At 44.3% G+C, this 69,407-nt stretch overlaps 3 protein-coding genes across 3 annotated transcripts; all 3 read left to right on the top strand.

Annotated features, from left to right (window-relative positions):
* Positions 1–40,643: 40,643 nt before the first annotated feature.
* On the top strand, positions 40,644–41,627 carry LOC101825433 (olfactory receptor 12-like). Its single transcript, XM_040752773.1, has one exon. The coding sequence runs from the start codon at positions 40,644–40,646 to the stop codon at positions 41,625–41,627; it is 984 nt and encodes a 327-aa protein (XP_040608707.1).
* An 18,301-nt stretch (positions 41,628–59,928) lies between these two features.
* Positions 59,929–60,879, top strand: LOC101825169 (olfactory receptor 12-like). Its single transcript, XM_005082255.2, has one exon. It carries the CDS (start codon positions 59,929–59,931, stop codon positions 60,877–60,879), a length of 951 nt encoding a protein of 316 aa, XP_005082312.2.
* Positions 60,880–67,653: 6,774 nt separating this feature from the next.
* Positions 67,654–68,867, top strand: LOC101832051 (olfactory receptor 12). The gene has a single exon (XM_005082190.3). The coding sequence runs from the start codon at positions 67,896–67,898 to the stop codon at positions 68,865–68,867; it is 972 nt and encodes a 323-aa protein (XP_005082247.2). The 5' UTR covers positions 67,654–67,895.
* The last annotated feature ends 540 nt before the right edge of the window (positions 68,868–69,407 follow it).

Here is a 69,407-nt window from a genome sequence, read left to right as displayed (position 1 = left end):
TATTTGAGTTACCAAACCACCCAATGCTCCTTCAGGAAGGGCCTGGCTATGTTTGACTGTTTAATACTATGGAATATTTTTTTCAGCCATCCAGAAAGTGCAGGCCTGATCATTGCAGTGGACACTTGAGAAAAGTAAGTAATGTAGTGGGCACTTGAGGAAAAAACATAAGAAATCTGTCAGTAGCTCCCCAAGATGCACAGTGAAGGTTTCCAATGACAAGCAGCATACACATGCATGCATGCACACACACACACACACACACACATGCACGCATGTGTGCATCTTCAAGGCAGAAGACTCCTAAAGCATCCAGACAGAATAAAATGTTTCATAAACTGGAAGACCAACTGGGCTAGGTTTAGCTTCCCGTCCCAAACATCAAGAATGAAGAACGCAACAGGGCAATGCCCATGCAGGGGTGAGAGTATGCAACCAGGCCGTGTGTGACTGTGGCCGGACTTCTGACCACCTGTTCTGAATAGGTGCTCACACGCCCTCCCTCAGTGTGAAACTCAAGTGTCACAGCCATTAACCAGAGGCAAAACCATAATCCTGGACCAAAGTCATCACCAGAGGAGAGGACTGCCCCAGGAGAGGGATGTGTGGTGGGAACACACCTTCTAAAGACCCCCCAGTCCTTCAGGTGCTGCCAGCACATGGGCAAAGCAGCACAAACCAGTCCTTGCCAACTGAGAAGATAGACAGCGGAGGGGACACTTTTTTGACTTCTTTGGGAAAATGACAAGCCATGTTTTAATACTGGAGGGAAACTTGGATGACGCTGGGATTGTCACAATCAGACTGCGCGTTTGGCCTTGCTCACAGGAAAAGGCAGAAGTCTGTTTTATCCTTAGAGACTGTAGCTAGCACATTCTCGGATCTTTTCAAGGTAACTCGGGGTTTAACAGAAATTCTTTAAGTGTGGAAAGAACAACAAGAGTACAGAAATAAAGGAGACGAGAAAATTCTCAGGCTGACACAGAACAAGTACTGGATTAAGAAAAACACCAGCTGTGAGGGAAAATGCAAGTAGGACAGAGTCACCCAGCAAAGGGGGTTCCTGACCCCAGTGGACAATCGGTACACACATCGACACACATCGACTTGAAGCCTCTTCTGGAGTCGAAGACGAAAGTAAAGAGAAGGCAGGAGTCTTGTCAAGTAAAAGACATACCCAAACAGTTTTACTTATATAACCTTTTATCAAAAATAATTACTTCCACTTAGTATCAGAAACCATCCCCCCAAAAAACAGTATTAGAAGGAGGAAAGGGGGAGCAGTTACAGCAATTGTCCACACACTTTCTACTGAGCATCGCACAAGTGCAACACCCCAGTTCTCTTACAGCTCCCCTCACAAGTGAGAGGAGGCACCCTGTCGCCCACAGTGTTAAAAGCAGGAGGCTCAAGTGAGGGGTTGTTTTCTGAGAATGCAGGCATGGCGACAACAGAGAGCTGATGTCATCATGAGCTCAACAGGGCTGTTGACCAGACTTCAGAGAAGAGAGACTGCCCAGAAAGCCCACCTATGCAGACCTCAGATCTTCTCTACAATTCTGGGCATGGGAGCATGGGAGATTCTGAGCATGGGAGATTCTTCTACTTCCTTTTAGTGGTAGCCAGTTCCTAACACGAGCACTTGACAAAGGTTGCAGAGGGAAAGGTACGCAGTTGGTTAGAACAAAAGCTACACAGGAGCAGAGTTCACCTCCAAGTCAGGGTTAGATGGTCAGCTGTCAAAATGCTGACCCTGAAACACATCCCCTGGCCCAGGGAAGTCGGTTCTCACAATGTGATCAAAGCCACCCGCAGCCTTCAGAGTCACCGCCACCCCACCATGGTGAGGTACAGCGGGCTCTTCACTACGGCCCCTGTATAGCAACGCTCCCTGTGCTACCTGCTATGAAAGGGATAAAGATATAGACAAAATGTCCTGTTTTTCGGAGGACATGATCTTTTCATCCAGACAATCCATTAACACTGTCATAACAGATTTCTAAATAGATGCTAAAAATTGTCTACTTGAGGCTGAGGCAGGAGGATCACCATGAGTCTGAGGGCAGCCTAGACTTCACAGTGAGAGCCTGCCTCAAAATTAAAAATAAATAGTCTTCTCATATGTCCCCGCTAACTAGGGCCTTTCTGGCTAAAAATGAAGACTTTTGCCTGATTGGGGCTTTGGGTATTGGGGAATGCCCTTGTGGAAGAGGACCTAGAAATCAGGGCCGTACTGGGTTCTGCTGTCCATGATCACCATGAAATGCGCAAGGAGTAAACAGTGACACACAGGACTCACCAGGAGGCAGGAGGCAGATGGCAATCCTGGGATGGGGATCTTCACCATTTAACCCCCTCCAGCTTCACCGAGTGCCCACGATAAGGCAGTCATTCCAGTCAATTGGATGAATCAGGAGAAAACGCCAGCCCCAATACACATGGACTGTGGATTTTAGTAAAGGCGGGAGCAGTCAAGATGAATAGCTCCTGGCCTGGGAGTAGGTGGTGGGCTGGAGGGAGCAGGTTGGTGGACTGGACACAGCTGGGTGGCAACAGCAGCAAGAAGTGACACTTGGGAAACGATGTGTGGCTCCCTGGGAAGAAGGCAGAGACTACACACTACATGGCTGAGGAATGTGAAGGCAGTCAGGACCAGTCCGGTTGGAGGATGGTGTGGGCTACAGGGGAAGAGAGATGGAAGGACCTGTGAGGCTGGAGGATTGGCCATCGTTCTGATGGGTGATGGCTGATCCGCATTCCAAATGATCGATGCGGTGAGACCCAGTGGAGGAAGGAAGCTGGGAAGGGTGCCAGTATGAAGCTGCTGGTCCCCCTGGGAGGAGGCGGTGGGGCTCGGTTACGAATGATGTCTGACACATTTCCTTGACACAGACCCTGAGAGTCAAGGATGACACCAATCGATGAATCATTGGCACCCAGATGTGAATCTGATGGATCCAGAAAGACTAGAAATGCCTCTAGGGTGTGTCGAGGAAGGGGACGTGAATCCCTCCTGCTGACCACAGGCAGAGGGAGGAGAGGAGTGTGCAGGGAAGCAGGCCAGCTTCCGGTAGGGAAGCAGGATCGGAGCAGATGTCAGCATTTGCTGAGGCGTGAGGGTCAAGGGGACACGTCCTAAGGGGCACACGAATGGAGTTGGGGGAAATGGAAATGGGATAGTAACTGGAGAGTATGTTATATGCAGAGAGTGGGGTACTGGAGAGTGACACAAACACCAATGGGGACTGGGGCAATCAGCTCTGAGGACAGCGGTCCCTTTACTGAGAGGGGAGGATGCCATGGTCCCCTACCTTGGTCATCTGCCGGAGTGTGAGTGGCTGACCTCAGCCTGCTGAAACCCGAAGATTTGCTTCTCCCTGCCCACTGTCACCCCCAGACAACTGGGCTCTGCTGCAGCCTGACTAATCCTGAGAGCAGCTGGCCTGCTTGAGCCACAGCTGGTTTAAAGGGAACACTGAGGAAGAAGGGAAGCTTCCTTCCCTGGGAGCAAGGACATGGGACTCCAGGGCCCAATTACCCCATGGTAAAGTGGATCTGCCCCACACCACCAATTAGCTCTGGTCTCCTGTGCTGGATGGCATGGGCTGGCAAGGAACGCAGTCCTTGTAGAATCACTGCTGCTTGTCCCCACCCTGTCCAAGTCCCCAGGCCCTTGACAGAGCTTCCTCTCCATTCACGCATTTTCTGGCCATGTGGTCCTGTCCTGACCATAGCCACCTTTGCTCTGCAAGGCAGGGAGAGACATGACTCTGGAGAGCTATGACCAGGTCTAGCACAGGAGATGATGAGGTAGAGCCCTACCCAGTCTACAATTTGTGAGTGTCGTCACTCATGAGGGGAAAAGGAAGGTTGAGCTTGTGACACAGACAGTGATATCTCTTATGAATGGCCAGCACATGAGCCATTACTTAAGTCTAAAGCAAACAGACCTGCCAGGCGGGCAAAGTAGTGAGAACCACCAAGTCCAGGCAGGAGAGCAAGATCAGCGTGCAAAGAAATGCTCAACCTACCCATGTCTTCAGCAAGGCTGACCCAGAGGACAAAGTTCAACCCAGGTTAGAAGTGAGGGGATAATGCAACCAACCCTTCCTCAAAGGAGAGTCACAAACTACCATCAGCCAGTAGGTGACACAAATCAGTCATGAGACCAAACAGGCCTACAGGCTTCTCAGAGAGATTAAGAAAGAACACAGACAGCTATGAAGGATGGTGGGTCCAGGGATGCCAGACTCTCATATACACTACAGGTAGGAGCAAGATGGTCCAGCTGCTCTGTAAAAGAAGTCTAGCAGTTTCTTACTGCACTGTTAAAGTAGATGCACATTCATGTACAACTCCATATGGCACATGTGTGTGTCGGTTCCTTTCATCATCTCTCAAAAGCTGGAAATAGTCTGATGTCCTGCAAGGTGTGGCTGGCTAAGCAGATTGGAGCCCTTCCCTGTTCAGCTGTCTGGACACAGGATGGTGTGGGTGGGTCTCACATTCCTCTGTGCTCATTGCCCATTTGGGCATCTGCTTAGGTTTCCAGGAAGAACCAAATCACTGGGCACCTGTCCCTCCAAGAGTCTGTGAACTCAAAAGTAGATGGTCATTTCCCAACCCCTGGGGAACACTGACCAACCCAAGCCTCTAAAATAATCATGGTTATAACATCTCCCTCATACTTCATAAAGTCATAGGTACCCAGAATCAAGGAGACCAGCTCTTGCCATTGCCTGGGAGGAGTGAATGGCTTGTGTGGCCACACCCACCACCTGGCAGGAAGGTCTTCTTGACCAGCAGCAAGAGACTCTTTGCTGTATCCATGTCTTTTGCATTGCTTGCTTCCGTTAGATGCTCTGTTAAGTGATGCTAGACATCACTTTTTTATTGATTAATTTGGTTCACAGACAAATTCACACATGTATGTAATGCATTCTGATTATTCCCCCTTCTAATCACCCTTCCAGTCTATCAGCTCACCAGTCCCTTCCTCAGATTCATGGCTTTTGAGTTTTATTTTGTGACCCATTTCATTTAGCACAGACCATTTGTGAGCACTGTATTGAACCTATCCATTGGAGCCCAGTGGGGTCACCAGTGCATAAACCCCTGGGACCCTCCTCCACCCATGCCTGCCTGTTCACAGATCTGTTCTCTTGCAGACCCAGTGCAGGCCTTCACAGCTGCCACAGCTCTGTCTTGCCCAGAAGATGGCGCCTCACAGTCCTTGTCCTTATCTTGCAGCTCTTGTGTTCTCTCTGTCCTTTCTTCTATGGTGTTCACCGAGTCATGGCGGGGATGGTATCGATGCCTTGTTTAGAGCCTATCTCTCACCCATCATTTATTCTCAGTTCCTTCAGCAACCACGAGTCTGCGTTCACCACTGTTCACTGGAAACAGAGGCTCTGCAAGTCAAGGCTGAGAGTGACTTTAGCCACATAGCCTGGTCCTGTGTCAGTACAGATCCCCACACGGGGCTCTTGTTTGTCCCTTACTGCCACTCACCAGACTCTAGAGGCTCCCCTCTTCCCTCCGCAGCGTCCTCAGCTGGTTGCAGGGAAAAGCTTCTGAGATCTGCTTCCTGGACACTGCCCACATGGGGACAGGATTGGGAATCCCTCAGGTAGTTTTTCTTGGGTAGTGGATAAAAAACACTTCCCTCCCGCCCTGGTTCAGGATCCTCATAGCCACTCTCATCTGTCTGGAACTCTCTGGACACTGATCTTGAAGGTTCACCCAAGGAATTATGGGAATTTCAGGATCCTGGGTTATTTTATGGTGGCCAGAACAAGAGGCAGTGTCCCCACCCCCATAGCGCTCTGATATTGCAGCAGGACCATGTCATAGCATCACACAATTTTGGGGGAAGGGGTTCCAAATTCCAGTACCTGCCACTGGGTGGTGCCTGTGGGCTTCAGCTGGGTGCTTGGGTTTCTTTGTCTCTCTCTCCTCTCTGTGTGTCTTTCTCTGTATCTCTGTCTCTGTCTCCCTCCATCCTTCTCTCTCTCTCTCGTCTTCGAGACAATCTGCCTGTCTATGCCTCCTGACTGTTGGAATTAAAGTTGTGCATCACCACCGCCCTGGGCACTTGGGCTTACAAAGCAGCAGCTGCTGATACTCCTTATACGACCTGCAAACACTGAGGGAACCACTGCATTTCTTTTCTGAAGTCAGCAATAGTCTGCTTCTGTTCAGATCCCACACATGGCCTTCCCTCAGGTGGTCTCTTGGGTAGGAGAGCCATGTTCCCAGGGATGGAAGATGCTTATTGAAATGTACACACTGCGCTTCCTCTGGGTTCCAGGTTGGGGGGGCAGCCAGCCACAGCAAGTGTTTACACTTGTGGGCGGAGCCTCAAGGGCTATGATCATGATGTGAGCAAGCATGCTAGCACCCTTTCTGCCAGCTCTGGCTTGCTCTCCACTCTCTGGCCTTCTAGACCTGAGGAAAACCTCCATTTTCCATAGCTAGTTATGAAACAGCCGGAAGGTTTTGTAGCTTACCTTTTCTGGTTTGGGTGGGAATTTTTTTTCTTTACTCTGAATGGCTGTTGACTTTTTGCCAAATACTTTTGTGTAGTAATCATATGATGAAACGGTTCTGCTGAGTTGTTTTTTCATCAATGTGGAGAATTTGAATTCACAGAGAAAGCCCACTGGGTAAGGATATGGTATTCTTTTTTACATCGCAGGCCTATTAATGTTTTAGAGACTTTGTGATCTTAGGTAACAAGGACTTTGTCAGCTGTGTTCTTAAAAGGTCCTCTGTGTTTGTTAATAGGGTTAGGGCTAGGGCTAGGTTACTAGCTTCAATCACAAACTGGAACGTGGGCCAACGTGTTTCTCTAAAATGGAAATTATTTCTTACTATATCTTACAGCAACTTCCATGAAGCTTGCTAGCCTGGCATTTTCCTCCAGGCATTTTTATTTGAATTCTCATTTTTCAGCAGATTACATGAATTTCGTGATTTCCATCGCATCCTGCATCAGCTTTGACGAGCTGAATTTCAAGCATCCAGACTTATATACAAGTTGTAGCATTTACTGGCATACTCTTACAGCAACAGCTGTCTCCAAGAACAGTTGTCTCTGACACGGACAAAAATCATTTTACTTGTTCCCACTTTGAATAACAGCCACAGTTGGAGACACCCATGTAACTGTCATCGCCAGATTCATAGCAACAAATGGAGGGTGACACTACTGCTGACTGTGAACCTGGAGTCAGGAGGTGACATCACACCAGCAGGGCAAACCTAGAGGGATCCTCCGCTCCATCTGGATGGCAGTGAACAATTCACCACTAGGGAAGAGTCAAGCCAGGGGAGGCTTGTGGGAGATGCTTCCAGTAAAGAGCAGATGTTTTCTTCCTTGGAAAGAGAGTGATTCCGCTGTCACCGTCATGAAGAAGCCATGCCAACAACAGGGGGACACGTTTGTGTCTTTGTACAGTTTTAGTTTATTTAACAACTATTTATTTATTTCACAGGCTGTCAGTTTCATTTGCTATTCATGAACACTTTTTATTTTGCTCCGGCTGTGGCTATTGGCCAGCACAGGTTCTTTTATGCCATTCTAATCTTCATTACTAATTTTAAGAACCTTCAGATCACGTGTCACACTCCCTGAAGCAATATAACTGAGGCCCTCCTAGAAAGGCCCTGAGCAGGCCATAGAGTCTCCAAATGGACAGAGCTAAAACAGAGTGGAGAAATGTGCTTGTACTCACAGTGGCCAGATAAGAGATTCACAACAGAGCTTGGACACGGAGCAGTCAAGGGAAGGTCCAGGCAGTGTCAGGAGTTTGAGGAGGGCTGCATGCCACAGGCAGGAGGAGCCTTGTTTGAACTTGAGCTGGGGACAGGTGGGTAGAGTTTTTCACCGTGATAATTTTCCTGGTCAAAGACCAGGACAAGTAGCCACAAGATGGGCCAGAGTGTTGCTACATTTTAAAAACTCCTATTTTTAAGGTTGCAGTTGAGGTTGCCTTTGGTGTGATTGAAGACCGTGGCCAGCATTGCTGATGGAATCTGATCTGTTCACAGGTACCAATTTTTATTGACACAGATCAATCACTGGTCTATATGTGCCTCCTGGCACACACCGCTGTGGCTTTTTACCTGTATAAGTAACATGTCATTCTACCTGTGATTTGTACTCAAAATGGAATGACTCAAGTCAAAACTGTCATTTTGGAAACTGGAGTGACTTAGGTCAAGGTATAGCCTGAAGTTACCTTATTTATCACAGAGTAGCTAAAACCTGGCCAGCCCTTTCCAGCCCTAGGACACGAAGTCATGGGGGCTTTCTAAAAGGGTTAGTGGGAGGACACGTAAGCATATGTAGGTGGCCTGGTCACTAGTTGGGGACATTTGAGCTTGCTGCCTCATCTTTATCTATTTGTTGATTTCTTGTCTCAAGTGGTCTTCCTGACACAGAAAACACCCACAGTCAGCAGTATCCAAGCTCCCAATGTCCTCCACAGAACACCCACAGTCAGCAGTATCCAAGCTCCCAATGTCCTCCATGGGCAGCAGTATCCATGCTCCCAATTTGTTTCACCTCTGCACGAGTCCCCTTTCTGCTTACAGCTTTTAAAAGTCCTGGGGTTGGGGTGGGCCTCTATCCCCATTTATGCCAGGTGCCTTCCCCCTAGCAAAACAAGAAGAATGACAACTCTGCTTGTGTAGGACAACAGCACTCTCTTAAAGCACATGTTGGGCAAGATGTTCTCAGAACAGTCAAGTCACACTGATGGAAATATGTAGAAGTGCCACAAACGTCTGGGGTAGTTTTCTGCTAACTTTAAATGCTCCTCCGGTGCTTCTGTAGTCCTTGATGCTCAATTGAGACAGTCCTGCTGGATAGCCTTCTCCCTAAGCAATGCAGCGGTGACATGAGTTGCCTCAGGTTAGGTGAGGGGGGCAGGGGGTAGGGTGGGGTGAGGGGGGCGGGGGTCTGGAGCTTGGGAGCTAACCATAGAGTGAAATATGTTTTGATTGTTCATGTTGCGTTGGGCCATTGTGCAGTCAGGAATGTTAGGAAAATTCTTCTACTTTCCTTGGCTTGCAGTGGCCCGGGGAGGAGTGATGCTGACATAACACTTTCCAGCCTTTGCAATGGACACTTGTCTGAGGAGAAAGGGGTTTGCTCTCATTGACAACTCAGGAAACCACGAAGGAAATGAGACAGCCTTCCAGGATCCTTGGACAAGCAATTACATGGTTTCTAAGCCAACATTTGCAAAGCAAACTGTCTTTAAAAGGCAAACCACAGGCTTTAAGATCACAGAACACTTTACAAAATCAGCCAGCCTTGCCCTCTACTTAGAGCATTTATTCCCCTTACACACAACAGCTTATGAGGTGTGTACAATACTCTGCATTACCTTGTGTTTCCAAACTCTTCCCTTGGGTTGCTTCCTTCACCCTTTCCTCTTTGGGTGAATTATGCGCTTTTAATATTCATTTAATTCCCCATCGGCATCTTAGCTATTTTTTGGGTAGAGAAGAAGGCAGGATAGCCCTCTCAGTCATGTCCACCTCCTGAGCTCTGAGATTTATTAATGTCATTCTACAGGATAGAGGCAACAGTTGCAAGGATGACTGGGATGGACTGGGATGGGGAGTAATAGCTGGTGAGGCTGTGAGTCCAGAGACTTCAGGGAATCCTTACAAATGGAGAGGGCTGCAGAGATAGCTCTGAAGGTTAAGAGCACTGGCTGCTCTTCAAGAAGTCCTGAGTTCAGTTCCCAGCATCCACATGGTAGCTCACCACCATCTATAATGGGATCTGATACCCTCTTTTGGCCTGCAGGCATACATGCAGACAGAATGCTGTATGAATAATAAATAAATCTTTTAAGAATGGAGGAGGAATGCTTTCTAGCCTTGAAGATAAATTTATGAGTTAGAAGCTTCCTCTGAAAAACTTACATGAAGGCAACAACAACAAAAAAACACAATCAAGGGGGTGTTTTAATTACATGTTTATTGCTGTGATGCATTCAATTGCATCTTACAGCTTGCAATTCATTATTTAGGGAAGTCAGGGGAAGAATTTTGGTGCAGGAGATGAGGCAGAGGCCATGGGGAATGCTGCTTACTGGCTTCCTTCCATGGTTTGCTCAGCTTACTTTCTTATAGCACCCAGCATTACATTCCCAGAGGTGTAAGAATGGGTTGAACTATCCCACATCCACCAATAATTTGAAAAATGAACCACAGGCTTGCCCACAGGCCACTCTGGTGGGGGCATTTTCTCATCTGAGGTTCCCTCTTCCAAAATGTCTCTACCTTGTGTCAAGTTGACATAAAACTAGCCATCACAATGGACCCCTTGTCAAGCAGACACACAAACACATCAGTTCTATTTTCTTCAAGCTTGCTTCACATATTAATCCCAGCTCCCTCCCCCTCTTCTCCTCCCCCAGGCTCCCAGCCAATCCCCACTCCATTCCACAGGGAGGGTGAGACCATCCGTGGGGGATCGCCAGAGTCTGCATTTCGTACAGTGCAGGGCCCAGGTCCTTCCTCAAGAGATCAGGCTGAGAGAGCATCCCTCACTGTGGGAGGGGCACCCAAAGTTCATCTGTATGCCTGGGACAAACACCAATCCACCGCCCAAGGTCCCACAGATTGTCCAGGCCTCCTTGCTGGCACCGGCGTCAGAGGGTCTGAATCAGTCCCATGCTGGTCTCCCAGCTATCAGGTGGGGGTCCAAGAGCTTCCCCTTGTTTAGGTCTGCTGTTTCTGTGGGTCTCACTAGCCGGGTCTTGACCCCTTTGCACATCATTCTTCCCTCTCTGTCACTGGGTTCCAGGAATTCAGTTCAATGGTTAGCTGTGGAAGTCTGCCTCTGCTTCTATCAGTCACTGGATGAAGGTTCTAGGATGGTGTATAAGGAAGTCATCAAACTCATTATCAGGTATGGGCATTTAAGGCAGTCTCTTCACTATTGCTTAGTTTACCAGTTGGTGTCATCCTTGTAGATCTCTGGAAATCTCCCTAGTGACAGGTCTCTTCCCAAACCTATACTGACTCCCTCTATTATGGTATTTCTCATCTTGTTCTCCTCTATTCTTCCCCCAGCTTAATCTTCCTGCTCCCCCATGTCCTTTTCTCTCCTACTCCTCTTTCCAGCTCCCCTCTCTCCCCATGCTCCCAGTCTGCTCTGGAGATCTTGGCTCATTCCCCTCATCTGGGGTACCATGCATATCTTTCTTAGGGTCCTACCTGATTCCCAGACTCTCTGACGGTGGGATTGTAGACTGGTACTCCCCTGAGCCATGTCTAAAACCCATATATGAATGAGTACATACCGTGTTTGTCTTTTTGTGACTGGGTTAACTCACTCAGGATGGTGAATTTCAAGATTCCATTGTTTTTTTTCCCGCCAAACAATACTCCATTATATACATTTTCTCTGTCCACTCTTCAGTTGAGGGGCATCTAGGTTCTGGCTATTACAAATAATTCTGCTATGAACATAGTGGAACAAATGTCCTTGTTGTATGAATGTGCATCTTTTGGGTATATATGCCTAAGAGTGGAATCACTGGATCTTGTAGTAGATTGATTCCCATTCTCCTGAGGAATCTCCATACTGACTTCCCAAGTGGCTGTTACAGTTGGCACTCCCACCAGCAGTGGAGAAGGGTTCCCCTTTCACCACATCCTCTCCAGCATAAATTGTCATCAGAATTTTTTATTTTAGTCACTCTGACAGGAGTGAGATGGTATCTCAGAGTTGTTTTGATTTGCATTTCCCTGATAGCTAAGGATGATGAGCACTTTCTCAAGTGTCTCTCAGCCATTTTAGACTCTTCTATTGAGAATTCTCTATTTAGTTCAGTCCCCCACTTTTTAATTGGACCTTTGATGTTTTGGAGACTTGCTTCTTGAGTTCTTTGTAAATTTTGGAGATCAGCCCTCTATCAGATATGGGGTTTGTGAATATCTTTTCCCATTCTGTGAGCTGCCTTTTTGTCTTGTTGACCTGGGTCTTTTGCCTTACAGAAGCTTCTCAGTTTCAGGAGGTCTCATTTGTTAAATGTCGATCTCAGTGTTTGTGCTATTGGTGTTATGTTCAGGAAACGGTCTCCTGTACCAATTCGTTCAAGGGTACCTCCCACTTTCTCTTCTAAGAGGTTCAATGTGGCTGGATTTATGTTGAGGTCTCTGATCCATTTGGACTTAAGTTTTGTGCTTGGCAATAGACATGGATCTATCTGCAGTCTTCTACATGCCAATATCCAGTTATGTCAGCACCATTTGTTGAAGATACTTTTTTCCATTGAATAATTTTAGCTTCTTTGTCAAAAATCAAATGTTCTTAGGTGTATGTGTTAATATCAGGGTCTTCAATTCTATTTCATTTGTCTACCTGTCTATTTTTGTGCCAATACCAAGCTGTTTCCAGGACTATAGCTCTATAATAGAGCTTGAAGTCAGGGAAGTTCCTTTATTGTACAGGGTTGTTTTGGCTATCCTGGGTATTTTGTTTTTTCCATATAAAGTTGATTATTGTTCTTTCAAGGTCTATGAAGAATTGTGCCGGGATTTTGATGGGGATTGCATTGAATCTGTAGATTGCTTTTGGCAAGATTTCCATTTTTACTATATTGATCCTACCTATCCCAGAGTATGGGAGATCTTTCCGTTTTCTGGTATCTTCTTTAATTTCTTTCTTTAAGGACTCAAAGTTCTTGCCATACAGGTCTTTCACTTGTTTGGTTAGCGTTATCCCCAGATTTTTAATGTTATTTGTGGCTATTGTAAAGGATGATGTTTCTATGATTTCTTTCTCATCTATATATAATAAGGCTACTGATTTCTTTGAATTAATCTTGTATCCTGCCACTTTGCTGAAGATGTTTATCAGCTGTAGGAGTTCCATGGTAGAGTTTTTTGGGTCACTTATGTAAACTATCATCCCCGAAAAAGCATATTAATATCACAACTTAGGGGGCCTGGGACCACCTTGGCATGGTGACAGGATGTGAGGTGGCTGTGAGACACGGCGAAGAGGGGGATGATTGGTTGTGGACAAGCGGAAAAGCCCAGGTAGCAGAGAGCTTAGGCTGTGTGTAGCACAGTGGCTGGTGGCCTCCCATTTGTGGCAATGAGGAAGCCACAGCACCTGAGATTAATGATGGAGACTGACAGTCCTGAGGGCTAGTCTGGGTCAGTGGACTACTTCTGCTATGTGTGCTTTGTTACCAACAGGACTGAGAACTCGGAGCCCAGGTCTGGTGGGTCATTTGATTTCCACAGCCTCTTCCTTCTTGACTGCTGGATGGGGTCTGAGGTCACTGAGACCGACCTGCAGAAGGTCAGGCTCCCCTAGATTCTTCCCCTTCCCCCGTGCAGATGTCAGGTGCTCTGCTTGCTTCCCGCACACACACACTTGGGGAACACTTCTAGCACAAACATTCATCTCTCTGGGCACACCCACTCGATGGTCTCTGGAGCAGTTGCGAACCTTTTCAGACTATAGACCACAAGTGAGATGCAGGCAGCAGCAGTTCTTGGGGTGCAGAGATGGGAAGCTTCTAAAGCAGCTGTCCTCAACCTGTGGGTGGAGAGCCCCTGGTGGAGGGGGGTGTCACCTAAGACCATTAGAAAACACAGATGTTTACATTACCATTCAGAATAGTAGCAAAATTACAGTTTTAAAGTAGCAATGAAAATAAAGTGGTTGGGGTTCACCACAACATGAGGAACCGTATTAAAGAGCCGCAGTGTTAGGGAGGTTGAGGACCACTGCTCTAAGGTGATTGAAGCCTTGACAGACAATTGACAGAGCGTCGGCCTAGCCTCAGCACCAGCCTGAATGGCAGGGAAGGTAGGGAGCGCCAGCCCCCACCCCCTACCCCCTGCAACCCTGCACTGTTCCAGGGCCCAGGAAGAAGCTCCTACCTAATGCTTTGCTACCTCTTCTTATTAATTGTTTTCATTTGGCTTACATACCAGCCACAGCTTCCCCTCCCTCCTCTCTCCCCATTCCTTTCTCCAACCTCTCCTAGCTAAGACTCCTAGCTGTAGTAGAGAGGGTGCCTGGACCAGCCTTCTCCTGTAATCGGATCGGCGACTACCCTAACTGTCGTCAGAGAGCCTTCATCCTGTAACGGAAGGAAGCAGATGCAGAGACCCACAAGCAAGCCCTTGGCTACTTGTTAATCTCATTTTTCTACACTGTGTCCCCCGCTTTTACCTGATCTTTAATGTTGTTTCTACTTTGTTTTAAAAAGATTTTGAATTTTATTTCCCCCCCTCCATTTCTACAGTTTTCTTTACATATTTCCTTTATCCTGTAATCAGGTGTGATCCTTCCCTCTTTCTCTCTCCCTTCCTAACATTCTCATTCTTTTTTCTCTCTTGCTTTATTTAACATTAGTGTCTTCTTTCCCCTTCACTGCTAGCTTTCTTATTTCATTAATTTATTTTTTCTAATTTTGACTTTATTATTTTTAAGCATACATTCCTCCACATTATATTTTAATTTTATTTTCTGTGGTTATTGGTTGTGTGTGAATTGGATTTCATTGATTTCTATTTGTATTTTTTTGGCTTTTTTTTTCTTTTTTTTCTTTAACTTTTTACATATGTTACTCTCAGTTCCCTCTCCCTCCCCTCCTCCCCCGACCTCCCAATCCTCTTAACCCCCATCCAAGTCCATCCTTCCTCGGATCCCCAGGGAGGGTAAGGGCTTCCATGAGGGATTTTCAGAGTCTGTCATATCATCGCGGGCAGGGCCTAGGTCCTCCCCCATGTGTCCAGACTGAGAGAGCATCCCTCCATGTGGAATGAGCTCCCAGAGTCTATTTGTATGCCAGGAATAAATACTGCTCTACTCTCCAAGGTCCCACAGATTGCTGAGGCCTCTTCTCTGACACTCAGGTTTGGGGCGGGGCGGGGTATCTGAATCAGTCCCATGCTGGCCTCTCAGTCATCAGTCTGGGGTCTGTGCGTTCCCCCCTTGTTTAGATCAGCTGCCTCTGTGGATTTCGCCAGCCTGGTCTTGATTCCTTTGCTCATCACTCCTCTTTGCAACTGGGTTCCAGGAGTTCAGTTCGGTTTGTAGCTGTGGGTGTCTGCCTCTGCTTCTGTCAGTCACTGGATGAGAGTTCTAGGATGGCATCTAAGGTAGCCATCGATCTCATTATCATGGGAGGGCATTTAAGATAGCCTTAATGCCAGTTGGTGTCATTCTTATAGATCTGTGAAAATCTCACTAGTGCCAGATCTCTCCTCCAACTTATAATGGCTCCCTCTATTATGGTATCTCTCATCCTTCTCTCCTCAATTCTTACCCTGGCTCAACCTTTCTGCTCTCCCGCATTTTATGACTTATTTGGTTTAGTATTGTTGTTATTAAGCTTTGGTCTTCTGAGTGGTACTTAGCATGGGCTACTCATGAGACATCTGCTCACTAAGTCCTTAAATAAGATCAGAAGATATATCAATTCCAAAAGATGATAAAATTGGAAGATATGTTAATCCCAACAGATGATGAAATCAGAAGATACATAAATCCCAAGAGATGATAAAATCAGAAGATATAGCAATCCCAAAAGATGAACAATCACAATTAAGAAACACAAAGAGTCAAGGCAGCATAATGCATAAAAAGTTCACAAATGTATCCAAAAATACTGAAATGATTGAAGTGCCAAACGAAGAATTCAGAAGGCTAATTTTAAACTGATGAATGCCATCACATAGGGTCTCTGTGCTCTCACTAGGTCAGGTCAACTGTTTCTGTGGGTTTCTCCAACACCTTGGCTCCTTTGCTCATCCCTCCTCCCTCTCTATAACTGGATTCCATGAGTATGACTCAGTGTTTAGCTGTGGGTGCCTGTTTCTGCTTCTATCAGCTACTCGATGAAGGCTCTAGGAGTGACAATCTAGGAAGTCTTCAATCTCATTATAGGGGAAGGGTATCAAAGGCAGCCTCTCCCACTGTTGGGGGTCATCCCTGTGGATCCCGTAACATGTCCCCTGTGCCAGACCTTGCTCCAAACCTGCACTGGCTCCCTCTATCAAGGCATCTCCTTTCTTGTCCCCCCACTCCTCCTATATCTCAGTCCTCCCGTTCTTCTCCCCCTTCCCCTTCTCCCCCTCTTCCCACCTCTCTCCTATCTCCCCCGTGCTCACAATTTGCTCAGGGGTACTCATCCCTCTCCCCTTCTTCAGGGGATCATGTGTTCTTCTCTTAGGGTCTTCCTTGTTTCCTAGTTTCTTTGGTGGTGTGGATTATGGGTTTGTAGCCCTTTGCTCGATGTCTAATATCCATATATGTGTGAGTACATACCCTGTTTGTCTTTCTGTGACTGGGTTACCTCACTCAGGATGTTTTCTTCCAGTTCCATTTACCTGCAAATTTCAAGATTTTGTTGTTTTTTCCCCTGAGTAATACTCCATTGTGTGAATGTACCACGTTTTCTCCATCCATTCTTCATTTGAGGGACATCTAGGTTGCTTCCAGGTACTGGATATTACTAACAATGCTGCTATGATCATAGTTGAACACATATCTTTGTTGTATGAATGTGCTTCTTTGGTTTTATGTCCAAGAGAGTAACTGCTGGGTCTCGAGGTAGACATATTCCCATTTTCCTGAGAAACTGCCATACAGATTTCCAAAGTGGTCGTACAATTTTGCACTCCCACCAGCAATGGAGGAGTGTTCCTCTTTCTCCACATCCTCTCCAGCATAGAGTTTCATTGGTGTTTTTGATTTTAGCCATTCTGGCCAGTGTAAGATGGTATCTCAGAGTTGTTTTGAGTTGCATTTCCCTGATGGCTAAGGATGTTGAGCACTTTCTTAAGTGTCTTTCAATCATTTTAGATTGCTCTATTGAGAATTCTCTACTTACTTCTGCACCCCACTTTTTAATTGGATTGTTTGGTGTTTTGGTGGCTAGTTTCTTGAGTTCATTGTATATTTTAGAAATGTACCCTCTGTCAGAAGCGGGGTTGATGAAGATCTTTTCCCATTCTGTTGGCTGTCGTTTGTCTTGCTGACTTTGTCCTTTGCCTTATGGAGCTTCTCAGCTTCAGATGGTCTCATTTATTAATTGCCAATCTCAATGTCTGTACAACTGGTGTTATGTTCAGGAAGCAGTCTCCTGTAGCAATTTCTTCAAGGGTCCCTCCCACTTTCTCTTCTAAATGGTTCAGTGTGGCTGGATTTATGTTGAGGTCTTTGATCCATTTAGACTTTAGTTTTGTGCATGGGGATAAATATGGATCTATCTAAAATCTTCTACGTGTGCACATCCAGTTATGCCAGCACCATTTGTTGAATATGCTTTTTTCTTTTCATTATATAACTTTGGCTTTTTTGTCAAAAATCAGGTGTTCGTAGGTGTATGGGTTAATATCAGGGTTATCAACTGGATTCCATTGGTCTACCTGTCTACATTTGTGCCAATACCAAACTGTTTTCAGAACTATGCCTGTACAATAGAGCTTGGGTCATGGATGGTGATGCCTCTGAAAGTTGCTTTATTGTACAGGGTTGTTTTGGCTATCCTGGGTTTTTTGCTTTTTCATATAGAATTGAGTATTGTTATTTCAAGGTCTGTGAAGAATTGTGCTGGGATTTTGATGGGGATTGCATTGAATTTGTAGATTGCTTTTGGCAAGATTGCCATTTTTACTATGTTGATCCTACCTATTCAAGACCATTTTCTGGCATCTTAATTAGTTTCTTTCTTTGAAGACTCAAAGGTCTTACTATACAGGTCTTTCATTTATTTGGTTAGCCTTACCCCCAAGATATTTTATGTTGTTTGTAGCTATTGTAAAGGGTGATGTTTCTCTGATTACTTTCTCAGTCTGTTTATCGTCTGTATATAGTGGGGCTACTGATTTTCTTGAGTTAATTTTGTATCCTGCCACTTTTCTGTAGGTGTTTATCAGCTGTAGGAGTTCCATGGTAGAGTTTTTTAAACTATCGTATCATCTGAAAATAGTGAAAGTTTGAGTTCTTCCTTTCCAATTCATATCCCCTTGATTTCCTTTTGTTGTCTTATTGCTCTAGCTAGAACATCGAGTATAATATGGAAGAGATATGGAGAGAGTAAACAGCCTTCTTTTGTTCCTGATTTTAGAGGAATCACATTGAGTTTCTCTCCATTTAGTTTGATGTTGGCTCTATATAGCTTTTATTATGTTTGGTTATGTTCCTGTTATTCCAGATATCTCCAAGACCTTTATCATGAAGGGGTGTTGGATTTTGTCAAACAATTTTTCAGCACCTAGTGAGATGATCATGTGGTTTTTCTTTTTCAATTTGTTTATATGGTGGATTACATCGATGGATTTTTGTATGTTGAATCATCCTTGCATCCCTGGGATGAAGCCTACTTGATCATGGTGGATGATTTTTCTGATTGCTCTTGGATTCAGTTTGCCAGCATTTTATTGAGTATTGTTGCATCAATGTTCACGAGGGATATTGATCTGTAGCTCTATTTCATAGTTATGTCTTTGTGTGGCTTGGGTACCAAGGTAATAGTAGCCTCATAAAAAGATTTTGACAATGTTCCTTCTGTTTCTACTGTATGGAACAATTTGAGGAGTACTGGTATTAGCTCTTTTTGAATTTCTTGTAGGATTCTGCACTGAAACCATCTGGATCTGGGCTCTTTTTGGTTGGGAGACTTTTGATGATTTCTTCTATTTCATTTAGAGGTTATAGGTCTATTTAAATTGCAATGTGTTCTTGATTTAATTTTGGTAAGTGATAGCTATCCAGAAAATTGTCTACTTCCTTTAGATTTTCAAATTTTGTTGAGTACAGGTTTTCAAAGTATGCCCTGATGATTCTCTGGATTTCTCAGTGTCCATTGTTATGCCCCATTTTCATTTCTGATTTTGTTAATTAGCATGCTCTCTCTCTGCCTTTTGGTTAGTTTGGATAAAGGTTTGTCTATCTTTTTTATTTTCTCGAAGAATCAACTCTTTGTTTCATTGATTCTTGTACTGTTTTCCTGGTTTCTACTTTATTGATTTCAGTCCTTAATTTGATTATTTCCTGGAATCTACTCCTCAGGAGTAAGTTTGCTTCTTTTTGTTCTAGAGCTTTCAGTTGTGCTATTAATTCTCTAGTGTGACTCTCCAGTTTCTTCATGTGGGCACTTAGTGCTATGAACTTTCCTCTTAGCACTGCTTTCAAAGTGTCCTAATAAGTTTGGGTATGTTGTGTCTACATTCTTGTTGGATTCTAGAAAGTCTTTAATTTCTTTTTTTATTTCTTCCTTGATCCAAGAATGGTGCAATTGTTCATTGTTCAATTTCTATGAGTTTGTAGGATTTCTGCAATTTGTGTTGTTGTTGAATTCTAACTTGAAACCATAGTGATCCGATAGGATACAGGGGGCTATTTCAATTTTTTTGTACCTGTTGAGGTTTGCTATGTTGTCTAATATGTGTTCAGTTTTAGAGAAGGTTCCATGTGATGCTGAGAAGAAGGTATATTCTTTAGTGTTTGGATGGAATGTTCTATAGATGTCTGTTAATCCCAATTGGGTCATAACTTCTGTTTGTTCCTTTGTTTCTTTGTTAAGTTTCTGTCTGGTGGTCCTGTCTAATGGTGAGAGCTGGGTGTTGAAGTCTCCCACTAAAGTGTGTGAGGTTTTATGTGTGATTTGAGCTTTAGCAATGTTTATTTTATGAATATGGGTGCCTTCATATTTGGGACATAGATGTTCAGAATTAAGACTTCATCTTGATGGACTTTTCCTGTGATGAATATGAAATGCCCTTCTTCATCTCTTTTGATTGATTTTATTTTGAAGTCTAATTTGTTAGATATTAGGATTGCTACACCAGCTTGTTTCTTGAGTCCATTTGGTTGGAAAATCTTTTCCCAACCCTTTACTCTGAGGTAACATCTGTCTTTGACATTGAGATGTGTTTCTTGTATGCAGCAGAAGGATGGATTCTGTCTTCATATCCATTCTGTTAGCCTGTGTGCTTTTATGAGCAAGTTAAGACCATTGACATTGAGGGATATTAATGACCATTGATTGTTGATTTTTGTTTGCTTTGGATTTGTTGTTGGTGGTGTTATTGTGTGTGGATTTCTACCTTTTTTTGGGATTATCTATTGCCTATGTCTTTGTGAGTGTAGTTATCTTCGTTGGGTTGGAATTTTCCCTCCAGTACTTTCTGTAGGACTGGATTTATGGATATGTATTGTTCAGCTCTGATTTTGTCATGGAATATCTTTTATTCTCCATCTATAGAGATTGAAAGTTTTTCTGGGTACAGTAGTCTTGGCTGGCATCCATGTTCCCTTAGCATTTGTAGAACATCTATCCAGGACCTTCTGGCTTTCAAAGTTTCCATTGAGAAGTTGGATGTAATTCAGATAGATCTGCCTTTATATGTTACTTGGCCTTTTTCTTTTTCTGCTCTTAATATTTTTTTCTTTATTCTGTGAGTTTTGTGTTTTGATTATTATGTGGCGAGGGGACTTTGTTTTGTGGTCCAGTCTATTTGGTGTTCTGTAAGATTCTTGTATTTCTGTAGGCATATCCTTCTTTATGTTGGGGAAGTTTTCATCTATGATTTTGTCGGATATGTTTTCTGTAACTTTGATATGTATTTCTTCACCTTCTTATACACCTACTATTCTTAGGTTTGGCTTTATCATGGTGTCCCATATTTCCTGTATATTTTGTGTTAGGGATTTGTTGGACTTGAGATTTTCTTTGGCTGATGACTATATATCCTCTAGTGACTCTTCAACACCTGAGATTCTCTCTTCCATCTCTTGTATTCTATTGGCTATAGTTACATCTGTACTTCCTAATCATTTACCCAGCTTTTCTATTTCCAGAATTCCCTCATTCTGTGTTTTCTTTATTGTTTCTATTTCAGCTTTCAAGCCTTGAACTGTTTGAATTGTTTCCTTAACTTGTTTGACTGTTTTTTTCTTGGCTTTCTTTAAATTCTTTAAGAGATTTGTTTATTTCTTTAATTTTTTGTTTTGTGCTTTCCTCCATTTCATGTATTTTTGTTTTTGTTTTCTTCTGTTTCTTTAAGGGATTTTCTTGTTTCCTCTTTGAGGGTCTCTGTCATCTTCATAAAATCGATTTTTAAGATCCTTCTCTTCTGCTTCATCTGCATTGGGCTTTTCAGGTCTTGCTAGTGAGGAGTCCCTAGATTCTGGTGGTGTCATATTGGTTTTTCTATTGTTGAGTGTGTTCTTATGCTGTGGGTACAGGTGGGGTCTCTCCCTCTCCTCTAGTCTCCTGGAGCATATGTGGGCCAAGACTTCAATGTCTGCAACTCTAGATGGTCTGGCCTCTCCTGGCATTCTCCTCGCTCAAGCAGAGGGCATGGAGTGGCAAGACTCAAATGGAGTATGGAGGACAAGGATCAAAGGGCAGAGTGAGAATCAAGAGTGAGGTGTGACAGGTTTAAGGGTGGTCCTTCCTACTAGAGTACTTCCACTCTACATGAGGAGCAGGCCCATGAAGTTCCAAGGAGGGGAGAAGAAAGGAATTTGGGGCCTAAGAAGAGCCCACACTTACCTCAAACAGAGGGCTGGGGGGGAAAGAGACTCTGGGTGGTCCTTCCTGCCAGGGCAGATCCACTCTCCTCGAGGAACAGACCCAGGAAGATCTAAGGAGGGGGGGGATGGTGGGAGTTGGGGCCAGAGGGCAGAGGGTGGAGCCAGTTATCACTACTCTAAATTAGGAGAGGTCGAAAGTATTTCCTCTCCAATTCATAACAAGACAAGTGTATGCACCTCTCTACTTTTATTAGATGCTATAATTGAATCATTAACAATGTAATAAGAGAATGAAAGAAAATAGATACAAACATTATGGAAAAGGTAAAATTATTACCCTTTTAGGACAATATGATCTATATTTAAAGACTCTACCAGAAACCTTTGAAATTTGGTGAACACTTTCAGCAAGTAACAGGAGACAGATCAGCACACGGAACCTAGCAGCTTCTCTATACACCAATAATGGATTTGTAAAGAAAGAAACCAGGAAAAAAATCTCAGTAATAACAAGAAAAAGAGGCTGGGCATTGGTGGCACACGCTTTTAATCCCAGAACTCAGGAGACAGAGGCAAGCAGATCTCTGTGAGTTTGAGGCCAGCCTGGTCTACAGAGTGAGTTCCAGGATGGGCTCCAAAGCAATACAGAGAAACCCTGTCTTGAAAAACAAAAACAAAAAACAAGAAAAAGTACATAGGAATAAAACTTCTACAATGAAAACTTGAAAGCCCTGAAGAAAGAAAACCAAAGAAGACCCTAAAACATGAGAAGACCTCCTATGCCTGTAGATTGACATGTGAAAATGGCTACATGTACAATCCAAAGCAATCAAAGATTTACTGAAGCCCCTTCAAAGTTCCAGTGACATGCTTCAGAGAACTAAGAAAAAAACAATTGTAACATCCAGGTGGGAGCACAAAAACCCTCAAATAGTCAAAGACATTCTAAGAAGAAAGCAAGTTTGGAGGCACAGTGTCTGACTCCAAGTTATACTTCCCATCCACTGTAGGGTGAAGCCTTTGCCTTGCCAGCCACTTTGGTTTTTCCCCACCAGTTGTCTGGGCTCTGCTGTGTTGCAGTCCCCAAATAAACACAGGAGGCTATATTAATTATGAAGCTGTTGGCCGTTTGCTTATCTCTGACTTAAGTATTTACCCTATAATTGTTAATCTAATTATTTATCTTACCAGAGAAAGGGTCTGGACCTTCTACTCCTCTTGAGGCTACATCGTGACTGCCTGTGTTTCTCTTTCCCAGAATCCTCCTCGACTCCTAGTCCCACCTATCTTGCTTCCCTATTGGCCAACAGTGCTTTATTCAACAGCCAATAAGAGACAGATTTCAGAATGACATCTCCCATCAATCCACAGTTACAAAAATCGGTATGGTGTGGCACAAAACAGACATACAGACCAAGGTTATGGGGTAGAGAACTCCAAACGAACACCACACAGATGCAGCCACATGATAGTTGATGTCATTGCCAAAAATATTGGAGAAGAAAGTGTTTTACAGTGGTGCTGGAAGCTGGATACCCACATGCATGAGATGCTCCTCAGTCCTGAATCTCACCTCCTATAAAACAAATTGAAATGGATCAGACCTTAACGAAAGACCAACGATTCTGAAAATTCTAGGAAAACACTTCAAGGCATAGCAGAGAGAGGGTTTCTGAAGACAGCTCCAACAGCCTAGATGGCAAGAGCAGGAACTGTTCTTTTGGGCTGTGTGAAACTCAGAAGTTCATGGGCAACACGCAGCACTGCCAACAGTGAGGAGGTGGCTGCAGGTCACAAGGAAGGCCACCAGCTGTGCCTGTGACAGTGGTTAGCAGAATTGCAAAGAACTTGAAAATAAAATACCAAAGCCCAAATGACACTACCAGTAAACAGGAAAATTAATTAAGTAGATAGTCCTCCAAAGGTGAGTTACAAATGGCCAATAAATTGAAAATATGGTTAGCATCCTTGGCCACTGGGGAAATAAAAGTTGGATTATTATCCCATCTTATCCCAGTAAGAACAGCATTATCAAGAAAACAAACAACAACAAATACTGACAAGTATGTGAAGAAAAACCAATCCTTATACTAAAAACTAAAAGTAGAACTGCCATGCGACCTAGACAAACTATTCTTGGTGTTCACCTGAAGGGAATCTAAGTCCTACCACAGATACAGATCTCTGTGTTCACTGTGGCACTATTCAAAGTAGCCAAGTCGTGTGATTGGCTTGGAAGTCCATCATCAGATAAAAAATGTGATATAAATACATAATGGAGTTTTATTTAACTATAACGATTAAGGAAACTATATTGTTTTCAGAAACATGCGTATAACTGGAAATGTTGGGCAAAATAAGCCAGACTAAAAATGACAAATATGTTTCTTTCACACGCAAGACTTAGATTTAACAACAAAGGCATGGCAGTGGAAGGGGACTGTGTGAGGAGGGACAGGAGCCAACAGGAAGGATGGGGACAATAAAGAGAAAGGAGTCTGGAGAATAGGAGATGGGCTACATACATGGCAGACTTCTGTGGCGATGTCACAGTGATGCCCCCACTCTGTGTGAGGATATTTACTAAACATGAAAGGGGAAGCAGAGAGTCGAGATGAGATGAGAAAGGACTGGTCTCTAACATGCAGGACCATGGATGCCCCCAGAAGCGGGAGAAAGCGGGGCCAGTTTCTCTGTTAGAGTCCACAGCTCTCTTCACACCATGGAGCTCACTCTCTGGCCCCTTTGTTCTTGATTTTAAGTATGAGATGATTGGGCCTGTGGGACGTGGCCCTGGGGAGGAATTATGCCCAGTTTGTGGGGTAGTTCTCATGAGAGTAGTTTTTGCTTTTGCTTTTTAATACTTTAAGACAGAGTCTCATTTTATAGTCATAGTTAGTTGGAAACTCTCCATGTAATTCAGGCTGTCCTACAACTTGCAGCAATCCTCCTGCCTCTGCCTGCCAAGTACTAGAATTACAGGCATTTGCTGTCACATCTAGTTAAGAGTAAGTTAATGTCAGGCCACTTCCTGCCCCTGACAACTTCTGCAGGGGGTAAGCCTCTCCTTTCCCTCTCTGTCATGTTGTGACCCAGCCAAAAGGACCCTCAACAAAAGTTGGACATGGGGTTCTTTGGTGAATTTCACTTCCTCAAACTGCTCACAAAATGAATCCCCTATCCTTATAAAGCACCCACACACAGGTATTCTATTACTGCTGCAGACATTAGAATGGTGTTGACATAGAACCTTTGAACAAGATGAACGCCCACCATGTCCTAACAGCTTTTTATAAAAACCCAGACCCAACATTAAAGGGGTAAGTATCCTTTGCAAGCCCACATGAAAAATTATTCAGGATTTGTCATATGCTAAGCCAAAAAACACATTTAAAAATTCAAAATCATACAAATGGTTATCACAAAAATCAGTAATAGGTGAAATGTTAGAAAACTCACAGAGATTTGTCAGTTATGTAGTACATGCAATATAAATTGTATATTATTATATAAATTACAAATAAAGTATTTGTCAAGAAATTACAAGGGGATTTAGAAAGTATTTTTAAGCTCTCCAAGGGAGGAGATTCATTCAAGTGTGTAGGGGCAGCATTAATTGGACTCAGAGGGTTCCTGATAAATAAATAAAAATAAAAAGGGAACTTGAAGCTGAGGCAGAGACTGATGGGGCAGCAGGAGGAGCCGGAATGAGTAGTGATGTACAGATACGATCAGTATACATGGGAGGACCCCACACAGCGGTGGTCCCTCTCAGGCCCCAGATTATGCACAAACCACACCCAAACACCTGCTCTTACAGAGAGATTCTTTATAAGTGGGGAAGAAAAGTTAAAGCGGCTGCTTTCTGACTCAGGCAGCAAACAGCAGCAAATGACCTTGCAGGTGTCACAGGGGAGGTCTGTGTTAAAATGTGGTAAAGAGATAGCATACAGGGAGAAGGGAAGGGGACGAGGGAAGGGGGTGGGTGTATTTGTCCCAGAGGGGCAAAGGACGGCCTCTGGGGAGAGGAGACAGCCGTGGCACGTGGGCAAATGGCGGTTTATAAAGGGGAAGGGGGAAACCCAGTGTAACGATGAGGTGTTTAATTTTAATTGGACAAGTTAATTAAGTGAGCCAAAGGGGGCTTCCGATTGCTGGACTTCCATACTTCCGTAGCTGGACCTTGGTGTCAGCGTCAGGAGGAGGAAGTGACCAAGTAAGCGAACAGACCTTGGTGGCCAGCTTTAGGAATGTCACCTAATGGTTTTCAGCAAGGGGTGGGGGGGTTGAGGGAAGGGCAAGGACTGACAGAGCCTCATACTGGAGTGGGCTAGTGTCCCTGCATGCATTGTATACATTGCAAGGAACTTTCCAAGAATAAAAGATATTAATAAAAAAACCCTCAATGAAATTGAAAACATAACATGTCAAGGTTTAAGGGATTCAACTAAAGTCTTGCTTGTGGCAATTTTGTAGCTTCAAATATTAAAAAGAATAAAGAGTGAAAATAAAAATTAACTTTTACCTTACAAATCTAGGGAGAGAGAAAATCTAAACTAGCCAGTCTCTCTAAAATGATCTCAGCTCTTTGGTACAGTACTGCTGTGGAAGCCGAGGAGTCTTCACAATCCCCCAAAGCAAAGCTGCATCCTGGGCAGCTCCAGTGGCTGGAGCATGAACGTAACTTCTCCTGGGAGTCGAGTGTGATGAGACTCTCAGGGTAAGCATTTTTCTTTTACCACATTGTACAAAATGGTGGGCTTCATTACAACATGTCCATATTACATATAGTGTATTTGATCACAGTCGCCCCCTCTGTCACCCTCCACTTCTAGTCGTCCCTCTTTTACTTTCATCCTCCTCCAAATTTACCTGTGAGGACAAAACCCATAATACACTATATATGACCGAGTGGCTTATTTCACTTAGCCTCGTGGCCTCTAATTCAATCCCTTCTCCTGAAAACAGCATAGTTTCACTCTTCTTTATGGATAACTGAAACTCCCCTGTCTGTATATACCGCATGCTGCTGATCTGTGAATCCACAAGTGTGTTCTTACGCGGATAGCATGACTTGACTGTTGGGAATGGTGCTGGGTAAACGTGGATGTACAGGTGTCTCCAGTGAGCTGGCTTTGGTTATTTTCGTTCTGTATCCAGCAGTGATATAATTGGATTGTGTGCAAATTACAGTTTTAGTATTTGAGGAAGCCTCACACTGATTTCCACAGGGCTAATTTGCATTCCACCGCCAGTGTCTAAGTCTGCCCCCTCCGCCCTGCCTCTGTGACAGCTCTGGGTATTTGTTTGTTTTCTTGAAGACAGTGATTGTGTAGTGGCTGAAATAGAATCTCTTGATTTGGTTTATATTTCCCTGATGGCCAAAGATGTTGATCGTTTTCATGTGTTTATTGCCATTTATATTTCTTCATTTGAGAACTGTCTGCCTGGTTTATTGACTGGGTTATTTGTTTTCCTGGTATTTGATGTTTTCAGTTCTGTACACGTTCTGGAAAAGAATCCCCTGCCATCAATTTTTTACCCATTCTGTAGGAGGTCTTTTCACTCTGTGTTTTGTTTTGGTTTGGGCTATTTTTTGCTTTAATTTGATCCATTTTTTCTTGCCAGTTCTTGCCTTTATCTCTGGACTATGGCATCCCATCCAGAGAGTCACTGCCGTTCCCTTGATCTTGAGGCATTACCCTGTGACTTTCATTATGTTTTCAGTTTCCAGTCTCCTGTTAGGGTCATCACTGCATTTCCGGTAGATTTTTGTAAAGGTTGAGAGAGTGGGAGCATGTGTCGGTACTCTACGCCTGGATCCTGTTTCTTCAGCAGCACTTACTGAAGAAGTTGCCCTTTCTCTCTCCGATTGTTCCCAGGGCTGTGCAGAAGCTTCTCAGATTGATGTAATTAAATTTGTCTGGAACTTTATGTTCGTTTTGCTTTTGTTGTTTATCTTTTGGGATCCAGAACATCTTTGCTCAAGCCCACGTCTTGAGGATTCTTCCTTAGCTCTATTCTAGTAGCTTCACGGCTGTTGCTCTCACACTTACATCTTCTCATTCTGAGATGACTCGTGTGTGTGTCTGTCTGCATAGGGACATCCAGTTTGCCATACTGTGCACCAATGAGAACATCCCACACCCCACAAACTCCTGGTACAGCTGTTGAAAATCAATTGGCAGGGTGTGTGTGTGTGTGTATGTGTGTGAGTGTGTTTGTGTGAGAGAGTGTGTATGTGAGTGTGTGTGTGCATGTGAGAGAGTGTGTGAGAGAGTGTGTGTGTGAGAGAGTGTGTGTATGTGAGTGTGTGTGCATGTGAGAGAGAGTGTGTGAGAGAGAGTATGTGTGTGTGAGTGTGTGTGTGTGTTTGTGTGTGTGTGTGTTGATTACTCGGCTCCCTATTTTATCCCACTGGCCTATGTGACTTCTTTAATGCCAGTACCATGATTTTTGGTTGCTACAGATTAAACATGTTCTTTTCAATGGATACAGATTTTAGTGGGGAAGGGGAAAGATTCCTAGAGATGGTTAGTAATGGTAGACGCACAATAATGTAATACACACAATTCCATACAAGTTATTCTAAAATAGCTAAAATGATAAATTGTATCTATGTATATTTTACTACAGTTTAAAGTCTAGAAAAACGTAAGTGCGATGACCCTGGGTTGGGGGAAATGGGTCATCTTGGCACTGCAGTGTCAGCTTGACTGTGTTTGAAGAACAGCGAAGTCAGCTCAAATCCAGCGCCGTTTGTCTACTGTTACGTATCTACAGAGACCTCTATTCCGCTGCCAAGCAGCCCTGGCCGTCCCCTGGGAACAGTGAGGAAGACTTCAGTGGAACACACGCCATTGTTTCCCATTTTAAACCTGTACCGTGATGTAGATAATGATGGGAACAGGTGACAATGTGAGAGGACTGTGTGAAGTTCAGGAGAGAGAATCTGTGCTGGGCTTGAGTGGAGGCGTCAGAAGTGGGAAAACAGGAGGCTGGGAAGGCAAAATCAAAGGGTTTCTATTGGATGTGTCTATTTTGAGTGTTTTTGTGAGGTATCCAGTTAGAGATGGCATTCCTGTCCATACAGGATGCTATTAACCTTATAAATATTACATTATCAATAAAATGTAAGTGTTTAATCCATCCACGGTTTTCCTAATCATTGAAATTTGAATTTCTCTTCATTGAGGTTAGATATATTTTTGATGGTCAGTGTTGTCAACTTGACAAGATCTGGAATCCCCTGGGGGATGGGCCTTGGGCATCTGTAGAGATTATCTTGATTATAATGATTGAGGTGGGATGACTTGCCCACTGTGGGCGGCACCATTCCCTGGGTGGGATTTTAGACTGTTCAAGGGACTGCTCAGCAACATGCAGTCATCACCCCTGCTTCCTGATTGTGTCACACAGGCCCAGAATCAGGGAACCTGGACAACCCCAAATGCTCATTTAGTCAAATACCATCAAATAGGGAGGAGGCATATGCAATGCAGAATTTTATAAGTCTTGTGTTAATCATAGAGAGGAGATCCATAAATCATAAAACTTTCACAAAGAGGGCCTATTACAGGGATATGGAAGACTCAACAGAGCTACATCATCAAAAGGCCCACTCAGCATGGGTGATGATTCATGAAAATCGCTCATTGGGAGCTCCCTTCATGTAGGGATGTGCCAATCTCTCTGTGCAGCCCCTGCTAACACATGGTTTTTGCTAACATATCTGAATGTTTCACGGTGTTTTGTGATGAAAGCAACAAGTCAGGATTTGGGATCTGGTGTGATGTGATGTCTGCTTCATCTTCCCTCTGCCTGGACTTCCAAAGCCGAGATTAACTGTACCTTGAGCTGTGAACTGGGGCAAATTGTTCCTCCTTTGTTTGTTCTGTCAGAGTATTTTACCACAGCAACAAGGAAACCAAGACAATACTCAGCACCACCCTCCAGTTTTTCACTAATCATTGAGATTTAAAAGTCTCTTCATGTTGACTATTCATTTGAATTTTATCTTCTGTGCCGTGCCCAATCCTTTTCTATTTCCCGGCTTTAAAAGGCTTTTCTTGCTATGTATCATCTCTCTGAATGTGCTGGACCATTTTCTTTTGCATCTTGCATCTGTTTCAATGCTTTGTATTGCTCATCACTTTGGTCTGTGGAGTCTTTTTGCTACATTATCACTTCTAAGGTTTGTGCTTTCATACAGACAGCATCTCTGATATTAAGTCAGTAACGCCATCCTTATCCATGTATGAAACATTCTCATATGTGAACTTTTAGTATTTTTATGTTTTGATTTTAATCCATCTGAATTTATTTTTCTATTGAGATAGAATTTAACCTCTCCTCCAGATAAAAGGCCAGTTGTCCCAAACTCCACTTGTTTGAAATACACATTTACAAGTGTCTGTGTAGACCCCTACTAACACTCAGTTTTAGCTTTTGTATCTGAATAATTCTGGGTGTTTGTGCTGAAAGCAACAAGTGATTTACTAAAAACCCTTAACCACACTGTTTCTGCAGCTGTGCATCAAAGCACACTGGCTTTTTTCAAGTGCTTGAACATGTAGGGTTTCTTACTCTTCCCATTCCTCTTACAGTGTTGGTTTTTACAATAGAATGGATGACCTATGGTATTGCTGTATAGCTTTTACCTGTGAACTGAAACATTTTATATCAGAGAGAGTCTTGTTAAGACTTAGGAATCAAACAAAACTTACAAGTCTCAAAAGTAAACAACTCACAAGTCTTAGGAAGCTCCTGAAACTTACAAGATGCATACGGCCCTTCCCCAAGGTTATATGAACAGTAATAACAATTTTACACATGGGAAGAAACTCCCCAAGGACCCACCCTGAGCTGCTTACAATTTATGAATGGAGCTCCAGGTGAGCAATTTTCATGAATCATCACCCTTGCTAAGTAGCGCTTTTTGATGATGCAACGGAGTATCCTAAATCCCTGTAATAACTCCTGTTTGTGAAGGTTTTATGAATTATGGATCTTCAATTTATGATTACTATAAACAACTCGCAAAACTTAGAAAATTCTGCATTGTCTGTGCCTCCTCCCTATTTGAGGGTATTTGACTAAATGAACATTTGGGGTTGTCCAGGTTCCCTGACTCTCACAGTGTGGCACCAAGATGTTTATAAACAGCTTATACAGGTAAGAGTGAGGTGTTCACCTGCGCCTGTGGACTGTGAAGTTTCACTTGGTGCTGGCAGAACAGTTTGAAAATTGTAGAAGCAACAGTTTGCTAAGCTGGCCTATTGAGGGTTTGGGTCAGAAAAATCCAAGCTGCTTATAATTCTGTTTGATGATGTCTGCTCAGCAAGAGCTTGTTGTTAGTGAGATTTGCTCATTAGGATCCCCAAAGTTCACAGACTGAATCCTCATGGGCTACATCCCTTGTTCACTGGCTCAGAATCCAGATCCTCTTGGGTCCAGTCCTTGGCCCAGACTTTCATGTTTGATGAGCTCATTAGGAACTCAGTAACCAGGCAGAGTCTCCTGTAAATTAGCAGAGGTCGTCTGAAGGTGGAACCCAGGGGAGCAGCTACTTCAGGGATGGAAAATAAGTTATGTGTTGTTAATGCACAGCCCAGGGAGATGGATGCTTCATTTCCAATAGGGACAGAGCAGAGGGCAAGTGGCCAAAGGTCGCTTTCAGGTGAAAATGGTGCTGGGCTTTGTGTTCAGAAGATATGTCCTGGGTCCTGGTTCAGCACCCGCCCTGAACTCTCTGGAAAGACACAGAACATACCCAAGAACCTCTAGTGATCGGCTCACAGTGTGGTGAGATGAGGCTGGGTGAGGTTATTTTTAGCTTGAATTTAGAATTACATAAGATGGGTTGATTAGTATATTTCAGAATATGAATTTGATTATAGCAGTTCAAAAATAATGTTAGAACCATCCCTGCACGTCTGGAATGAAGTCAGTTTAATCACAATGAATGGCCTTTTTGATGTGATCTTGAATTCGTATTGCAAGAATTTTATTAAGAATATTTGTGTCAGGGAGATTAGTCTGTAATTGTGTGTGTGTGTGTGTGTTGCATTTATCTGTTTTTTTTGGTATGAAAGTAATATTGGGTTCATAAAAACATTTTTGAAGCCTTCCTTGCTTTTCTATTTTATGAAATAATTTGAGTATGCTTGTGCTTCTGTGAAGTTCTGAGGGAATTCTGCTGTGAATTCATCAAATATTGGGCACCTTTAGTTGGGGGATTTAAAATATATTTCATTTAATGCTCTTACATACATAAAATATATTTGGACAAAAATATGTTTGGATCCAGTCCACCTACCTCTCCCTCTCCTCCAGTTCCTCTCTTATTTGCCACCACCACCTTTACCTTCATACTTGGATATTTTTTTTTAAATCACTGCTTCAATCTCATTGCCGGTAATGGATCTGAATCTGCTTAAAGTATGTATTTCTTTGCTTATCGCTCCTCTCTCTCTGTCACTGGGATCCGTGAGTTCAGTTCAGTGTTTAATTGTGGGTGTTTGCCTCTGCTTCCATCAGTCACTGGATGAAGGTTCTCACATCGTGTTCCCAATCTGTTCAGGAGATCTTGCCTCATTCCTCTTCTCTGGGGTACCATGCATATCTCTCTTAGGTTATTTCCTGTTTCCCAGACTCTCTGTCAGTGGAATTGCATACTGGAACTATCCTGATCCATGTCTATAATTGGTAAAGAATGGGTAGGGGAAACCAGCAGAGACAGCTGATCTGAACAAGGGGGAGCTCTTGGACCCCAGACCGACAGCTGGGAGGCCAGCATGGGTCTGATCCAGAACCCCAGTGTGAGAGTCAGTGAGGAGGTCTGGGCAACCTATGGGGCCCTGGGCAGTAGATTAGTATTTATTCTTGGTATACAAACGGACTTCGTGTGTCCATAACACAAAGAGGGATGCTCTCTCAGCCTGGACTCTTAGGGGAGTGCCTGGACCCTGCCCTGAGTGAAATTACAGACTCTGGATATCTCCTATGTGGAAGGAAGTGGGGATAGGGTGGGAGGCTGAGGGGGATGGTGGGGGGAGCAGGAGGAGAGGAGGGAGAGGGAACTGGGATTGACATGTGAAGAAAGCTATTTAAAATTAAAGTAATAAAAAACTATGTATTTCATCATGGTTTGATTTTAGTAAGTCATATACATTTAGAAATTCACCCATTTCTTAAGATTTTTCAATTTAATGGAATATTGGTTTTTAAAGGTTTTTATTTATGATTTTCTTAATTTCATTTTTGTAATCTTGTCCTTCTCATTTCTAATTTTATTAATTTGGGTCTTTTCACTTCCTTCGTTTAATTTGTAGAAAGATTTTTCATGGCCATCTGAATAGACAAAAATGGGGTCTTGCAAAAATCCAACATTTCTTCATGAAAAGGCCTGGCAGGAGCATTGCTCAACATAATAAAACCTATATACAATAACAAACCTATACTCAACATCATATTACATTACGTGGAGGAGACCCCAAAGCATTCATACTAAGATTGGGACTGAGACAAAAGTGTCCACTCTCTCCACTTCTATCAAAAATGGTGCTTGGAGTCTTAGCTAAAACAGCAAGACAAGAGAAAGAAACAAAAGATACAAAGAAGGAAGATACAAAGGAAGAGAAGTCAATGCATCTCTGCTTACAGATGATAGACACAAAACTCAACTCCAGACGGATCAAGGCCCTCCACAGGACAAGATGGGAAGTGCACTTTGACTCACAGACACAGGTAAAGACTCTGATAACACAGGAAATAAGGCCAACAACTGACAAATGCATTCCTATGAAATTTTAAGATCTTCCACACAGCATAGGAAACTGTCAGCTCAGTGAAGAGGCAGCTCATAGAATGGGAGAAAACCTCTCAGATATTCGTCTGATGGGATCATCATCTAGAGTATATGAAGGACTAAACAAAATCTAAATAGCAAGAAAATAAACAACTCAATTAAAATGGGAACTAGATAGAAAGCTCTCAAAAGAAGAAAGACAAATGGTCAATAAATGCTTAACATGTCTTCAACATCCTTAGCTATCAGGGAAATGCAACCATTTTCACCCTCCATCTCATCTCAGTCAGAATGGGCATCACCAGAAGTACAAATGACAACTAATGCTAGCACTAGGTTGTAATAATAGGGGGACCCTGATGTACTCTTGGTGGGGATGTTAACTCTATACTGTGGAGATCAGTTCACAGGTTTCTCAAAACACTAGAAATGGCTCTATCTTGTGAGCCAACTATACCATTCCTGCATATAGACACAAAGGAAGTAATTCTACTTCAGAGACTCTGACCCATCCATGTTTATTGCTGGCCCTTTCACAATAGCCAGGAGATGGAAACAACCTAGATGTCTATTAACTAACTAATGAATACTGAACACGTAGTATTTTTACACAATAGAAAAGGAATCTATTGTTTTGCATCATGACAATAAAAAGCTCTGGAGAATGCCAGGAACTGGCTACCCATTGCCCATACCAGGTTTAAGGGCTTGAGAATATCAACTTTCATTTGAAAGGCTTTCCCTAGAGCACTCTGCTCACAGGAAATACTTAGAATGTTCTTTCCAGAATTTTTCTTACCTTGCTATGTTGTAGAATATTATTTTAACTGGGCAAAGATGTGTTACATTTGTTTATAGTGCAGAATATTACTCTAACTGTGCAAAAGTGTGTTGTTTTTGTTTATGCTGAATTTGTTTAATTTGTAAAGCTGTGTTGCATCTGTTCCACCTTGCCTGCCTAAGACACCAGATTAGTCTAATAAAGAGCTGGATGGCCAATAGCTAAACAGGAGAAGGGATAGGCAGGGCCAGTGGGCAGAAAGAATATATAGAAAGAGACATCTAGGCTCAGGAGAAATGAGAGAAGAAGGAGGGAAAATGAGGGAGACACCTGGGGCTAGTAGTCAGGCAGCCCACCAGCCAGCAGACATGAGAAGCAGTGAAAGTAAGATATACAGAAAGAATGAAAAGTAATAAGGCCCAAGGCAAAGGGTAGATGAAGAGAAACAAGTTAATTAAAGTTAAAAGAGCTAGCCAGAAAAGAGATAAGCTAGGCCAAGCATTCAAAACTAATAGCAGTCTGTCTCATGATTTGGGAGCTGGTTAGTGGCCCAAAAGAAACAGCCTGGTACACAGATCAGTCACCCAATCATTCACAGGCTACCGTATTGTTCAAGAGGGCTTCTGTGGTTGTGCTTGTTCAGATATGTAGTTACTCAAGAGTACGCAGCCATGAGAGACACTCCATTTCTAAGGGATATCAGAGCGCACACAGAGAAGACAGTCCTATAGGAGCCACAGAGAGAGAGAGAGAGCCCGAGACCAGCAGCGAACTAGAAAAGATATTTCCAATATATATAAGATGTAAAGGTCTATAATACATAATGGGTTCCCAAAACCCAATGAGAAAAGGCTCAGCAATTGAGCTGGAAAATGAAACACTAGTGTGAGAGGAACGGCAGAGAGGAAGAGGGACTCCTGAGTACTGTCTTTTCCACCAGGGAACTAAACCCAGTCTGGAGTGCAGTTGGGAAGGTTCTAAAGTGAACATCAACAGCTGTGCCCTGGGTCACAAGAGCAGCACTGTGGGGTGCTGACTTTAGTGACACGGGATATTAGGCTTGGGGATATGATCTGCAGGGAAGGCAACGCTCCTATTGTGGCTCAGGTGCTGTATCTGCTAAAGTAACAAAACCTTGGAAGAATTGCATCACCATTGCCTTGGGCACGTGGTATAACGGAGCACAGATGGATGGCAAATGTGTGCAGGAACCATTGTAGCAAAGTCATGGTCACTAAAAGGAAGTGTGTGTACTGAGCAATGCGACCATAGGGAGTGTACTCCCTTGTCTACAAGTCTCGAGGTCTGCAGAAGTCAAGCAGGAGACACAGGACAACTGGAGTTCGCAGTTTGAAGTCACAGGAAGGAACAAAACTATTGCTTGGCTGCAAGACAAGCAGGCAGCAGATGTTCCCTTGCATTGAGAGAATAGCCAGTTCTCTAGTGCTATTCAGGCTGGCAACTGATTAAGGAGAGACAACCTACATTAAAGGGGAAATTCTCTTTACCAAGTCAATGGCTGCAATGATAAACATACCCACAGTATCTTCAAAGAAACACCCAGAATAATATTTAACCTATTCTCCCGGCCTCCTCTCCTCTTCCCCCATGCTTCCAATTTGCTCAGGAGATCCTGTCCCCCTTCCCCTTCTCCAAGGTACCATGTATGTCTCTCTTAGGGTCCTGACTGTTTCCCAGCCTCTCTGGAGGTGTGGATTGTAGGCTGGCCATCCCCTTTTCCATGTCTAAAATCCATTTATGAGTGAGTACATACCATGTTTATCTTTTTGTGACTCAGTTATCTCACTCAGGATGGTTTATTCTAATGCCATCCATTTGCCTGAGAATTTCAAGAGGGAGTTGGGAGAAGGAGAGGGGGGAGAAAAGGAGGGGAGAGGAGGAAATGGGGAAGTGGGAAGTTTGAGTCGGGGGAAGAATAGAGGAGAGCAGGATGAGAGATACCATAATAGAGGGAGCCACTATAGATTTGAGGAGAGATCTGACACTAGGGAGATTTCCAGAGATCTACAAGGATGACACCAACTGACAATCTAAGCAATAGTGGAGAGGCTACCTTAAATGCCCTTCTCCTATAATGAAATTGATAACTACCTTATATGCCATCCTAGAGCCTTCATACAATGACTGACGGAAGCAGAGGCAGACACCCACAGCTAAACACTGAGCTGAACTCCTGGAACCCAGTTTCAGAGAGGGAGGAGTGATGGGCAAAGGGGTCAAGACCCGGCTGGTGAAACCCACAGAAGTAGCTGACCTCAACAAGAGGGAGCTCATGGACCCAAGACTGATGGCTGAGAGGCCAAAATAGGACTGATTCAGACCCCCTGACGTGGGTGTCAGTGAGGAGGCCTTGGCAATCTATGGGGCCTCTGGTAGTAGAACAGTATTTACCCTGGCATACGAATGGACTTTGGGAGCCCATTCCATGTGGAGGGATGTGCTCTCAGCCTGGACACATAGGGGAGGGCCTGGACCCTGCCCTGGATGATATGATAGACTTTGGGGATCCCCATGGAGTGCCTCACCCTCCCTGGGAATTGGAGGGAAGACGGGATGGGTGGCTGGTGGGGGTAGGGGAGAAGGGAAGGAAGGGGGAGAGGGGATTGACATATGAAGCAGGTTTGTTTCTAATTTAAATAAAACAATTAAAAAATATTTGACCTATTATCCAAATACCCGGTATCCTAGTTATACCAACACATAAAACTACCTGTCACACCATATTAGATACATGAACAAATCCAAAATGGTGGCATTGAGCAGTGCTGCCATGCACAGTGTATATGGCAATGACAGGAGGACTCTCGGGGACTGTGTGCAGTGCAGAGAGAGAGTGCCATGATCGCTCACCTATGCAATTATTACCAGGAAGACACTTTGCCATGCTGTTAATGCCAGGAAAAATAAGCCAAAATATACCCATAAGAGAACACCAAAGAGCTCACATCTGCACCTAAGAGCTCACACCTATACACAGTAGCTCACACTGAGGAACTCAGCTTGTAACCAGGAACTCACACCTGCACCAGGAGTTTACACCAGTAACCAGGAGTTCAGTCCTGCACCCTGGATCTAGTCCAGCACTTGGGAGCTCACATGCATACATAGGATCTCATATCTGCACCCAGATCCCAAACACAGTTTACACATGACACTGTCAGGGGTTGCCTGCAGGCATAGCAGCATTGCTGACCGTTATCTGAGATGCGAGCAGAGACATAGATGTGCCCTGATGACGCACTATAGCAGGATGGGGAAGAATATGCAGACATGTCTCAGAGTTCAGGTGGACAGTTTCTGACCTTGCCACCCACAGGTAGAAACGTGGCTGATGCCTCAAACTCAGAGATCTTAAGAGCAAAACTAAAGTGGGTTGTGATCTGTGACACTTGAACATAATGCAATCCAGAAACAATCAGAAGTACATGTGGGAACACAGTTAGCTGCCTCTGGAAGGGAGGGGTTACTCTGGTCCCTGTGAGGAGACTTGTCTTTTCCATCTCTTCGGGTTGGATCGTTGCTTACTGACTTAAACTCGTGCAAGCAAAAACTGTGTTAGTTTTTCAAACCTGAAACATTCAGAAAGGAACAGAAAGGGGATGAGAGTCATCTACCCAGGCTTCAAGTGACATCAAGGGTTCTGGATTTGTAGTTAGCAGACTATGTAGCTCTAGTCACCATCTGGACTACGATGAGCTGGCCGTCTACCCTAGGGAGGGTTTCCTATGTCAATCTTCCCACGGCAGCATAGTGAGTTAGAGGGAGCAACAAGGGGATGGATGGGCAGTAACCAGGAGGTCACATCGCCCCATAGGAGTGACTGCTCTTGAGGGTCACAGGATAAACGTTGTCCTGAGTTGCCTCTGCTGTAATTCTGGTGGTTCCTTCAAAGTTTCCAGAGGACTGCAGGTTTCCTGCCAACTCATAGAGCAGCAGTTCTCAACCTGTGGGTCATGACCCCTTCAGGATCACATAACAGATATTTACACTATGATTCATAACTGTAGCAAAATTGCAGTTATGAAGTAGCAATGAAAATAACTTTATGGTTGGGGGTCACCACAACATAAGGAATTGTATTAAAGGGCCACAGCATTAGGAAGGTTGAGAAGCACTGTCATAAAGAGTGGTTGCCAACACAGAGATTGGCTACAACCATTCTTCCACCTCTGGAGCCCAGGGCATTAGAGTCCCAGCTGCCAATGGCCAGAACCTCCTTAATTGGCCCCTGGAGGCCATGAGTCACAACAATATGTGCAGAGCATCCTATCCAGCTGAATGACCCAAGGGCAGGCCCTCCACACCGGGCTGGTGGTGACAGGAGAGCATCTGAAGTGAGGAATCGCTGCCTTTTCTCTTACAAGAAAGACCCAGAACCTGACACAGTCATCACCCACACAGCCGGTCTCTTACAGGGACCCAGGTGCCCAGCTCTGCTCATATGGTTCACCTCACTCCATGGTCCAAGAGTCCACAGCTGATAAGAAGAAGGTCTAGACCCAACTGATGTCTGCCTCTCCATACCCATCACAGACCAGGCTCATCAACATGGGGCACTTGGCACATGGGTGTTAGCCGTGTGGCCCTGGGGTACACCCGACTCTTACCTAAGAAAGGTAAGTTCATTGTGTCACCTGTCAGGAGTAGGGGACAACCATGTGGATGGGGGAAATGAAGGTGGAGCACACAGTATACACTCAGGGCCTGCCTCATTAAACTAACGTGTCTTATGTCAATCATCCCCGGGTTTAGCACAGGTTAGTTTAGGGAACCTATTAAATACCAGCTCTAATTGTACAAGCAGGTGGGCTAAAGGGCTTCAGTCTGACCATCCACAGGACACTATATGTGCTTGCTCAGGAGGGACAAGGCCAAGGGGAATGCAGGCTGCCCCTTCATACAGTGACTTCCAGGTCTCCTAGAGCAGAGCTGAGTTTGCAGCCCATGCCTCCCTCTCCTTGCACAAACATCCTTGGATAATATTTTCCCTCAGCAACCTGGGAAGATCGAGCTTGCCCTTGTTGCAACTGGAAACAAAGGACCAACTTTCATTTGCACATCACACACATCACCATGGAGAGATCTGTGACCAGTACTGTGTCCACTGGCTGGTGTGTCAAGAGTGTGGGCACATAGCAAAACCAGCAGAGACAGTTGATCTGAACAGGGGAGAGCTCTTGGAACCCAGACCAACAGCGGGGAGGCCAGCATGGGACTGTTCTGGACCCCCGAATGTGTCAGTGAGGAGGCCTGGGCAACCTATGGGGCCCTGAGCAGTGGATCAGTGTTTATCCCTGGAATACAAACAGACATCATGTGTCCTAGCACAGAGGGATGCTCTCTCAGCCTGGACTCTTAGGGGAGTGCCTGGACCCTGCCCTGAGTGAAATGACAGACTCTAGATATCCCCTATGTGGAAGGAATTGGCAATAGGGTGGGAGGTTGGGGGGGGCGCGGGAGGAGGGGAGGGAGAAGGAACTGGGATTGACATGTAAAACAAGCTATTAAAAATTAAAAAAAAAGAGTATGAGCACAAAGTCATTCCGTGCACACCTTTGAGCTCACAGTGAGAAAAATCACTTGTGTAGGGCAAGATGGGCTCAGACGTGTACTCCAGCCTTCTGTGTGAGGGGAACTGAGTGGGGAGAGAGTAGAGAGAACAGCAAATGAACTTACTCAGAACAAGCCTCCAGTGTAATGGAGAACAGACACCTTCTGCTCTCTATCTAAGATACTCAGTTCGGCACTTCCCTACACTGATTTATTGGCCAATAGCATGGCCATCATAGCCAGTCACTTTGAGGACACCCCTAATCTGCCGATGCTACGATCACTATGAGTTAGAGAAGGTGACTATGAATGGCCAGGAGGCAGAAGGCCAGCTCTCCCTGGTTTTAAGTGGCAAAGGACATGACGTCATAAACCCCTGAAGATGAAGTGGAGCAGGGAGTAGAACTGGCAGTGAGATCCGGTAGGAGACCACAAGCACGTCCCAAATATATCTGTTTCTCAGGACATGGGTCTCAGATGCCCCTTCACTACAATATCTAACATCTAGCCATTACCTGGAGACCCTCACATCCTCTAGCAAGCAGAGGATGTGTGCATTGATTGTTATTGTGGACCAGACTTAGAACTAGAGACGGTGAGCATCCTGCAGTATATACAGGGACAGACACAGGGATACTGAGAGGCTGTCTGTAGGCTTGAGAGGCACTAAGGTCTCGAAGCTTCTTTCTATCCTCAGGGCAGCCCAGGCTTCTACACAGGGAGGGCTCAGCACAACCTCATGAAATGAGTAGCTCTGAGGAAATAATGTTCCCTTTCAGGCCACACCAGCTCATCTAGAAGGAGAACAGAGCAGCTACTGAACGTCTGCACGAAGGACAGCATGTCACCAACAAGTTCCTGCAGCCAGTGGAGCATCCAACTGCACTGGTGAGATCTGCTCCCTCTCACTGCCTTCCCTGCTCTCTCTTCAGCTGTCCCCACCCATGGCCACACCCATCCACAGGAATGGAAGTCTCTCAGCAGTGTCCTTGCAGGGGTTTGTGCTGGTGGGATTTGGGGGAGGTGCAGAGACCCAGGCCCTGCTCTTTGCTGTCTTCCTTGCCCTGTATGTGGTGACTGTCCTGGGCAACCTCACCATGATCGTGGTCATCACCCTGGATGCCCGCCTGCACTCCCCCATGTACTTCTTCCTCAAGAACCTGTCCTTTGTTGACCTCTGCTATTCCTCTGTCATTGCCCCTAAAGCCCTGGCCAACTTCCTTTCCTCCTCTAAGGTCATCAGCTTTGCAGGATGTGCCACTCAGTTCTTCTTTTTCTCCCTTCTGGTTACTACCGAAGGCTTCCTCTTAGCAGCGATGGCTTATGACCGCTTCATGGCCATCTGCAGTCCCCTGAGGTATGCTGTGACCATGTGCCCCATGACCTGTGCCCGTCTGGTTCTGGGTACCTACTGTGGAGGCTGCCTCAACTCCATTGTGCAGACCAGCCTCACATTCCAGATGCCCTTCTGCAGCTCCAACCGTATTGACCACTTCTACTGTGACGTGCCCCCGCTGCTCCAGCTGGCCTGTGGTAGCACAGCTCTCAATGAGCTTGTCATGTTTGGCATGTGTGGGCTCATCATTGTGTCTACCACTCTCGTGGTCCTCGTCTCCTATGGCTACATCACAGCAACCATTCTCAGGATGCGCTCAGGGTCAGGGAGGCACAAAGTCTTCTCCACCTGTGGTTCACATATGACAGCTGTGTCCTTGTTTTATGGAACTGTATTTGTCATGTATGCACAGCCAGGAGCAGTGGCCTCTATGGAGCAGGGGAAAGTGGTCTCTGTTTTCTACACCCTGGTCATCCCCATGCTCAACCCCCTCATCTACAGCCTGCGCAACAAGGATGTGAAGGATGCCCTGAGGAGGTTGGGACAGAGACACAGCCTTGTGAAGAAGGTGGGCAGTGAGGGGCTGTCCTAGGGCTGGAGGGAAGATTTCCAATGAAACACCGTGTGGTCCCTTCCATTCATCCGCTCTGCAATGGTTCTTGACAGCACATTATACACCAGGGACTGTCTAAGCAGGAAGCAGAGCGCCTCACTGCTGAGAGGTAGAGCAAGTTCCAAGCCACTTTCCACTGTCCAAGCGGTGAACATGATTTACATGTGTTGGGATCCAAAGAGGTTTTTTTCTTTTCTATGAAAGGAGATAGATATTTGGACATACGTGGAAAAACTGGATAAATCCCTAAGGCCAAGCCCCTCTTGCACAGGTGCCGTGTAGGTCCGTCTTAGGGACCCCTTGTGAGCATTCATTCACACGTGCATGCAGAGTCTTCTGCTTCCCTTTAGTTTCTCTCAGCTCTCTCCACACCACTGAGAGGAAACATGTCTGAAATAACTCCAGTGGCTGGGGAGGTGGATCAACAGTTAAGAGTGCTTGGTATTCTTGAGTTCAGTTACCAGTGCCCGCATCGAGAGATTCAAAATGGCCTATAACTCTGTTTCCATGGAGCCCACACCCACTTTTTGCCTCCACAGGCACCTGCACTCACTCGTCCATAGTAACAGACAGACACACATACATATAAATGAAAAGATCAAAAGTCATATAACATAATTTTAATTGTACTACCAAGTGTTCTCCATAATGAGTTCTATGGCTCTAGTGCACCACGTCTAGCATTGAGTCTCTCTCACAAAGAGCCATAGTGCAAAGTTAATGCGGTAGTAAATATATACATATTATATATGTACACATATGCATATATTAAAATCAATTCATTTTAAACCCACACTGTCACTGGGGAAAAGATGTACAATCCCATAATATCCTCCATACAACCCCAGGCATTCTGCCCCAACTCCAATACTTGATTAGATTTTGACCACAGTTTCCACTGCGTTCTGAGAGCAGTCTGTGAGATAGCTAAGCTATTTATCTTTGTTCTTGATTTCTGTTGCTCAGCATTATCTGCCTAAGATTAATACACATGTTTGTGTACAGTGGAAGTTGCATAGTCGGTGCTGCTGTGTGTGATCGCAACTAGAAGACAGCATGTGCTCTGCTTTTGGGGAAATGGAAATGGTTTGTTGTGTGTGATCGCAACTAGAAGACAGCGTGTGCTCTGCTTTTGGGGAAATGGAAATGGTTTGCTGTTAATGTCTGCCAAGGTGTGCGGCCATGGTCTTGTCTTTCTCCTGCGTGAGAGGATTTCTCTTGCAGATTGCTGTAAGTGTAGTTTCTTAATAATAGGACATGCAAAAATTAATCTTTTGTAAAAGCTACTAGTTTTAATTTGCTTGGACACTCCATGTGCTTAGTTTGTGTGTCCCTGTGGGCTACCATTTGGGAACTTCTCCTCATGTATCTGGTGATCACTAGATTGTTTTGTTGGGAACGCCACTGTCGGGTGTTTTTACCATGTCCACTTCACATGTATGATTGTTTGGTTTTACAATATCATTTCCACTTTGGGGCTATGCTTCACCATGTGTCTTTTGCTCAACGGAAGTCCTTATACTCAATGTTTGGAGTTCAGCAATTTGTTTCTTTCTGTGTCGTGTTCAGAGAGCTTTGGCTTACTCTAATCACATTAGGTCTCTCACCCTTCGGGATTGAGCTGTTACCCACTATGTCAGGAAGTATCTGAAACTCTTTTATCATTTGTTTATTTATTCACTCATATAAATGTACTTTTCATGTTTGATTTGGTATAATATCAACTTCTATTTTTTCAGTATGACTACTGACCTCCTAGAAAACAAAGCATGGTTTTCATCAGCAACTATGCAATGCTGATTCCTCCACAACCCAGTGTTCACACTTGCATGCACTGTTCAACTCTACTATCCCACTGAGGTTCCTGCTACGCCAGTATCCACTTGTATGTGTGCCTTGACTCCATTCTATCCACTGAGCATTCTGCCTGTCCTAAAGCCATTTTATGATATAGTATTATATATATATATGTTATATATAATAATGTAATAAAATATAAGTAAACCCAAAACCCAGAAAAGATAAGCTCATTTTCCAAAACTATTCATTAATACCTACCTATCTTAGGTGTGAAGATTAAAATGTAATTTTCTAAGCAACTTAGGAAGAAAGGAAAAGTTCAGTGGTATTGATGTGAATGAACAATGTCTGTAAACAGAATCTACCATGTCCATGGGGGATAAAGGTCAGCATTCAACACAACTTAAAAACTCAATAAATCATATATGACCGTGTTTTTAAAAAAAACCTGAACAAATTAGTCTACAACATAATAGTCCACCTCAAAAAGTAATCCCAGGGATTTTTGGAAATGAGAGCAAAGAAGAGGAATATGTCTTGCAAAAAATCAAAATGTGTTTAGAAAGTAAATCAAATGCCGGTACTCTGGTATGCCCATAGAAATATTAGAAAGATGTTTCAAATGGCTGAAGTCAAGGACCCTTTGAAATGCTACTGGAAATTGTCAGTAAGGAGGCATTGAAGTTTTAGTAACTAGCATTGATTATGTACACTCATCAAAAACCGAGGAGGGGATGAGAGGGTAGAGCTCAAATCCTGCTTGGGTGCTTAACTTATTCCATCATTTTGACAGAAATCTGACCAGATTTGTGGATAAGAAAGGAAGATTTAGCATGATGTAGTCGCTCATGGGAATAGCCAAACTAAACAAAACAAAACAACAACAAAAAAAGCCAAAGATACCACCCGGGCAGTGTAATAGCATGCTAGACTCCCAGCAGCCTGATAAGGAAATGGAACCTGAAGGGGACATCTGGGCAGAACCCTCACAGCCCGCAGCTGGCCCTCTTCACTCTGTCAATTACAATGTCTTCCTAGATGAAATTCACGTCCCCTCACTGCTGTGTTGCTTATAACTGCAAAGCAGGACACAGCCTTCTCACCCTTCATCAGAAGGTTCTTCAAACGAAGGGATGTCTTTGTGCGGTATCAAAAGCAGTAGACGGTGGTGAACACATTGGGACCTTGTGGTCATCGAGGTCTGAAGTTGGCCATGGAGCTACAGAGTTGCAGCACCCGTGAGGGAGAATGGTGACGGTGCATGGCTCACTCTGTGGGGTGAAAGCAGACCACTTCTCTCCTACTGAGTGAGCTTCCTCAGGAACCCAGAACACAAAGAATGAAAGGTTATTTTCCCACTGATCCGGAATGCAGATGTCTCAAATCAAGTTGTTGGCAACACTATGAAGCCCCTGAAGTCTACAGAAAACTTCCCTCCTTGTCCTCTCCCCGCACACAGTAGCTCCCAGTGATCTGTGGTCTCTTGTCTTGGGACTTCCTTTCCCCATCTCTGCCTGCTCTTTATGAGTATTGATTCCTTCTGGGAAGTTTTCTGCATCCTGATTGGCTCTTACAGGGAAGCCAGTCATATTGGGTTATGACCTCTTACTGCTTCATGACAAGTAAAGTAGCTGCAAAGATCTCGTCTCTCAGGATGGCACATGAGTTTCCAGGTGGCCATGGATTTTAGGATACTGCTCAGTGAGTTCAGACAAGTTCTGTGTGTTGGAAGGAAGTTCTATTCTGTGGTTGATGGGTGTAGTGCTCTAGCTAGGTCAATTAAGTACAGCGGCTATCATTCTTTGTTCAATTCTAACATTTAATTGCTAGCTTTTGTCTGCTTATCAGTTACGAGAGAATAGTGGTGAATTTTAAATTATGATTTATAGGTAACCACTTCCTCTTAAATTTCATTATTATGCTTTATTTTATTTTCTGTCTCTTTCATGTATGGTGTGCGTGCCTGTGTGTGTGTGTGTGTGTGTGTGTGTGAGAGAGAGAGAGAGAGAGAGAGAGAGAGAGAGAGAGAGAGAGTGTGTCTGTGTGTGTGTGTGCATGTGCATGTGTGTGTGTGTGGTGTATGCATGTATGTGCACATTTATGTATGCAAACTATCACTGTCAGCATTATTTCTGTGAGCCATGATCTTTCACTTTACCTGGAGTCCATTCATTTGTCTAGGTTGACTGGCCAGTAATCTCCCAGTACCCCCTGTCTCTGCCCTCAGGCAATGGGGTCACAGATGTGCACTGCCACACTCAACGTTTTATTTTTATTTAGAAACAATCATTTTACATATCAATCCAAGCTGCAGGGGGCAGGGGGGTCCCTCTCCCTCCCATCCTCCCATGACCCCAACCAATCCCCCAACCCACCCCCACCTACTTCCCAAAGACATTGAGGCCTTCAATGAGGGATAATTAAAGTCTGTCATATCATTTGGGGAAGGGCCTAGGCCCGCCTCTGTGTATCTGGGCTGCAATAGTACCCCTACGTAGGGAATGGGCTCCCGAAGTCCATTTGTGATAAATGCTGGTTCCACTGTCAGAGGTCCCGTAGACTTCCCAGGCCTCCTAATGGCACCCGCATTCAGAAAGTTTGATTCTGGGTCCCTGTGCTTTCATTAGGTCAGGTCAGCTGGTTGTATAGGTTTCCCAGCATGGTCTTAACTCCTTTGCTCATCACTCCTCCCTCTCTACAACTGAATTCCAAGAGTATGGCTCAGAGCTTAGCTGTGGGTGCCTGCTTCTGCTTCCATCAGCTACTGGATGAAGGCTCTAGGATGGCATTTAAGGTGGTCATCAGTCTCATTATAGGGGAAGGGCATCAAAGTCAGCCTCTCCACTACTGCCTAGATTCCCCATTGGGGTCATCTTTCTGGATCTCTGAACATTTCCCTAGTGCCAGATTCCTCTTTAAACCTATGCTGGCTCCCTCTATTAAGGCATCTCTTTTCTTGCTCTCCTCTATTCCTCCCCTGTCTCAGTCTTCCCAATCCCTCTTGTTCACTACCCCCTCTTTTCCTCCCCTTCTCTTTTTCCTTCCCCCTTCCCCCCGCACGTGGTCCCAATTTGCTCAGGAGTTCTTGTCCCTTTCCTCTTCTTCCGGAGACCATGTATTTTTCTCTTAGGGTCCTCCTTGTTTCCAGTTTCTCTGGGAGTGTGCACTGTAGGCTGAAAGCCCTTTGATCTATGGCTAATGTCCATATATGAGTGAGCACATACCATGCTTGTCTTTCTGTGATTGGGTTACCTCACTCTGTATGTTTTCTTCCAGTTCCATCCATTTGCCTGAGAATTTCAAGATTTCTTTTTTTTTCTGCTGAGTAATACTCCATTGTGTAAATGTACTATATATTCCCCATCCATTCTTCAATTGAGGGACATCTAGGTTGCTTCCAGGTTCTGAGTATTACAAACAATGCTGCTATGAACATAGTTGAACATATGTCCTTTTGGTAAGAATATGCATCCTTTGGGTATATTCCCAAGAGTGGAATTGCTGGATCATGAGGCACACTGATCTCCATTTTCCTGAGAAACCACCCGAATGATTTCCAAAGTAGTTCATAACTTTGCACTCCCACCAGCGATTCCCCTTTCTCCACATCCTCTCCAGTATAGATTGTCATTGGTGTTTTTGATTTTAGCCATTCTGTCTGGTGTAATTGTAGATCTCAGTGTCTGTGCTACTGGTGCTATGTTCAGGAAGCACTCTTCTATACCAGTTCATTCAAGGGTCCCTCCCACTTTCTCCTCTAAGAAGTTCATTGTGGCTGGATTTATGTTGAGGCCTTTGATCCATTTGGACTTACAATTTGTATATGATGATAGATATGGATCTATCTGCTGTCTTCTATAAATCAGCATCCAGTTATGCCAGCACCATTTGTTGAAGATGCTTTCTTTCTCCCATTGTATAGTTTTAGATTCTTTGTCAAAGATCAGGTGTTCCTAGGTGTATGGGTTAATATCAGGGTTTTCAATTCAATTCCATTGGTTTACCTATCTATTTTTGTGCCAATACCAAGCTGTTTTCAGGACTATAGCTCTATAATAGAGCTTGAAGTCAGGGATGGTGATACCTCTGGAAATTCCTTTATTGTACAGGGTTGTTTTGGCTATCCTGGGACTCTTGTTTTTCCATTAGGTTATTATTCTTTCAAGGTTTGTGAAGAATTGTGTTAGGATTTTGATGGGGATTGCATTGAATCTGTAGATTGCTTTTGGCAAGATTGCCATTTTTACTATGTTGATCCTACCTATCCAAGAGCATGTGAGATCTTTCCGTTTTCTGGTATCTTCTTTAATTTCTTTCTTTAAGGACTCAAAGTTCTTGCCATATAGGTCTTTCACTTGTTTGGTTAGCGTTATCCCCAGATTTTTAATGTTATTTGTGGCTATAAAGGATGATGTTTCTCTATTCCTTTCACAGTCCATTTACTGTCTGTATGTAGTAGGGCTACTGATTTTTTTTAGTTAATCTTGTATCTTGCCACTTTGCTGAAGGCATTTATCAGATGTAGGAGTTCCCTGGTAGAGTTTTTGGGGTCACTTATGTAAACTATCATACCATCTGCAAATAGTGAAAGTTTGATCTCCTCATTTCCAATTTGTATCCCCTTGATCTCTTTTTGTTTTCTTATTGCTCTGAGTACAAGAGATATGGAGAGGCTGGACAGTCTTGTCTTGTTCCTGATTTTAGAGGAATTGCATTGAGTTTCTCTCCATTTAGTTTGATGTTGGCTATTGGTTTGCTATTTATTGCCTTTATTATGTTTAGGTATGTTCCTGTTATCCCTAATCTCTCCAGGATCTTTATCATGAAGGGTTGTTAGATTTTGCCAAAGACCTTTTCAGCATTTAGTGAGATGATCATGTGGCTTTTCTTTTTCAGTTTGTTTATATGGTGGATTACATTGATGGATTTTTGTATGTTGAACTGTTCCTGCATCCCTGGGATGAAGCCTACTTGATGATGGTGGATGGTTTCTCTGATGTGTTCTTGGGTTTGATTTGCCAGTATTTTATTGAGCATTTTTGCATCAAAGTTCATGAGGGATATTGGTCTGTAGCTTTCTTTCTTAGTTGTGTCTTTGCGTGCTTTGGGTACCAAGGTAACTGTAGCCCCGTAAAAAGAAATTGGCAATGACCCTTCTGTTTCTACTGTGTGGAACACTTTGAGGAATATTGGTATTAGCTGTTCTTTGAATTTCTGGTAGAATTCTGCACTGAAACCTTCTGGACCTGTGTTCTTTTTGATTGGGAGACTTTTGATGACTGCTATTTCATTAGGGGTTATAGGTATATTTAAATCGCTCATCTGTTCTTGATTTAATTTTGGTAAGTGATATCTATCCAGAAAATTTCCCTTTTCCTTTAAATTTTAGAATGTTGTGGAGTACAGGTTTGTTATGTCCCATCTTTTCATTGCTGATTTAGTTAATTTGCATGCTCTCTCTGCCTTTTGGTTAGTTTCAATAAAGGTTTGAATATCTTGTTGATTTTCACAAAGAATCAAGTCTTTGTTACATTGATTCTTTGTATTGTTTTCTTTGTTTCTACTTTATTGATTTCAGTCATTAATTTGATTATTTCCTGGCATATAGTCCTCAGGGGTGAGTTTGCTTCTTTTTTTCTATTCTAGAGTTTTAAGGTATACTGTAAATTGTCCAGTTTCTTCATGTGGGCACTTTGTGCTATGAATTCTCTCTTGGCACTGCTTTCAAAGTGTTCCATAAGCTTAGGTATGCTGTGTCTACATTCTCATTAAATTCTAGAGAGACTTTAATTTCTTTTTTTTTTATTTCTTGCTTGACCCAGGAATGGTGCAATTACACATTGTTCAATTTTCATGAGTTTGTAGGGTTTCTCCACATTGTGATGCTGTTGAATTCTAACTTTAAAGCATGGTGGTCCAATAATGTACAGAGAGGTTATTCCTCTTTTTTTGTACCTGTTGAGATTTGCTATGTTGACGAGTATGCCGTCGATCTTAGAGAAGGTTCCACATGGTGCTGAGAAGAAGGTATATTCTTTTGTGTTTGGATTGAATGTTCTATAAATGTCTGTTAAATCCAATTGGGCCACAACTTCTGTTAGTTCCTTTGTTTCTTTAAGTTTCTGTCTGGTAGCCCTGTCTATTGATGAGAGTGGGGTGTTGAAGTCTCCCACTACAAGGGTGTGAGGTTTTATGTGTGATTTGAGTTTTAGTAATGTTTCTTTTACAAATGTGGGTGTTTTTGTATTTGGGGCGTAAAGGTTCAGCATTGAGACTTCATCTTTATGGACTTTTGCTGTGATAAATATGAAATGCCCTTCTTCATCTCTTTTGATTGATTTTATTTTGAAGTCTAATTTGTTAGATATTAAGATTGCTACACCAGCTTGTTTCTTGATTCCATTTGATTGGAAAATTTTTTCTCAACTCTTTACTCTGAGGTAACATCTGTCTTTGAAGTTGAGGTTTGTTTCTTGTGTGTAGCAGAACAATGGTTCTGTCTTCATATCCATTATGTTAGCCTGTGTCTTTTTATAAGTGAGTTAAGACCATTGACACTGAGGGATATTAATGACCATTGATTGTTGATTCATGTTTGTCTTTGATTTGTTATTTGTGGTGTTATTGTGCATAGATTTCCCTCCTTTTTTCTTTGGTGTTTGGTAAAGTGAGATGATGTATTGCCTATGTTTTTGTGAGTGTCGTTAACTTCCTTGGGTTGGAGTTTTCCTTCCAGAACTTTCTGTAGGAATGGATTAGTGGATATGTATTGCTTAAATCTGGTTTCGTCATGGGATATCTTGTTTTCTCCATCTACAGTGATTGAAAGCTTTTCTGAGTATAGTAGTCTGGATTGGCATCCGTGGTCTCTTAGTGTTGGTAGAATATCTATCCAGGACCTTCTGGCTTTCAGAGTTTCCATGGAGAAGTCAAGTGTAATTCTGATAAGTCTACCTTTATATGTTACTTTGCCTTTTTTTTGTTGCTCTTATTATTTTTTCATTATTCTGTAAGTTTGGTTTTTGATTTTATGTGGCAAGGGGACTTTTTATGGTTCAGTCTGTTTGGTGTTTTGTAATCTTCTTGTACTTTCATAGGCATGTCCTTCCTTAGGTTGGGAAAGTTTTCTTCTATGATTTTGTAAAATATGTTTTCTGTAACTTTGAGCTGTATTTCTTCACCTTCCTCTATACCCTATTATTCTTAGGTTTGTTCTTTTCATGGTGTCCCATATTTCCTGGATTTTGTGTTAGGGATTTGTTGAACTTGAGATTTTCTTTCGTCGATGACTCTATTTCTCCTAGTAAGTCTTCAACACCTGAGATTCTCTCTTCCATCTCTTGTATTCTATTGGTTATACATACATCTGTACTTCCTGATCATTTACCCAACTTTTCTATTTCCAGCATCCCCTCATTCTGTGTTTTCTTTATTGTTTCTATTTCAGCTTTCAAGCCTTGAACTGTTTGAATTGTTTCCTTCACTTGTTTGTTTTTTCTTGGCTTTCCTTATTTTCTTTAAGAGATTTGGCTGTTTCTTTAATTTTGTGTTTGTTTTTTTTCTTCCATTTCTTTAAGGGATTTTCTCGTTTCCTCTTTGAGGGTCTCTAACATCTTTATAAAATTTTTAAGGTCCTTCTCTTCTGCTTCATCTGGATTAGGATGTTTGGGTTTTGCTAGTGTAGAGTCCCTAGATTCTGGTGGTGTCGTATTGTACTTTCTGTTGTTGAATGTGTTCTTATACTGTCATCTTCCCATATCTTTTTCCAGTGGGTGCAGGTGGGGTTTCTCCCTCTCTTCCTGTATCCCCGTGAGTGTGGATGGGCCAAGACTTCGATGTCAACTACTCTGGATTGTCCAGCCTCTCCTGTTGTTCTCCTCACACAGAGGGTATACGAGGACCAAGACTGTGATAGGGGCAGACTCCAGAGAGTCCACGATGCTGGGGCAGGTCCACTAAGTGGGGCAGAGCCAGGAAGTTCCAAGAAGGGGATGGGGAAGTTGGGCCTAGGTGGAACCCAGTCTTACCCCAACCGGAGGGGGTGGGGGGCCATGACAGCCTCACCCAACTTTTAAGTAGGTGCTGAGGTAAGGATCTAAACTGAAGCCCTCAGGCTTATCCACTGAGCATCTCTCCAGCCCACCTTTACATATTTTAAATCCTTGTTTATATTCAAATTTAAAATTTAATGGTATCTGTTGGATTAAATATATTGATTTGAAATTATTCTTTATAAATTAACCTTTAAAATAAAAGTTTATTTAGATATTTATATTGTTCCTCCCTCTTTTCAAGTATGCTCACAATATAACACATTGAAACTTTTCCTTTCTATTACCTGTTTTTACATCCTCTTTTTAAAACATTGATTATGGATTATGTCTTGGTTTTATAAACTTTTGTTTCAATAGAAATATTTTATTTCTTGTAGTGCTGTTCTGAGTGGAATTCTAATGGTCAGAGATGATGTTTTACCATAAAGAAGGATAATAAATTCAATAGACTGACAGATAAAATTTGATAGATTTGAGTATATCGTTGGAAGATGCTGATCTCCTGACTATTACACATAAATAAAGAGTGCCTATCTTTCATTCTGTGATGTACCAATAAAAAGAGGGTAATTCTGCATCACAGCCAAGTAGGAAGCAATGTCTGTTTATGAGAGGAGCATTCACCTTCACAGTTCTGCAGCTATAAAGGCAGGATAACATAGGCATCTAATTACTTGCTAAAACCCAGTGCATGGGGGAAAATAACTATGTTCATCAATGACTGATGCAATCACAAAAGAAAATGTGATTCCATAGGCATCCTGAAGGAACAAGCCACGCCTCCCACAGTGAGGCTGTTCAGTGGCAACCACAGTTGTGGTGACAACAACCAAATCCTAAGGAAGCATCCAGAAGCAACAGGTGATTAACAAGAGACAAAGAAGGCTTCATATATGCAGCCTAAGACTAGGAATGCAATCAGCAGTAGAACACATGTTTAGCATGTATGACTCCCTTGCATTCAATTTCAGTCTTGAATAGAGTGAATTCTTTAATAAGATCAAAGATAAAGGTACATGATCACCTACATTGATGCAGAAAGCAACTGTTATAATTCATCATAGTTTCTTGACAAAAATTTGACAGTTATGTGTAGTAAAGTTATTTAACATATAATTCCAATTATAAAATAAGATCCAACAACCATTTGAGAGGTGAACACAGGAGCAGGAATTTAAGGCTAGCCTGAACTACAGAACAGATTTGAGGCTAACCTGGGATGTGTAAGACCCTGCCTCAATAAGAACAAGAGAGCAAGCCGAAGAAATGGCTTATGGGATAAGATCAGTGCTCTTCTAAAGGACCTGGTGTGATTATCAGAACCCACATGGCAGCTTACAACCATTTGTAACTTCAGTTCCAGAGGATCCAATGCTCTGCTCTTGCCTTGTTCACAGGCATGCATGTGGTCTATAGACAGACATGCAGACAAAACACCAATACACCTAAAATATTTTTAAAGCAAGAAAGAGAGAGGAAGAAGGGTGAGAAGAGAAGAGGAAAGACAAGGGGAAAGAAAAAAGGGGGAGGTGGAGGAAGGGAGAAGAGTAGCTAGCATAACCCTCATTTCACCCTGGGAAGAAATGAGTCTCATTACCCTCAATTGCTCTGCATGAGTTCAAAATGTCTTCATTGCTTCCCAAACTTTTCACTAATTTTTTATTTATTTTACATACCAACCACAGTTTCTCCTCCCTCCTCTCCTCCTGTTCCCTCCCCCACCTCCTCTCTACTCCCTTTGCCTCATCTACTTCTCAGAAAGGTTAAGACCTACCATAGGGAGTCAACAAAGCCTGGCATATCACGTTGAGTCAGGATCAAGCTCCTCTCCCTTGCATCAAGAACTCTAGACAAACAGTTGTGGATCCTGAAAAACAAACAAACAAAAAAAAACAAAAGACAGATAGTAGAGAGGAACATAGTCACAGACAGCACCATGAGATGAAGTCATCATGCCCAGATTATAAGAGATTCTGGAGAATAAGAGAGCTAGTTAACTAAAGACATTAACCTTGGAAATAAATCAATCAAAGAGAATGATCTCAGGGGTTCTGTACTAAAAGGATACTGATTTCAGAGACATGTGAAACCCCTTAAGATTCCACATGCAGCTAGCTATTTGATATTTGAACACCGACAGATACTTGATAATATGAGTGACTTATAGTTCTGCAGGTGTAATAGCACTATAGAGACCCTTTGACAAGTCCCAGTGCTTTAGAGATGCCAGAAGAAATATGCATAAAGGAGTTTGTAATGTATATTGGAGTTCTGTTCTATAAAAATACCTCAAAGAAACAACTTACATAAGGAAATATTTATCTTGAGTCATGACATCAGTCCATGACTCAACTCTGTTGATGTTGGTCCACATTGACTGGAACATCATGGCAGCAGGCAAAGTAGAGGAAAGGACTTTTAACTTCATGATGACCAGGAATAAAGGGGTGTGTGCACCAAGTCCACAATCAGAGAAACATCTCAGTGTTCCACTTTTATTAGGTAAGACTCCACTTCATATGGATTTTCATCTTTCCAAACATGCCATCACCTTGGGGAAATCAACACATGAGTTCACAAAGAGTAGTTTGGATTTAAACCTTAACATTCTACCTCTTCCCCCCTGAGCTTATGGTCAATGCATGAGGGGACATACAGTTAGCCATCTATGAGTCCCCAAACTCTTAACATTTCTAACACCATTCAAATGTCAAAGACCAAAGGCTTCTCTGAGAATGAAAGTAAAATCTTAGCCGTGTTTTCTGTATAACAAGAGTAATTTACACACCCTGTGGTGACTTGAATGATAATGGTTCCCAGAGGCTCATATGCTTGAATACCTGGGTACTAGTTACTGGACCTGTTTGGGAAAGATTAGGATGCATGGCCATTTGTATATACTTTCTCTTCTCTCTCTCTCTCTCTCTCTCTCTCTCTCTCTCTCTCTCTCTCTCTCTCTCTCTCTCTCTCTCTCTCTCTCTCTCTCCCGCTGCTTGTGGGTCAAGGTGTTCAGCTACTTCTCCAGATCCATGCTTGTCTGTGTGCTGCCATGCCCTAGCTATGATGATAAGGACTAACGTTCTACAACTGTTAACAAGCTCCTAATGAAATGTTTCCTTTTATAAGGGTTGCCTTGGTCATGGTGTCTCTTCTCAGCAATAGAACAGTAGCAAAGATAACTCCCAAAGGTCAATGACATAGAATAAGCATTTCTGCAAGCAATAATTAGGGCACAGAAAGGAAGGGTGGACAAAATGTACGACCCAGATCCATCAGATGCTCCTAGCACAATGTTCATTCCCTAGGGCATGTGGTATCAAGATGTGAGCTTCACTAACATTGAGAAATCAGACCCCCATGGCCTTGCATGTTGAAGTCCATACAGTTTCTACCATTGTCTACAGCTTTGACTGGTAGACATCACATGTGCCTCAGTGTCCTAGAGTTACTATTGCAACATATGATCTATACATGACACTGACAAGGTGTTGGTGACTGCTAAGAACCTTGAACAAAATGGAGTCTGCCAGCCATTTCTTGGACTTCTGCCTACGTGACTGCGGGCACACATGCCCTTGAGACAAAGGAAATAGCTAACCACAAAAGTTAAATTCAAACAGGGCAGCCCACCCGCCTAGCCAGGGGGAAGTAACCCTTATAGAACAATTGCCTTTGTTAGCAAAAGGTTAATGTGTTCCTTTGGATGCTTTTACCATAATGATAGGGGGAAGTAACCCTTATAGAACAATTGTCTTTGTTAACAAAAGGTTAATGTGTTCCTTTGGATGGTTTTTACCCCTCCCTATTTCCTGCACCTGGCTTATGCTGATGAGCATTTGCGGAATGCAACTGATGGAAAAATTACAGCTTAGTCTTTACCTTATTTGGTGTATATTTGAGTTGAGACTTGATTGACATGCTTGTACTGCCCTCTGAGTTGCTCTACCTATAAAAACTATTTCACCCCCAAGAATAAACGCTCTTGATCAGCAAAAGTTGTCTTGAGCCTGTTTCCCTTAGCCTCTTGAAGTTTACTTTTGAGATCAGATCTGCTCATGAAGACCCACCAAATTAGTAGCAACCCTCATCACTTCATCCCCGCGGGTCGGGGGTCCCCTCCAGGGGTCGCAACAAGTTATACACACAGGTATAGCAACATTGCTGTCTGTTGTCTGACTTCCCAAGATATGCTTTTGTAATCTGAGTGAAAAGTATCCATGGCATAATAATGTTTGCATGTGTATATTTGCTAAACCATCACCTAGTGGGTAATGCCAAGCTCTGACCCCATCTCAGGCCATAGATTTGCTCTATCCATATTGTTGTTTGATTGTTTGGATAGTTGAGTACAATGACACAGATCCCAGGGAAATAGCTCTTCGGTAGCCTGTATGAATAGGGATCTCTGCACTCTCTTGTGAAAGGAAATTCTCTCAGTGAGTTTATCATGCCTTAGCCTGTGATGGACCAATTCCTGACATGCACTCAGGACATCTTTCCTATGGCCTAGAAGTAAAGTACTTGTCTTCTCTCTAATGGTCTCTGTGAGTCTCTCCAAACACATGTCTTCCTTGGTTCCATCTTTACACTGCCTTTCTCGTCTAAATTAAAAGTTTTAAATACCCCTGCTCTGCTCTTCATTTCCAATACTCATTTTAAGTCTGGCTCTGAGTATCCAAGCTGGCTGACTGAGCTCCCACCAGCATCACCGATGCCCACTTAATTTTTCTCAGAGTATTCTAGGTTTCTGCTAGCCAGCTCCTTGAAAATTTTCCACATTGGCCCCTCAAAACAATTCCAAAGACTTAAGAAGCACACGGGAAGATCGTGCCACTTTGTGCGGGTTCTGGGGATTCAAACTCGGATCTTCACCTTTGTGCAGAGCATGGTTTACCTGATGAACCAACTCCACATAAAGGAAACTCAAACCTTCTCTCCATGGGAACAAAGCATGTTCTGTTTCTTTTGAGAAACAGAAAGCGTTTACCAGGATGGAGGCTGGCATGACAAAACCTGGGATGTTCCTTCTAGGACATTAATGACAGAAGTTCTAGCAGAGGGGCAGTTGTGTCCTCCTGTGCTCTTGACAGGATGAGAAAGAACATGTAGACTGACTCAAAGAATCAATATGGAGAGGTAGTGACCTTGTCATCCCACCAGCAGAAACATGGCTGCTGCCTGGAATCCAGGGAAGACCTTCAGAGCCAGACTAAAGAGTGTTGAGATCTGTGACATGAGGACATAATAGAACTCTGAGATAGTAAGAGCCATGTGTGGGAACACAGCTAACTGCTGAGGAAGGGTAGGGGTGACTCATCCCTTCCTCTTTTCTGTCTCTTCTGTCTGGTTGCCACTTACTGGCTGGCATTCCTCCAGACAGAAAGAACCAGAAAAAGGACAAGTGGTGAGTAGAGATCCTTGACCCAGGCTTCTAATGACACCGAGGGACTTGGATTTACAGAGCTAGAGACTTTTTTTAAATATTTTATTTATTATGTATACAATGTTCTGTCTGCACGTGTGCCTACTTGTCAGAAGAGGGCACTATACCTCAGTATAGATGGTTGTGAGCCACCATGTGGTTGCTGGGAATTGAACTCAGGACCTCTGGAAGAACAGTCAATGCTCTTAACCTCTGAGCCATCTCTCCAGCCGAGAGCTAGAGACTTAAGAAGAGCCAGAGCTCATTTGGGGTGGAATGAACTGACCAGTTGCCTTACAGAAGGACTCCAATATCACGCCTCTCACATCAACTTGGTAAGTTGAAGGGAGCCCACAGGGTGGCCGTTCTAATGAGTTACACTGACACAGGTGCTCCTGAGTCGTCTCTGCTGTAATCTTGATGGTACCTCCAGGGGTCCCTGAGAACTGCAGGCTTCCTGCCAACCCATAGGACATGGATGGTGATGAGGCAGAGATTGGCCACAGCCAGTCCTCCACCTCTGGAGTCTAGGGAGTTAGATTCCCAGCTGTCAGCAGGCCAGCACCCTCTTAATTGGCCATTGGAGGCCAAGGGCCCCAGCGTGGCTAGAAACAGAGCATCCTTCCTGCAGAGTGGCCTCTCCACACAGTTTCCTGCTTGCAGTGACAGGAGAGCAGACAAGGCGAGGAAGCCCAGGCTTCCTTTTTTACAAAACCCAGAACCCTCGGTGCCCACCTCTTCTCATTGTCACCTCTCTCCATTTCACAGGAATTCACAGATGATCTGATCAAAGGAGACAATCAACAGATTCCAATCCACATGGCAATCTCAGACCAGGCTCAGCAGCACGGGGGTCACTGGGAGCATGAGTGACCTTGGGGTAGACCTGACTCATTTATGAAAGGTAAGTTCATTGTCTCACCTGTGAGGAGTAGGAAACTATGTAGGTAGAGATCAGAAGGGCAGAGTAAACCATGTTTACTTGGGGCCTGCCTCAGCATGCTGGCATGTCCTATCCTGATCTCCACCCCGGCCTTGGCACAGTTTAGAGAGTCCAGTTTTCTACCTTGTTGAACACTAGCTCTTTTAATTCTGTGGGCATGTGGGTTGAAGCTCTTCATCCAATCAGAGGGCAGGAGGCAGTGATGCTGCTGTCTGTTGAGGAGCAGGGTTGGGTGTGCCGTGGTTGTTCCTTCACAGTCACAATCACCCAGCTCCCTGAGAGCAGAGTAATGTCCTCAACCCATGCTCTCCTCGCATCCCACAGCTGTTATTAGATAAGCAAACTGGAGAGAGAAGGCTTGTTTAGGAGACAGCAGGGAGCAACGGACCAGCTTTCCTTCCATATCCCACTCATTACCATGGAAACCTATGTGTGGTCAGTACTGTGATTCCCAGTGGCTGTGTCAAGAGTGTGAGCACAAAGCAATTCCACACACACCTTTCAACTCACAGTAGGGCATTCAGCTTTGTAGTGCATGGTGGACTCGGATGGGCCATCCAGCTACCATATCATTCCTGTGTGAAGGGGAACAGTGGAGGAGAGTAGAGGACACAGAAAATGAGCCCATTCATAGCCAAGAACTTTCCTAACACCCAGAAGGACAGAGAATGGGCATCATGCAGATCTACCCATGAGCCTCAGCATAGCAACTTCCTGTCTTCGTCCTGAGTGTGAATCAATACTGTAGTGACCACAGCCAGCCCCACTCAGGACCGTCATAGCCTTTGAGTGCTGTGAGTGCTATAAGAAAAGGGGGCCATGAATGGTGTGAGAGCATGGAGCCCATTTGACTCAATCTGGTTTTCCAATGAGAAAGACTGCCATCTTTTAAATCCCCCAAACCTGAGCTGAAGTTCAGAGCAGAGCTGGAAGTGAGAGCAGTTTGGAGGGCACAATGATGTCCCAAATATATCAAGGACCCATCGTGCTGTTCTTAATGTGATAGAACAAGATCAAGACATTGACAAGAATCCGCTGGCATACACTGACGGCCACTGAATTCCATGTTCAGAAGAAGACTTAGTCCTGCATGGGACACACATGGTTCAGCCTCAGCCTGGGAAGGGCTGTTCCATGCTCTTTTCTCAGCCTGGAGACAGAAGGATCCCACAGCCAACTTCTGGAAGGGCAGGAGGCCCCTGTAATATTCTTGAATCAATGAGTTTGATGAGGTATAGGAGATATGGAGTGGGACCCAGGAGACGGCTGTATTGACGACGCAGGCATCCCTAGGAGGGAGTGGGACAGGGTCCTTGAAAACCCCAAAACCAAAGTAAAAGAGGAGACAGAGCTGGCAGTGAGATGAGGTTGGATGCCACCAGCATGTTCTAAACACGTGTGTTTGTCAAAACACGGTTTGGGCTACACCCTCATCACAGTCTCCAACATCTTGACATTTGCAGGCAGCCCTCACATCCTCAAGGAAACAGAGTCTGCACATTGATTGAGACTGTTCCCCCAGACTTGGAGTCAGAGCTGCAGAGGTGAGGTCAGGAGTCCTGCAGGGGACATGGGCACAGTCTGGAGATAGCTGTTCCATAACAAGGTCACCTACCTCAGCTTCTGGGATGTTAGAAGGTTCTCTTGTCCATTCTATGGTCAGTGATTAAGGTGGAATGGCAGGGAGAGATTTTGGGATGTCTTTGAAAATGGTCCCACTCAGGCATGTCCCTGGAGGTGGACAGCAACTCAGGCAAGTGCCGAGAGGCTGAAAGGTTGTCTGTACCTAAGATGCACTCAGCTCAGAAACCACCTCTGTATCCTCACGGCCCAACGCAGGCTTCTGCACAGACAGGACTTACTCAACACATCCTCATGAATGAAGTCAGAGGAAATGTCACTTTTTAGGCTACACTGGTCTATCTGGAAGGACATCCAGGCGTCTTGGTTTGTGAGAAGTATGTCACTGATGAGTCTCGGTACTCCACAGGACTAATGCCTTTAGAGATGAGGACTGTTTCCTTTCTGCCTCTCCTGCTCTCTCTTCAGCTGTCCCCACCCATGGCCACACCCATCCACAGGAATGGAAGTCCCTCAGCAGTGTCCTTGCAGGGGTTTGTGCTGGTGGGATTTGGGGGAGGTGCAGAGACCCAGGCCCTGCTCTTCGCTGTCTTCCTTGGCCTGTATGTGGTGACTGTCCTGGGCAACCTCACCATGATCGTGGTCATCACCCTGGATGCCCGCCTGCACTCCCCCATGTACTTCTTCCTCAAGAACCTGTCCTTTGTTGACCTCTGCTATTCCTCTGTCATTGGCCCCAAAGCCATGGCCAACTTCTATTCTTCCAATGTCATAGGTGTTGCTGGTTGTGCTGTACAGTTATTTTTCTTCTCCTTCCTGGGAACAACTGAGGCTCTACTCTTGGCCGTGATGGCCTATGACCGCTTCGTGGCCATCTGTAGTCCTCTGAACTACCCAGTGACCATGACCCCCACAGTCTGTGCTTGCCTTGTGCTGGCTGCCTGCTGTGGAGGCTGCCTCAATTCCATTGTGCAGACCAGCCTCACTTTTCAACTTCCCTTCTGTAGTTCCAACCGTATCGACCACTTCTTCTGTGATGTGCCCCCGCTGCTCCAGCTGGCCTGTGCCAACACCGCTGTGAATGAGCTGGTGATGTTTGCTATCTGTGGTTTCATTCTAATGGGGGCAACATTAGTCATCCTGGTTTCCTACGGCTACATTGCCATGACCATCCTCCGTATGCACTCAGGATCCAGGCACAAGGTCTTCTCCACCTGTGGCTCCCACCTGACAGCCGTGTCCTTGTTTTATGGGACTGGCATTGCTATATATGGCCAGCCAGGTGGTGTGGCATCTAAGGAGCAAGGCAAGGTGATCTCCATCTTCTACACCCTGGTCATCCCCATGCTCAACCCCCTCATCTATAGTCTGCGCAACAAGGATGTGAAGGATGCTCTACAGAGACTGGGTCAGAGATGTGCACCTGTATGAAGAAAAGTGGCCAGTAAGGGACAGTGTCTGGGAATGGAAGGAATGGTTGTGCAGAAGATATGTCTCATCATTAGAGCAGTTTATGTCAGTTTATGTGTGTTTTAAGTTTTGCTTTCTTTCTTGATTCTGGGTAACTTCCTGTAAGCTTTTCTCATTCACGCATTGTTTACCTCTTCCATTACCCTGTATTCCAGGAACAGCAAAGTCTCATGGGGTAGACAGTACTATATTAGGAAAATTAGCAATGAGGTCAAGGATGCTCCTTGGAGCAGAAATAATCACCCCCTGGGAACCAGCTTTCTCTTCAAACAACAAGGGGTTTCTTAGGCCGTGCTGTAGAACTAGAACGGAGAACCCCCAGGATGAGCATGACCAACCACACCATACCCTTGTCTTCTGTCTCAGTTCCTGTCCCATTCACCTTAAAATTCATGTCAGTACCCCAAAAATGGACTCAGGTCACTAGACCTTGCTATCCACTCTTCACAGTGTAGTTACATTAATCAAATTTCCTCTCTTTCTATAGGCATCACTTGACTCTCTAAGAGACATATAGGTACAGGTGGTTAAGCATAGCCCGTTAGGACTTATTGGATATGTGGCTTCTGCCTTAAAACACCTGTTATAGTATGAGGTTTAAAAAATTGGGGTGATTTTTTGTGAACTCTCATTTTATATATCAATTTGAACAAAATCCTTTTGGGGAATACCTTTTATGATGTAAACACCAGATAACTCATATCCACAGACAGCATCTACGAGCATATGCATTTATGACAACATCTGAGTTGGAACCTTGGTCATAACACCAACATAGCAAAGCAGATTTACCAGTATCTGGAGGAACATTGAGCCCAAGCTCATGGCAGAATGGAATGCATTGGAATCACTTATTTCCTTGGTTCAGTTCATTTTAAAATCTCTTGCTGTTGTGCAACCCAAGTAAACCTCATTGATACAGTCCCAAGCCAGACTGAAAGTAACTCTTGCATTTCTGTACTTTAGCTAGGGTGGGTTTGAGGTAGAAAGGTTAAATAACTGACTTTATTTTTAGAATACACAGAAAATAAAGGGAGAAAACACCCAGATAATTAGCTTGAGAGGGGGAAATCAAAACTCTGTGTTAGCATCACACAGAAATATACATACATCAAAAACAGCAATTCGGAAACCAACAGCAAAACAGCATTTAAGGATCACATGAGACTACCCAGACCTCCCTTACCTACCCTAACCCTGGCACAAACAGGTAAAGTGTCCCCAAGTCCCGTCACCAGGCCCAAACTCTTCCAGCCTGCCCAGCTCTTAGTGCTGATAGGAAAAGAGTTCTCAGGCCCCACCATTGGGCCCAAACTTCCCTGTCTGCACAACACCTGGTGGCAGGGGGTGAGGCATCCCATGGACTCTTGGCTAACTTGTGCAGTTACCCCCAGCTCCCCTGCTGATCAATAGGCAGTCCCGGGACCATCAGCCCCAGGCCCACAGTTTACCTGAACCAACCAATTCCCGATGTTCACCTTCCAGTAAAAACCAGAAACAACACCTAAAACTAAGACAGCATGTCCCTCCCAAAAGGACTGGTCCTATAATAATAGACCCCACTGAGAATGACCTCAAAGGTCTCCTAACAGAGTTCAAAAGAACAGTGATAAACACATTTGATAACTCAAAGAAGCCACGGCACACACGGGAAACAAAACCAGAGGTGAGTGAAATGGGAAAAGCAACACAAGGCATAAAAACACAACTCAGCCAAATCACTGAAGAAAAGCCCAGCTGAAATGGTGGTAAAAATGTCGGTGTTGTTGCTGCTGTTTTGTTTGGGTTTTGGGGTAGGTAGGGACAGAGGTGAGGATCTAGAAGGAACTGGGGGAGGGGACATAATATAATCAAAATATATTGTATGAATTTTTCAGCAATAAAAATATGCTTTTGAAACAACTTAAAAATAAAAATTTAACCAGATAAATATTTCCAGAGCCATGGCCTCAAGAGCCAGTTGTCTGAAATGGGCAATGCATAAAGGGAACTCACCCAAACTCCCAGGGCCTTGGAACACCACCCTGGAGCAAGATACAATGTTTTATCAAAAGAGGGAACACAGTCAAGAGGACAAAAGTTAGGTGAGTGGTGGCTGTGACCCCAGGCTGTTCCTCAAGGAGCCCTGGGGGAGAGTGTCCAATATGGGGAACGCTGTCCCAAGTAGGAGTTTCCTTCATGTTGGGCCCATATGTTTCCATTGACATCACAGGAGTCATGGTGGAGTCTGGTTACACAGGGTACTCTCTAGGGCTGGGCTCAAGGACACAGCATTTCATTAGGGAAAAGAGTTCTCAGAAACACAAATGCAAACATGTGAGACACAGGAACATAGGTACAACCTCACCGAGGGGTATAGATGTGTTCACTAAACACAAGCTCACCGTGTCAACCAGCCGTGTTGTATCAAGATGGTGGAAAACAACTTTCTTTGAGGGATGAGAAACCCAGGCCTCCAGGTGTCATTCGGAGACAGCAACACTATTGCTGACTGCTACATAACATGGGATGCTACTCACTGGATACAAATGTCAAAAACACAGCAGAAGCATAATGATCCGTTTCTGGTACATTCCAGGTCAGGACAGAAAGGATCATGTTGGACTGGCTGTCACTAGAGGAACAAAGAGGCAGTACCCTTGGCATCCACAAAGACCAGCTTGACAGAGGCATCAAACCCAGGCACTGATCAAGAAGTGTCTCTTGAGGAACATGGATATCAGCAAGGACATTCTCAGGAAGATTTCAGTTTTTCAGGAGATAAGACCAACAATTAATAAATAAGACCTCATGAAATGAAAACAAACAGAATGCACTCCAAAGGACACAGTTCATTGAATAGAGAGGCACAGAAGTGAAGAAAATACCCTCAAATTATAAATATGACAGGATTAGTATCTAGAATATAACAAAAACTAGCAGAACCTAAGCTATACATACTCTAGTAGATGGTTCTACACTATGTGCATACAGGCAGCATTAAATGAACCCAGTAAATTAGAGAGAGAGCATGATGAGTATACATGAAGTTGGGAATGGAAAGTGATGGTAGGGATAGTAGCAGTTGGAGTGTGGATTTGATCAAGACACATTATATTCATGTATGAAATTCTCAATCAGTAAAAAAGAAGGAAATATCTTTCAACAAACTCAAAAAACCTAATTAACAAATGGAACAAAGAGACATTTCTCAAAAGATGAAACACAAATGGCCAATAAACATATAGGGAATGTTCAACTTCACTAGCCGTCAGAGATGCAAATGCAACCCTGGGGAAGGGTTAGAGATGGCACAGTGCTTAAAAGCACCTGGCACTCTTGTAGAGGAGCCAGCACCCACATGACAGCTCACAAACGTCTGTAAATCCAGTACCAGGAGACTCAACTCTCTTTTCTAGCCTCTGAGGGCACCTTACATATGTGGTACGCATACATTCGTGCAGTCAAATGCACATAAAAATACACCTTAAAAGAACCAACACCAAAATTCAATCTTACTTCCGAATATGACAATTTTGTTAATGAAATGAAATTGTCTTAATGACAGTCATTAAGAAAATGAAAACCCAATCAATGCTAGTGAGGATGTGGACCTAAGGGGACTCCTATATGCTGCTGGTGGGAATGTAAGTTAGTCCAGTCACTACGGAAGTCAGTATGGAGGTTCAGAAAAAAAAAAACACGTCGCTGTTTACCAGTGCAGCACCAGTCATAACCAACCTAGACGTCCAGCAGCAGAGGAACGGATGAGGAAAATGTGCTATGCACACAATGGGATGTTTTTTACTTTAAGTGTAAATAGCTTGTTTCACATGTCAATTCCAGTTCCCTCAATGGGATTTTTGCCAACCATAAGAAGAATCAAGCTATTTCATCTGCTCTAAAATGGATGGAACTAGAGATAATCATATTAGTGTAAGACAAGAGCCATGTTTCCTCTGATGTCTGGATCCTAGGTTTCATACACGTGCATGAAACTGGGCATGCGCGTGTGTCACAAAAGTGGAAGTGAATCTGTCTGGGGAAACGAGAAGCACCACAAGGGCGGGAGCTGAATGAAGGGTGGGTGGGGAACATGGGGGGGGGCTGTTCAACACTGTATGTACTTGAAAATTCAATTACTGATGTGCTGCCAGGGTGAGTGTCAAGTGTGGGACTAGAGAGTAAGGTGATCCAGATGTGTGAAGACGCCAACCAAGGCCATGGGCGTGCAGCCACCTGGGAACACGTGGCCAACAGCTGAGGCGTCACAGCAATCCGGGAGAAGCTCATTCCCTTGGTGCAGATAGCTGTTACTGCTGCTGGCTTGGGTTTCCAGCTCCTTTAAGCAGGACTTGAGTGTGCTTTAAGGATTGAGTTCTTTAAACAGATGGGGGCAGCCGGGGAAGGGCTGTGGCTCGGGGCCAAACTGCATTGCCTTGATGACTGTGTTAATGAGGGACACTGGTCGTTCCTAGACGACTCTGCCATGCTTCTGATGGTCCTTCTCCAGACCTCTGAGGACCAAAACTTTCTGTCAATCAACCAGGACAGGATGCAGTGAGGAACAGATTGGCCAGAGCCTATGCTTCACCTGTGGATCCCAGGGGTAGGGGTGGAGTTGCAGCCATCACAGAGGACAGTGTCTTCCTAATTGGACACTGGAGGCCAAGAGTCCCAGCCCTGCCAGGTGAGAGCCCTCCCAAGCAGAATGAATCTGACACACACTGCCCGTCTGACAGGGACCTGAGAGGAGCCCAGGCAGAGGCCGTGTCCTCCCTCTTCCCAGGCACCAGAGTCTGAGACAGCAAGAATATGCATACCAGACCCTTCCGGGGACCCAGTACCCACTTAAGTCCTCACTCGCCTCACTGAACTGCCAAGACAGCAATAAGCAGCTTTGAGGACAGACACCAGCAACTGATGCCCATCTTCAGCAAAAACCAGGCTTGCCAGGCCGGGAGATAGGTGTTAGCTGTGTGATCTTGTTGCAGACTGGACTTTCGCCTAGACAAGGTAAGTGTGTTACCTATCAGGACTGCAAGTGTAGGAGACTCCATGGGCTACAAGGCAGCAGGCTAACATTCAGCAGGAAGAGATAGCTTGCCTCAGCAGCAGAAACGCTCCTGACCTGAACAGCTCTGGTCTTGGCCCAGTTTGGGGCCAGTAGTACTGGCGCCTCCTCCACCCTAGGCTTAGCTCGTTAAACAAAAGCTCTGCTACTGCATTCAGAGGGGATAAAGCTCTGTGCCCAGCCAGCTCACATGAGACTGAAGATGGGCATCAGTTGCTGCTGTCTGTGGTCTTTTTTGTTTGTTTGTTTGTTTGTTTTTGAGACAGGGTTTCTCTGTGTAGCATTGGCTGTCCTGGAACTCACTCTGTAGACAAGGCTGGCCTCGAACTGACAGAGATCCATCTGCCTCTGCCTCTCCAGTGCTAGGATTAAAGGTGTGCGCCACCAGTGCCCAGCTGCTGCCTCTTCTTAATGCTATTTAAGGCTTTCCTGGTGGTGCAGTGAGGTGATTGTGGACGTATGTGGGCACCTGGTCCCTGGGAGGGACTGCTATGCACATTCTAGTTGGCTCAGAAGGGGCAGGGTTAAGACAGCACATGCTGTTCCTTCTTTTCACTGTCAACCAGCTGTTCTTCTACTGATTCTGTGGGCACCCTGCATCCTTGGCAAACTGAGAGATACTTGTCTTTGCTCCAGCTGGAAGCAAAGATCCAGATATGGCATGGGGCGTTCCATCACAGAGGAAACTCATGCGGTCAGTGCCAAGACCTCTGGTGGGTGTGTTGAAGAGTGAGCACAAAGCCGCATGTACACATTTGAGCTCGCCTTGGGAAAGCTGACTACATAGTGTTAGGTGAGCTCAAATTTGTCACTCCAAGATTCATATCCCCTTTGTATACAGTATATGGAGAATGGCAATGGTGGGTTTTGTAATAACTGAACCCATCCCAATTCGAGACTTTATTGAGAGCCCAGGATGATGTAAGTTAGACACCTGCCCTGTTTAGCTAAGCTCTTAATATCAGCAGCCTCCTGCATCCATCTCGGGGACCTTCAGAGTAATGACCCACGGTCAGTTGCAAACACAATGCTCCTGTCCTACTGCTGTGGTCCCTAGGATGATAAGAAAGTAACCACATGCAGGCATAAGGCACAAGGCAGAGGCCAGTCTTGTCTGCTTTTCAAGATAGAAGGAGAAAAATATTTTAAGCCCCCAAAGCTACAGTGAAACAGGAAGCAGAGTTGGCAGTAATATCAGGTTAGAAGCCATGAACTGGTCCCAAATACACATGAGTGCCAGTCCCACTGTTTCTCAGAAATGGGCCTCTACAATCGCATAGGTGTTGACTGGCAGAAATCCTTCACATCCTCAAGCAATCAGAGTCTCTTCATGTTGATTGTGACCATGAACCAGGCTTTGAGTCAGAGCTGCCTAGGTGAGGTCAGGTCCTGCAGGGGACACAGGCACAACCTAAGACTGAGAGCATTTTCCTACCCTGAGTCATGCCTGAAGATGATAAGGTCACCCAACCCAGTTGCTGGGAGGTCAGCAGATCCTCATGTAAGATGGGAGGTTAGAGTGGGATTAGGGGGTGGCTCTACAAGATTGTCCCTGGAGATGGAGCACAAACAACTCAGTGACAGCTGTAGGGATGCAGAAGGCTGTCTGCACCTGAGAATCACTCGATTCAAGATGTTTGTCTGTCTCCTCAGGTTCATAGCTCAGCTTCCTGCACAGACAAGGTTCAACACATCTTCATGATTTAAAATAGCCAGAGAAAATGTCCCCTTTCTCGTCATCCTAGCTCGACTGGAAGGAGATCAGAGGACCCAGTGAGCTTTCGCACCGTGGACGGCATGGCATCAACAGGTTCCTGCAGTCTGTGGAGCATCTAAGGGAACCTGTGGACCATCCAACGGCCCCAGTGAAATCTGCTCCCTCTGGCTGCCTCCAACGCCATCTTCTCTTCAGCTGTCCCCACCCATGGCCACACCCATCCACAGGAATGGAAGTTCCTCAGCAGTGTCCTTGCAGGACTTTGTGCTGGTGGGATTTGGGGGAGGTGCAGAGACCCAGGCCCTGCTCTTTGCTGTCTTCCTTGCCCTGTATGTGGTGACTGTCCTGGGCAACCTCACCATGATCATGGTCATCACCCTGGATGCCCGCCTGCACTCCCCCATGTACTTCTTCCTCAAGAACCTGTCCTTTGTTGACCTTTGCTATTCCTCTGTCATTGCCCCTAAAGCCCTGGCCAACTTCCTTTCCTCATCCAAAGTCGTTAGCTTTGCAGGATGTGCCACACAGCTCTTCTTTTTCTCCTTGTTGGCTACTACTGAGGCTTTCCTCTTAGCAGTGATGGCTTATGACCGCTTCATGGCCATCTGCAGTCCTCTGCAGTACCCTGTGACCATGTGCCCCATGACCTGTGCCCTCTTGGTTCTGGGTACCTACTGTGGAGGCTGCCTCAACTCCATTGTGCAGACCAGCCTCACATTCCAGATGCCCTTCTGCAGCTCCAACCGTATTGACCACTTCTACTGTGACGTGCCCCCGCTGCTCCAGCTGGCCTGTGGTAGCACAGCTCTCAATGAGCTCTTTCTCTTCGGTCTCTGTGGGTTCATCATTGTGAGTACCAGCTTAGCTGTGCTGGTCTCCTATGGCTACATCACCGTGACCATCCTCAGGATGCACTCAGGATCCGGGAGGCACAAGGTCTTCTCCACCTGTGGCTCTCACTTGACAGCTGTGTCCTTGTTTTATGGGACTGTGTTTGTCATGTATGCACAGCCAGGAGCAGTGACCTCCATGGCACAGGGCAAGGTGGTCTCTGTCTTCTACACCCTGGTCATCCCCATGCTCAACCCCCTCATCTACAGTCTGCGCAACAAGGATGTGAAGGACGCTCTACAGAGATTGGTGCAGACACACGGTCTTGGGAAGAAGGGAGGCAAGTAGGGATCGTGTCAGCATAATGGAAAGAAACTAACCTTGGAAGATACTAGGGGTCTTTATTTTGCTTTTTTCTTCATTATCCTGTTTCTCTTGCTTTTCTGGTTTACCACATTCTGGTTTTATTCCTTTCTCCCATCCTTTAATCCATTTACCCTTTCATCCATGAACACAGCCATCTGTCCACTGTCTATCCCATCTTTCATGAGTACATATTATTATCCAAGCAGTTACCAAATGTGAATGAGGTCTTTTTTCACCATAATAAAGCAAATGGTTCATGCTAGGAAGAAGCCTGGGTCCCTTTCACTTTGGTTTAACAGAAGGCAGAGTTAAGACAAGAGTCCTTGAGGCAAGCATAAGAACCATTGTCAGCCTCTCCCAGTGAACTGCATGACAGCGCATTTCTCCATGACCCTTTCCTTTTCATTCATCATTTAATCTAATGTCAGTGTGGGAAGAACTTCGCTTTTAGCATCTAAGACTGTGGCCCTTAGAAGCTGTGTGTTGACCCATCCTTACACTGATCCAGTAGAAGGATGGGCT

The sequence above is a fragment of the Mesocricetus auratus genome, unplaced genomic scaffold (genome assembly GCF_017639785.1).
Source record: "Mesocricetus auratus isolate SY011 unplaced genomic scaffold, BCM_Maur_2.0 Super-Scaffold_100010, whole genome shotgun sequence".
NCBI lineage: Eukaryota > Metazoa > Chordata > Mammalia > Rodentia > Cricetidae > Mesocricetus > Mesocricetus auratus.
The sequence above is the reverse complement of the archived record's forward strand: the minus strand, read 5'-3'. Positions and strand labels throughout refer to the sequence as shown.

Excerpts from the sequence above, each read along its gene's own strand:
- LOC101825433 (XM_040752773.1), top strand. The coding sequence starts at position 40,644 with ATGGCCACACCCATCCACAGGAATGGAAGTCTCTCAGCAGTGTCCTTG.
- LOC101825169 (XM_005082255.2), top strand. The coding sequence starts at position 59,929 with ATGGCCACACCCATCCACAGGAATGGAAGTCCCTCAGCAGTGTCCTTG.
- LOC101832051 (XM_005082190.3), top strand. The coding sequence starts at position 67,896 with ATGGCCACACCCATCCACAGGAATGGAAGTTCCTCAGCAGTGTCCTTG.